At 46.7% G+C, this 63,908-nt stretch overlaps 1 protein-coding gene across 1 annotated transcript; it reads right to left on the bottom strand.

Annotated features, from left to right (window-relative positions):
• Positions 1–5,332: 5,332 nt before the first annotated feature.
• Positions 5,333–32,899, bottom strand: LOC115093406 (C-X-C chemokine receptor type 2-like). Its single transcript, XM_029605098.1, has 2 exons — positions 32,809–32,899; positions 5,333–8,526 (listed from the first exon to the last, which is right to left on the bottom strand). Exon 2 carries the CDS (start codon positions 8,504–8,506, stop codon positions 7,445–7,447), a length of 1,062 nt encoding a protein of 353 aa, XP_029460958.1. The 5' UTR covers positions 8,507–8,526; positions 32,809–32,899; the 3' UTR covers positions 5,333–7,444.
• Positions 32,900–63,908: the final 31,009 nt, after the last annotated feature.

Here is a 63,908-nt window from a genome sequence, read left to right as displayed (position 1 = left end):
CTCCACCTCGGACTAGGAGTTCGCTTTCCAGTGCTTAGAAAACCTCTTTGCATTGAGGGGGTCAATAGCCGATGCCCGCATTAGCACGGGATTTGCATGTAAGGGCGCTGACCTGTACGCATGCTCTTGTGTGCACGCATTTTCTGTGCGCCAAACTCCCCGCTGCATCGGTGGTAAAGTTTGTGTAGGAAAAATCTGCACACAGCTGTGGGTTGAAGTGTGCGCTCTGCTGGGCACCTCTGCTCCTCTGGGAGCACCAGGTGAGCGACTGTGCCCCAGTCCCGGGCTCTGTGGTTCCCAGTAGCCGAGGACGGATTCATCCAGCAGCCCAAACAGCTTTTTCTTCTTTGAACAATCACGGGGAAGTCGGAAAAGTCCACCATGTGACAACTGAATGTGCGTGCAAGTGTAAAGAATCAGAGGGGGCTACATTTGGCTTCAGGTTCGCCAAGCCTAAAAGAAAAACACAGAACGCCTGTGCTTAATCACTGAGAACTGGTGGGATTGACGGGACGGCAAGGTATTTTTACGGCTTGAGTCTTACCTTGCAAGCTGTCAACACCGGGTTTCCAGCTGGAGGGTCACCAAAACTGAGATCCCTCAGGACTCTCGTTTGCCAGCAACGCTTTTTATGAGTTTTGTTCTGCATTGTGTGTTTTACCGGATTCTTTTCATTCTGACTTTGTGTTTCATGCTGACGACCTACAGCTGTACTTCCAAGTTTGGGATGATTTTTCAGAGGTAAAAGATACATTGCCTTGCTGCCATTAGTGATTGGTTGTTGGCGAATGCCTCGTTTGTAAGTTTGGCCAAAACCGAGATAGTTTAGATTTCAAGACCACCCAGACCAGTTGAGATCACTGAGTTGTCTATTTTGGGAGTTGATATAGAATTGGCTGAACAAGTGCAGAACCTGGGAGTCCAATTTGATTCACAACTAAATTTTGTTCCATAAATGAAAGCCGTTATATCAATTAAGTTGAGGCAATTATGCCATTTACGATCTCTGGTAGAGCCGGATGGTTTTAGCGACCATAGATTGGTGTAACTCATTGTATGTGGGATTACCCAAGGGGCATTAATGTACATTACAGTATTTGCAGAATTCCACCACCAGGGTCATTGCTAAAACCGAACCTGTCGCACCAGCTTACAGAGTTTGCACTGGTTACCAGTGCTCCTATACTGCTGATTGTGAGATCCAGTCTGGAAACCCCCAGCTATTTGACTAAATTGTTCCTATGCGGGCCTTAAGGTCATCTTCACAGCAGTTCCTTGCGGTACCAAATGTGCAGGAGGTTCATTTGCAAGAAGTGTGCAATCGTGCGGTCTCAGCTATTGGCCCAAAGTTATGGAACGCCTTACCGGAAGACCTCAGGAACGCATCTGATCTTGAGGTTTTTGGGAAAAGACTGAAGGCATTCTTATTTAATTGCGCTGAATGGATTGTATGTTTTGTTTGTTTAATGATGCTTGAGGATGAATTTGATCTGATGTATTGGTTGTGGTATTGTCTTGTTTTCGTTTGTTTGTATTCCGCCTAGCGTGACCCATTATCAGCGGATGATAAGTACGGTGATAAATAAGAATAAATAACCAGTAAAGGGACCGAAGTGGAAGCTCTTCTGGGCCCCAGGAACTTGTGTTTGTCAAATGGACAGGAGTCCCAAGCTCCCACTGCGACCCAAGCTCCAGAGCACGAGCTAGAGCAGGCGTTCAGGGAGGTCCTACCTCCAGGCCTGCACTCTGGTCACTTTTTCAGGATATCCCTATTGAGTATGCATAAAGTATGCAAATCTATTGCATGCATATTCATAAGGGATATCCTGAAACCCAGTCAAGATGGCTGCAGCACAGCCAGAAGTGTTTCTGGTTTTCTCCCTCTCTGAGGCTCATCCTTCCTCTTTGATATTTAAGATGACCCAGTGAAAGGCGAGTTGGAGCTCGTTGGGATCTCACAGTTGCAGGGGTTCCTAAACTTGGTCCTCAAGGGCAGGTTTTTGGGGTGTCCGCAATGAATATGCATGAGATCTATTTGCATACAATGGAAGCGGTGTGCAGATATATTTCCTGCAATTTATTGTGGAAATCCTGAGAACCCCACTAGGCTGGCGGCCCTCGAGGACTGAGTTCAGGGACCCCTGTGCTCTGGCATCCCTGGGGCATTGGTTGTCAGAGTCTGAGCAGACCCCCCAGCCGTCAGTCTTTGCTGGTGCAGAAAATCCCTCCACAGTTCTCCCCATCTCTCTCCATCTGCCACCTCTGGGGATGTGCTGGAGGGGTCTGGCGGAAGTTTGGGCTTCCATGCAGCTCTCATTTTTTCCCAATGGTGCAGGAGTGCCAGATGCAGCACCTGAGACCCAGAAGGCGTTTGCTTCTTGGTTTGCTACGGGAGCTGTAGAGGCTCTGCTATCGGCTGAGGGTGCTGGAGGGTGAATGCAATCCAGTCAGCACCAGCAGAAGCCCTGGGGCAGCCTTAAGGGAGCTTCAAGTTCAGCTAAGCCGATATCAGCTTTATAACAAAAAGTATTGTGAAACTGTTCAGATTAATGAACCTTTGGCTCAGTCTATAGGGGGAACTTTGCCAGGAGGTAGGAAAAAATATTGAAGTGATAAAGGGGAACCTCCTAAGGAGATTAGTGTGCAGTTATTTTGGAGAGCCATATCTATGTTGCTATTGTCACTAAGATTGACTTACCAGATAATGTTAAGCTTAAGACAGCGGAAAGGCTGAAATCACAGGAAGCATTTTTCACTCAGTGCACAGTCAGGCTATGGAATCTGTGGCTGGAGGACGTGGTGAAAGCAGCTAACAAAGAAGGTCTGAAAAGAGGACTGGACAAGTCCTTGAAGGAAAAGTCCATAGACAGTTATCAGCCAAACAGACCTGGGGAAAGCCAGCGCTTATCCCTGGGGCAAGATAGAAGAAACAGATCTATTGGGGATCTGTTGGGGATCTGTGTCAGAGACAGGATGCTGGGCTCGATGGACCTTGGTCTGACCCAGCCTGGCACTTCTTATGTTAATGCTCAGGAGGCAGCAATTTCAAATATCTCTAAAAGCCTGCGTCAAAGATCACCTCTGTACACACCAACTTAAGAATTGCTATGCAGGGTCAGATCAAGGGCCATTGAGCCCAGCATCCCATCTCCGACAGTGGCCAGTCTGGCACACCCCAAACATTAAACCTAAGTCCTGTTCCTCACTCCCAGGGATAGCATTAGTTTTCTTTAGTCTCCCTGGCTAATAGTGAGCTATGGGCTTTTCCTCCAGGAACGCGTCCAAACCTCTTTTTAACCCCGCTGTGCTCGTCGCCTTGATCCCGTCCTCTGCCGACACATCCCACAGCTCGACGGTGCACTGAGTGAGAGAGAACTTTCTCTGATCTGCTTTCAGTCTGCTGGCTCTTAGTTTCATGGCGCGTCCTCTTGTTTTAGTGTTATTTGAAAGGGTAAATAACCGTCCTTTATTTACCTGTTCCACCCCATTCATGATCTTAAAGACCTCTATCATATCCCCCCTCAGCCGTCTCTTCTCCAAGCTGAACAGCCCTAACCTCTTCAGCCTTTCCTCATAGGGGAGCTGTTCCATCCCCTTTATCATTTTGGTTGCCCTTCTCTGTACCTTCTCCAGTGCAACTATATTTTTTTTGAGATGCGGTGACCAGAGCTGCACTCAATACTCAAGGTGCAGTCACACCATGGAGGGGTACAGAGGCACTAGGATATTCTCCGTTTTACGCTCCGTTCCTTTTCACATCACTCCTAACAATCTATTTGCTCTTTTGACCGCTGCCTCGCACTGAGCCGATGTATTATCCACACGGACTCCAGCAGGGTGGTGACCCCTAACACAGAACCCATCATCGTGTACCTGCAGTTGGAACTTTTGTGCCTTATCTGCATCATTTTGCACTTTTTCCACATAAAATGTAATCTGCCATTCAGTGCCCAGCCTCTCAATCTCCCCGAATCCTTCTCCAGTTCCTCACAATCACTGCTGTTTTAACAACTTTGAATAATTTTGTGTTGTGCTAATTTGATCACCTCACTTGTCGTTCCCTTTTCCAGGTCATTTATGAATATGTTAAACAGCACAATCCTAGTACACGTTCCTCTGGCACTTCACTAGTGACCTTTCCCCTTTGGAAAACTGCTCGCTTAGTCCTGCCCTGTGTTTCCAGTCACCAATCTACAATAGCACACTGCCTCCTATCCCATGACTTTTTAATTTCCTGAGGAGTCTCTCATGGAAGACTTCATCAAATGCTTTCTGAAAATCAAATGCACTGCATCTACTGGCTCACCTTTATCCATGGTTTACACCTCTTCAATACAAGCGAATAGATTGGTAACACAAGACGTCTTTTTGCTAAAACCGTGTGGACTCTCCCCCATCAAGTCATGTCTGTCTCTATGAGCAGTAATTTAGTTTTTCAGTATAGTTTCTACCATTTTCCCTGGCACTGACATCAGGCTCACCAGTCTACAGTTTCCTGAATTACCCCTGGGTGTTATATTAACCACCCTACCGTGGTCAGGCACTGCGGCTGTTTGAGATGAGAGGTTACAGATTTGCACTTTCGTGTTTCATTCTTTCAGGACTCTGATCCTGGTGATTTGTTTACTCTTTAGCTTGTCAAAGTTCGCCAGAGAAGGGCTGCCAATGTGGTTCAGGGTTTATAGCAACAGCCATGTGAGAGCTAAAGACCTATATATGTTGATCCTAGGGGAATGATATGGTAGACACATAAGGTATACGTCAGAGCTTCTGAACCGGTGGTCCACAAGGCTATCAGGAGGGGGGCCATGGGGTGAGGTAGGGAGGCAGATTGTTGAAGATAGGCTTTGGGAAGAGAGACCGAAAGGTGGGGTCGGGTTGTGGGGGTGAGGGGGAGAGAGAGATAGTGATGGGGACAGGCTGGGGAGACAGAAGGAGTGGTGAGAACGGGCTGGAAGGTGAAGAGTGTGGTAAGGCTGTGCTGGGGGGGGGGGGTTTGAGAGAAAGAGAGAAGTGTGGGGATGGGCTGTGGGGAGAAGGTGCTAGGGCTGGGTTAGGGGTGGAGAGAAGAACTGAAAGTGAGTGGTGAGGATGAGCTGGGAGGGACAGAGCAGGGATTGGTGGGGAGGACTGGGGAGGGTGGGAATGGAGGGAGAGAGTGGTGGGATGGGCTGTGGGAGGAGAGGGAGCGAGAGCGTGGTGGGGAGGATGGGCTGGAGAGGACTGGGATGCCAAATCTCTGTTAGAATATGTTTTACCACAGGACTCCCTGTTTCCCAATAGCAGAAAAGGGGAAGAGGAAATAAGTGACAGCAGAGAACAAAGTCCCAGTGATATGCATTTATTATTATCTGTCCCACGTGACCTTACACATTTAAAGGACTGAGCTAGATGCTTTGTGGCGAGCAGGGTCTCGGAGGCACGCTTAGGGCGGGCCACACGACGAGGCTTCCGTCCTGCTGGCCAGGTGCCTGGTAGTGCTCTGAAAGTCCGGACCTGCCCTACCACAGAGCCGAAAGCAATACTTGCTGGGGGGTGGGAGGGGGGTGGTATGTGCTGGTTAAAGGGGCCGTAAGCCCACCCCCAGAGGCTCCCTTATAAATCCCTGCACCCCCAATAAACGTCTGTGAAGCCCTGAAACCCCCCTCCTCCATCTGGTCCAAAATTGCCTACGGAGATCCATATTCAGCCACTATCCGGATGAGCAACGTAGCTGGGTAACTTGGGCCAAGATATCCAGTGGCGCAACTGGAACTGCACTGGTACTGAATATACTCAGCTATCTAATAGTTAGCTGGATACGTTTTACAGCAGGTGAAGAGCAGGGCTCACTTAGGTGGATAAGGCTGAATGTCTGATGAAGTCAGCCCACAGCAGCTCCATCCCAGAATTCCCCTCTCATCCCTCACTTACCCGGATAACCTTTCAGCCCCAGATAAAAAGTTATCTGCATAAGAGGAGGGTGACAAAAGATTGAAACGGTGCTACATGCATAGCTGGATAAGTCTGAAGTTTATCCGCCTAAGCTGCACTAATTATCAGCCTCATAGGGATCCCCGCTTGTTCTGGCGCCGGCAGTGCCATCATTCAAAGTGGCAGAAGCCGATGGCGCGCTTTCACTTTCAAAACTGGGGCAAAAACTTCAGCTTGCAAAGGCCCCCCCCGTGGACGTTACAAAATGTGTAGGTAGGTCCCAAAAAAACCAGAGCCAATAACCAGGCCTGTGCCCCGGGTATCCCGCGGGCAGGCAGGACATCCCATAACTCTGCCGCTCTCGCTGCCGTCCCCCCCGCCCCTCCAGGATTACGCGGAGGCCCGTCCTGCTCGTTCTCTCGTGGGAAGCGCAGCGAAAATCAACGCAAGCGCCCGCTGCTGTGAATCCCGGCTCCCCCGCAGTGGATGAGATCTGCGCAAGGACACGGACTCCTTAACATCTCCCTCTGCCCCTGCCGCCCCTTTCCTAGCTGGGCTCCCCCGGTGGGGGGGTCCCACTGGGCATTATTTATTTATTTGTTTGTTTGCTCTGTCTCTGCGGGTATTAGTCCGTAAGGCAATCATAATGCCAGGACCATGCAAAACGTTAGCTTCATTTGTGATATTTGGCGAGTTTGACGGTCTCACCACATGACTAAGGCTCTCTGCTTCCTCTCAGGCACGTTGCATCGCACTTGGCCCGCCTCGGGTTCTTGTAATACGATAAAAAGAGTTGCAATTTAAAAAAAAAAAACCCCGTTTAAAGAAGTGAAGGAAAACCCTAGGTATTTGGATGTCGAGGCTCATGAATCAGCCCGATGCGACGAAACTCCCAGGAGAGACCAGTGACGGATTAAAGGGGGCAGCCTAGAAGGGAGCCCGTGTAGGGTCGCTTTCACAGGTAATGGGAGTCAGGGGGACGCCTGGCTGAGCTGCTGCCTGGCTCCCTCCCTTGCATCAGTCCCTTAAGGGAGGTTAAAGGCTTCACGTGACCCCCATGCAATTTCTTTTGTTATTTTCTAGCAAATACTCAGTTCTCCTAGTGCCCTACCGTGACCCTCAAGCGTGCCTAGCAAAATATTCTCATGGCTTTGATAAAATTGCTCAAGATACATGTGAATCAGCAAGCATTGGTGGCACATTCACAGCTACTATGTAGGAGTAGAATTGCTGGTGAGATCCGAAGGTCCAGTCCATTTCAAGCACAAGATAACAACTTTAAATCGGCAAACCCACTGGACATCAACAGCGTAGAATATCAGCGTGATTCCTTTTCTGATGCAAACTGTGAGTTCATGCGAAGGAATCCTGTTCAAAAGGCAGGCTTTCCTGGTGCTTGATGTTACCCCTGGAGAATACTGCCTTGACAATTATTGTGCACAATTTAAAATAAAAGTCACTCAGCGAGGCATCTGAGCATGCTCAAATAATGCTTCAGTCTCCGCTGCAAGGAGTTTGTCAATCTTTAAACCTACAGGGTTGTAGAAGTGTTTCCAGATGTGGAGGCAAAAGAAGAACCTCGGCCATACCGTGACAAGAAGTTTTTACTGATGAGCCCTTTGGTGGCCAAGATCTTGAGCAAGCTGTTCCTGAACTTCTGCCCAATAAAGGCATACAGAATTGGGTTGATACAGCTGTGCATGTATCCAAAAATCTCAGTCACGGAGAGAGCAGTGTCAATGTGAGTCCTCCCCTCACAGGTCTCATTCACGATATTGCTCCTCATCAATGAATCGACAAAGACAGTAATGTTGTAGGGCAGCCAGCAGATGAGGAAGACAAGCACCACAGCAAAAATCACCTTCATGGCCCGGTGCTTCTGGCCGCTCTTGGTCTGGCAGAGAGTTTTTATGGTAAAGCCATAGCAGAAAAGCATGATTAGCAAAGGGATGAAAAAGCCAATGGTGTGGCGGCTGATTCGCAAGATGATCCTCCAGAGCTCTGTTCCTTGTGGTCCTACGTCCTCATGGCAAACTTTACCATTCTGAGGAGTATAAAAATCTTTCCTGAAGTGAAGGACAGGCACAGAGAGGAGAATGGAGACAACCCAGATGCCCGCGCAGATAAATTTAACCAAGTGCCTCTTTTGAGTGACGGTTTCCATAGCATGGACAATGGCTAAATACCGGTCAACACTAATACAAGCCAATAACAGAATCCCACTGTAGAAATTGACTTCTTGTAGACCAGAGATGGCTTTACACATGAAGGTTCCGAAAGTCCATTCATGAGCCTTGTATGCTGCCCAGAAAGGCAACGTGATGGCAAAGAGAATGTCGGCAATGGCCAGATTCATGAGATAAACATCCGTGGAAGACCGTTTGAGCTTGTTGTAGCAGATAACCAGAACAACAACAGAATTTCCCACCAGGCTCAAGAAGAAGACAAGGACATAGACTGTGACCACAACATACTTATTGATGCTCCAAGGTGTTGGGCAAGGAGCTGTATCATGACTCGGGATGAATGTTGTGTTGTAATCAGAACCGCTAAATAGGTCCTCAAGATCTGAGACATCTAAACTCCAGGACATCTTGTATATTTGGTCTTGGTCTGTTTACGAGACAAAGAAAGGGAGAAACAAGTGAGGCGCACAAACTTACCAGAACTATGCATTTAATCTCAAGCAATCTCGATGATAAAAAAAAAATGATTACAAAAAGTAAAGATGAGGCCCGGACCAGAACCTCAAGAAAGGCACCCATGGTGATAGAACACAAATATCACCTTCTCTGCCCATTCCCCATTTCTACTGCAATACTACAGATCCCCAGCTGACCTCCGGATCCTCACTGCCCCTGCCAGGCTTTCCTGAATCCCGTTGCTGTTTTTGCCTCTACCACCTCCCCTGGGAATCTGTTCCATGCATCCAATCACCTCTCCCCTCCCCACCTCAACACCAAGCAGGAGAGAGTCCCTGAACACTCCTGCCTAGGCCTGCTGGCTCTCTACGTTTAGATGCAACTCAGAGATAAAGGCCCCAGGAATCCTCACCTCAAACACAATCTCTTAAAGTTAAGTCTTCCCATGCTGTTCATTTATCTGAGTTTCTATGAGTCCCTGAGTGGGGAGGGGGAGAATTCTCTTCCAGGCCCTGTGCATTGCATTTACTCAAATCCCAATTTAAAGTCAACGGTAAATAGCACCAACAGCAGTGGATGGTTTTCAACATAACGTCTACTGATGAAGAATGAAATTGATGGAAATTCTTTACAGCTTTAGTTGTTTCGAAGAATACGATGTTTAAGTAGATTTGTGACCTTCTGTCTCTTCGGTCCAATTGTTAGTGTTAACTCACTTCCAATGCCGATGAGCACATTTAAAGTCCCTTCCTTCCACTCAGTTAGGGCAGTTTGTAAGCTTCCTCCCAGCTAACAGAGGACACTTTTTGCGATTCAATTTAGTCAAAGTCCATACAGAAAAATCCCACTCCCTCCTACCTCTCCTGAAGTCTCTCTTCCGTCTTCTCCTCACTACTAACGGTGCTTGAGCAGCACCTTTCTTACTCCTCTTCTCCCTCGATCTCCTTGAGAAGAAAATGAAGCTAAGAATAGGTCTGATCGACCTGCTCTCCCCTTCGCTCCTTCTTCCATCAGTGGATGAAAACCCAACTCCTTTCCAAAACTACTCACAGTCCAGCCGTGTTCTCTGGATGAGAACCACCACTGAGCCTCTTGGTGAGAACCCAGAGATGAAAAACAAGATAAGATAAAAGGATTTGACGGATACTTCCTTTGGCATCCCTCCCCCAAGAATCACCTCTCTGCCCCCTCCCCCCCCCCCAGCAATTACCAATTCACTCCCTCCCTGCCCCCTCTGGATCCCCTCATTCACGCCTCTTCTCACTTCAAAACTAGTAAAACCGTACTAATAATAAGAATATTTCCAATGAGCTGACAAATACAATAACACCCAATAATTAAGAGCTCTTACAACATTTGAATCATTTTCCAAACAGCAATAAAATATTTCAAAATGGCAGACACATCAGATACCCAATAATTAAAACTGATAAGGATGGAAAAATTCCCCACTCTCCATACCTGGGAACTTTTGATTTTAAGTCATGCTGAGCTTGTCGTGGGTTAGTAGGGCAACACAAACTTTCTTCACATATACACACACACACACAAAACCGAGACAGGCTCCCATTCACACACACACACACACAAAACCCAGGGGGACAGAGGTGGGCACTAACTGCCAGCAGTCAAACAGCAACAACCCTGCTTATGAAAAGGCAATGCTGCAAATATTACACCGGGCCCTAAAACACCAATACACCTTCTGTTAGGAAAACAGAATAAATCAGGCTGCTATTGATCCCTGTACAGAAAGTACACACTAGCAGAATACTTCACCTCGGTCACACAAGCAGAGCACACACAGACCCTCACCAAATACAGAATACAGAGACCATAAAGTATAAAGAGAAACATGCAGACAAAAACTGAACTGGAAACCGCTACAAGCCAGTCTCTGTATGTAGTGTAACAATGGAAAAACAGAAATACCACTCCTCAAAAAACAATAAAATTGCTTGCTCATACATGTTCTCTCTCAGACACACACACTCTCTCATAATGCTCTCTTTCTCACACTCACACACACATGCTCTTTCTCTCACACACTTTTCACTCTTACACATGTACACATACATGCTTTCATTCTCACACTTGTTCTCTTCCCAGACTTTCTCTCACACACACACATGCTCACTGTCACACAAGTACACATACATGCTTTCATTCTCACACACAAACACTCTTGTTCTCTTCCCAGACTTTCTCTCACACACACACACATGCTCACTCTCACACACTTTTCACTCTTACACATGTACACATACATGCTTTCATTCTCACACACAAACACTCTTGTTCTCTTCCCAGACTTTCTCTCACACACACGCATGCTCACTCTCACACACCTTTCACTCTTACACATGTACACATACATGCTTTCATTCTCACACACGTACACTCTTGTTCTCTTACCCAGACTTTCTCTCACACAAACGCATGCTCACTCTCACACACTTTTCACTCTTACACATACATGCTTTCATTCTCACACACAAACACTCTTGTTCTCTTCCCAGACTTTCTCTCACACACACGCATGCTCACTCTCACACACCTTTCACTCTTACACATGTACACATACATGCTTTCATTCTCACACACATACACTCTTGTTCTCTTACCCAGACTTTCTCTCACACACACGCATGCTCACTCTCACACACCTTTCATTGTTACACATGTACACATACATGCTTTTATTCTCACACACATATACTCTTGTTCTCTTATCCAGACTTTCTCTCACACACACGCATGCTCACTCTCACACACTTTTCACTCTTACACATGTACACATACATGCTTTCATTCTCACACACAAACACTCTTGTTCTCTTCCCAGACTTTCTCGCTCACACATGCATGCTTACTCTCACACACTTTTCACTCTTACACATACATGCTTTCATTCTCACACACAAACACTCTTGTTCTCTTCCCAGACTTTCTCTCACACACACACATGCTCACTCTCACACACTTTTCACTTTTACACATGTACACATACATGCTTTCATTCTCACACACGTACACTCTTGTTTTCTTACCCAGACTTTCTCTCACACACACGCATGCTCATTCTCACACACCTTTCACTCTTACACATGTACACATACATGCTTTCATTCTCACACACATACACTCTTGTTCTCTTACCCAGACTTTCTCTCACACACACGCATGCTCACTCTCACACACCTTTCACTCTTACACATGTACACATACATGCTTTCATTCTCACACACATACACTCTTGTTCTCTTACCCAGACTTTCTCTCACACACACGCATGCTCACTCTCACACACCTTTCACTCTTACACATGTACACATACATGCTTTCATTCTCACATACATACACTCTTGTTCTCTTACCCAGACTTTCTCTCACACACACGCATGCTCACTCTCACACACCTTTCACTCTTACACATGTACACATACATGCTTTCATTCTCACACACATACACTCTTGTTCTCTTACCCAGACTTTCTCTCACACACACGCATGCTCACTCTCACACACCTTTCACTCTTACACATGTACACATACATGCTTTCATTCTCACACACATACACTCTTGTTCTCTTACCCAGACTTTCTCTCACACACACGCATGCTCACTCTCACACACCTTTCACTCTTACACATGTACACATACATGCTTTCATTCTCACACACATACACTCTTGTTCTCTTACCCAGACTTTCTCTCACACCCACGCATGCTCACTCTCACACACCTTTCACTCTTACACATGTACACATACATGCTTTCATTCTCACACACATACACTCTTGTTCTCTTACCCAGACTTTCTCTCACACACACGCATGCTCACTCTCACACACCTTTCACTCTTACACATGTACACATACATGCTTTCATTCTCACACACATACACTCTTGTTCTCTTACCCAGACTTTCTCTCACACACACGCATGCTCACTCTCACATACTCTCTCTCTCTCTCTCTCTGACTCACATCTGGTCTCTCGCTCTCTTCTTTGGCAGAGGCCCTGGAGGCAGTTCCACTCTTCAGCTATTGCTGGGATAAGTTCGACCAGGGTTGACCTTAGAGGGGTGTGGAGCCCAGGGCATCATAGTCAAAGTGGGACCCCAACCCATGACTGAAGGACAAGAAAGAGGTCCCTTCCTCAAGATTGAGATTGCACTCTGCACCCTCCCAAAAGACTCCATCAAGTTCTTTTCACTTTCTCCAAAGCACCTCAAGCAGCCTTCCTCCCCCAAACCTTCTCAAGTAATCTCTCCATAATCCACAACCTGCTAAAGACCCCATGAAGCCCGTTCTCTTCAAAACAAGATCCCAGCTAGCACTCCACCAGGCTCTAAAACCCCAGCAAACCCTCCTCTCTCCCTAACCCTGCCAGGCACCTTGTTCGTGGTGGCAGCCGTCTCTTCCTCGTGACTGATTCTTCTGCACCGCGTGGGAAGACACAAGTAATGGCACTGCCCCCACTTCATCTGTGTCAGCAGACGTGCTCTGATGACGCCTCCTGCCGACATGCGGCAGACGCTGCTTAAGACAAGTGGAATCCTTCCAGCAGTGCAGGAAGGTGTCGGGGGGAAGACCGCGAAAGCCCAGATCCCGGCGCAATCACCCCAGTTTACCACCTCTCTACCCCACCAAGGATGACCCTGGTCTTCACCAGCAATCACTTCTTCTCAGCTTCCCTTTTTGGCCGCTGCATATTGAGCTCTGCCAGTGGACCCCGGACGGGACCTCTTGACAGCACCCCCCTCTTAGCTGTCACCTGGGACACACCACTCCCTCACCCCCCCCCCCCCTTAGTACACCCACTGAGAGAAGTAGAGTGGCAAAAACTATCTCAGGAAGCATAAAATATTCACAGGTTTCCAGATATGGTCTACACAGTCCTTCAAAAAGGTGAAAGCTCTCTGTCTCCTTTCCAAACTCAGGTCTCAAGCCACAGACCCTGGAAACAGCCATGGACTTGTTGCCCCTAGAAGGGTGAACTCAAAATCCCCCACCCTAAGATGGTGGCAGGGGTTTATATATTCTGAGAGCTCACCATTCTAGGCTCCACATGGGGGAGATACACACCCACACTATCTACTTATCTGTTTCCTCCCCATACCAATGGAATATTCCTTCTGATAGAAATCTGGTTCTGGTAGAGATCTGGGATGTCTACATATGATTTTCTGTTTGGTTAAGAAAAAAACTGTCATTTTTTAATTTTTCACTGTTAACTGTATCTCTGTGGATAATGAAATTAGCACACAAATGTTAATGTGGTCAGAAGGGCTGTTGCCCTACAAACCCGCTTCTTGGTCTGCTCTTAAGCAACAGGGTAGAGGAGGGGACCAGATTATGAGGCTATATGGAGGGTAAGCAAGCCAAGCAATTGTAGCTGGAAGGCTGTAGGCACAGATGCTCATAGTCTAAGCAATAAAATCTCAGATCTGCAAGCCCTTAAAGTAGGTAAGGTGATGGGGCTGGATGGGATACATCCGAGAGTACTAAGGGACAGATGTCTTGGCAGCTCCGCTGGTGACCTTTTCAATGCCTTCTTTAGAGTCTGGAGTAGTCCCGGAGGACTGGAGTTGGGCGGATGTGGGTCCCGTTCATAACAGTGGAAGTAAGGAGGAGGCTGGGAACTACAGGCCGGTTAGTCTGACCTCTGTGGGGAGCAAACTAAAGGAATCGCTGGTAAAACAGAGGAGAGCGCAGTTTCTGGAATCCAATGGATTGCAAGATCCGAGGCAGCAGGGTTTTACCAGAGGTAAATCTTGTCCTGATCAATTTATTTGATTGGGTGACCAGAGAGTTGGATCAAGGAAGATCGCTAGATGTACTGTACTTGGATTTCAGTAAGACCTTTTTTCACGGTTCTGCATAGGAGACTTATAAATAAATTGAGAATCCTTGGTATAGGTCATAACGTGACTGGGTTAGAAAGTGGTTGAGTGGGAGGTGACACAGGGCAGTGGTAAATGTAGTTTACTCCAAGGAAAGGGCCGATACTAGTGGTGTGCTTCATGAATTGATCCTTGGACTGATTCTTTTCAACATTTCCGTGAGCAACATTGTGGAAAGATTGTCAGGAAAGGCTTGTCTTATTGCAGTGTTAACAAAATCTGCATCAAAGTAGACAGCATTGAAGATGCAGAAAATGTGAGAAAAAAGGGAACAGAAAAAGGGAGACAAAAAAACTTGTATATGAGTTTTTAATTATTGGATCTTTTATTTGCCAACTGTTTTTGAAATGTTATGAGTATGGTTTTGCTATTATAATTATGTATTTATTTTATTTCTTAATTTTGTTTAATATTTGAGGAATGGCTCTGGTCTGTTTTTTCATTGTCACACTACATAGATTGTCTGGCTTCTTGTGGTTTCCAGTCCAGTTTTTGTCACATTTGTATTTCTACTTTATAGTTGCTCTATTCTGTATTTGGTGAGGGTCTGTTTATGTCCTGCATGTGTGACTGAGGTGAGGCATTCTCCTAAGAGGAAGTGTATTAGTGTTTTAGGGCTTTTGGAGGGTCAAGAGCACACCCAACACACATCACAACAGACCTAATACCATAGGGGGTCCAAGTGTGTTTTTACAGGATTTTTGGTTAGCCAAAGATCCTACGATGCTAAGGGCCCCCAGTCAGAGTCTGCCAAAGGACCTGTCCAATACCTCTTTGGAGATGGAAGTAGTCCCACAGAACTGGATAAAAGTAGTAACATAGAGGTGGATGGTCAGCCTTACCTCAGTGGTAGGGAAATCAATGGAAGCCCTGCTGAAGGCAAAGATAATGAAGAATCTACAACCTGACCTTCAGTCCTACTCTTTAAAGCAGCTACCTCCCATCCCAAGGTTTTCAGTTTTCTGAGCAGTCCCTCCTGAGTGATTTTATTACACGCCTTCTGGAAATCCAACTACACTGTATCACCTGGCTCACCTTTATCCACATGTTTATTCACACCCCTCAAAGAATTCTAATAGGTTACTAAGGCATGACCTCCTTTGGATACATCCATCCTGGCTTTATCTCCTCAGAAACACAGAAGCATAAACGTTAAGCCACGTTATCTAGTCACCAGTAATTTTGTTCTTAACAATATCTTCCCAGGGTCAACTCTTCCTGTAGGTGAACTAGATGGTTGCCAAGAATGCCTAAATTTGGGAAGGGGAGGGTAGCAAAATCCCAGAAAACTCCAGGTACTGCTTGCTCATTTTTAAGAAATCTAAGGCACCAACTGCAACCATTTTTCAAATTTGTTTGTAGCCCTCACACTTCCTGATTGCTGTTCTTGTGCAGCAGTCAGGACATTCAGAAGTGCCAGGCTGCAAGTTTTAAAAATGGCTGCAGTGCCACCACAGGGCCACTGGTGGAGCCCATCCCGCCAGCGTCCGAAGATTGATGGGGACCTCCCTACCCTTCCCAGGACCTCCCTACCCTACCCTCCACCACTGATGGACTCTATCCCGCCAGCGGCCGAAAATTGATGGGGACCTCCCTACCCTTCCCAGGACCACTGATGGAGCCCATCTTGCCAGTGGCCAAAGAGAAGAGGAGAGGCCTGAGCCATTGGTGGAGCTGTCGCAATTAGTAGGAGGGAGAGCTAAAAATAGAGAGAGAGGGAGGGAAAAGAATGCTGGATAAGTGTGGGGAAGTGGAGAAAGAGAGAGAAAAAAAGGGTATGGGGTGGGGTTTTGGGGTGGTCAGAGAAGGTGATGAGCAAATGAGGGGTGGTGATGTGAGAATGCTGAATAGGTGGGGAGTGAGATGGAGTTTGGGTGGGGATGAAGAGGAAGTGTTCTATTGAGCAGGTCCTAAGTGAGTGGAGGATAGTGAGAGAGAAGATGCTACTCAGGTGGCACAGTGAAGAGAGAGAGAGAGAGAGAGAGAGTGCTGGGCAGGGGAGTGAGGGTGGGGTAGAATTAAACAGGAGATCCTGGCCCTGAAGAAAGAGAACAAAGATTGGATGATGCTGGACAGGAAGTGGAGGGAGAGGGAAGAATATTCTATGGGGTGGGGAAAGGAGAAGAAATGAGAAGAGATGCTGGGCAGGAGGAGAGAGAGAGGGGGGTGCTAGGCACAGGATGAGGGAAGCAAGAGAGCCACTACTGCCAAATAAGGGAGACTATGCAGGAGCTACTGCCGGTAAGAAGGAGCACAGTGCTAGAGCTGCCATCAGGAGGTAAGTCAGGGGAGAAGAGCCCAAGTCTGAAGGTTCACCTATGGCACCTCATACCCTCGTTTTATCCGGCAGTAATGTCAGCCTCACCAATCTCTAGTTGCTTAGGTCATTGGAGATTTTTCTGAAAATTGGAATTACATTTGTTATCCTCCCATCCTCAGGAATAGAAGGAGATTTGAATGGTTTTTTGAAGTGTGCGATATATAAAACTTTTAAATAAAAAATAAAATAGCAGCAGGTCTATTATTTCATAGTTTAGGTCTTTTACAACTTTAGTATGAATACCATCAGGTATCAGTTGTTTGCTACTTTTAGATTGTCAATTTACTCTAGCATCTCTTCCAGATTCACATGATTTGATCCAGATCCTCTGCATCATCACCTCCAAAGAATGGTTCTGGTCTGGATATCTCTCCAACATCCTCCTCAGTAAAGAGTTAAGCAAAGAATGTATTTTATTCTGCTATGGTCTTTTATTGCCCATTCATCTAATAATCCAACTTACTCCCTTGTAGGTTTCTTGTTTTTAATGTACTTAGATACCCATGTCCCTTCCATGTCTTATTACCGAGCTTCTCAAGAATCCACGTGGTCATCAAAACCAACAGTAAATCCAACACCCAGGTCCCCTTCCGTGTCTTATTACCAACCTTCTCAAGAATCTACATGACCATCAAAACCAACAGTAAATCCAACACCCATCCCCTACCATGTCTTATTTCCAAGCTTCTCAAGGATCCATATGTGTCATCAAAACCAAAAGTAAATCCAACACCCATCCCCTACCATGTCTTATTTCCAAGCTTCTCAAGAATCCACATGACCATCAAAACCAAAAGTAAATCCAACACCCAGGTCCCCTTCCATGTCTTATTTCCAAGCTTCTCAAGAATCCACATGACCATCAAAACCAAAAGTAAATCCAACACCCAAGTCCCCTTCCATGTCTTATTTCCAAGCTTCTCAAGAATCCACATGACCATCAAAACCAAAAGTAAATCCAACACCCAGGTCCTCTTCCATGTCTTATTTCCAAGCTTCTCAAGAATCCACATGTGTCATCAAAACCAAAAGTAAATCCAACACCCAGGTCCCCTTCCATGTCTTATTACCAATCTTCTCAAGAATCCACATGTGTCATCAAAACCAACAGTAAATCCAACACCCATCCCCTACCATGTCTTATTTCCAAGCTTCTCAAGAATCCACATGACCATCAAAACCAAAAGTAAATCCAACACCCAGGTCCCCTTCCATGTCTTATTTCCAAGCTTCTCAAGAATCCACATGACCATCAAAACCAAAAGTAAATCCAACACCCAGGTCCCCTTCCATGTCTTATTTCCAAGCTTCTCAAGAATCCACATGACCATCAAAACCAAAAGTAAATCCAACACCCAGGTCCCCTTCCATGTCTTATTTCCAAGCTTCTCAAGAATCCACATGTGTCATCAAAACCAAAAGTAAATCCAATACCCAGGTCCCCTTCCATGTCTTACTACCAATCTTCTCAAGAATCTAAATGACCATCAAAACCAACAGTAAATCCAACACCCAGGTCCCCTTCCATGTCTTATTTCCAAGCTTCTTGAAAAGTATCATCAATTCTTGATTTACTATTATACCTGTCTAATAAATATTTTCCCTTTATTTTATGTTCTCATATAGGAATATTTGTGCATAAGTTAATTTGACTAATCCCTAAAAATAAAGTAGCTGTAGGAAACCTTGTATCTTGCTGATTATGTTATGTTTTGTAAGGTTTGGGTGGACCCTTGGACACTGTGGCAGCTGACCACACTCACAGGGGGACGTCCCGTGAGGGGCCACAGGTCAGGTTCAGCTCTGGACACACAAACACAGATAGTTCTTTCTTTAGACAGTTTGAGAAACCACCAGAGGTGGCAGTAGTGAGCAGATGTTGTAGCCCGGCTGGGCTGGTATTCCCCAGGGCGCTGGAACAGCGGTTCCTCTGGTAGCAGTGCTGTAGTGGAGAGAACTGAGAGAGATGAGTACAATAAGACATTCACAGAGTCCCCAGTACGGAGAAGCCCCGAGATAGGGAGAGCTGGCCCTCAAAGAGCGAGTACCAGATCCCTGGGAGCAGAGACTCATTGGCAAGTACTCACGCAGCAGTTCCACTTATGAGATGGCACTGGCGCTGGAACGGAGCCAAGCCCTCGAGGAGTGAGTACCTAGTTCCAGGGAATCAGCTCTGAGGAGTAGATGGTAGAAGTCTGTAGCGAATTCTTCCAAGTTGAAGAGGAGATGGATACAGGCAGCGGGTCAGGGAGCATGGGCCCTCGAGGAGCGAGTACCAGTTACTGATAGCGACCTGAAAGAAGGAGGGAGGCCTCCGAGGAGCGGTTACCCCCGTTAGCAGACAAGAGTCCAATTAGAAGTTGGAGGCAGAGTAGCTGGGTATGGAGAGAGAATCCCATCTGTAGGAAATCCCTTGCTAATTCAGAGGCTAGCAATAAACAGCAGGCTTAAATATCCGGGCAGCGTGACGTCAACACAGGGGGATGCCCCTGAGGTTCACGCCAATGAGGAAATAAGAATGAGGGCCGCGCGGCTCGTGCGCCCTAAGGTACCTGAGGAGCATGGCGGGAGGCAGCGCCCAAGCCGGTCCGGGGACGCCAGAGAGGACAGCGGGCAGACGCTGTGGCAGCCAGACGTCCACATGGAGCAGGAGGAGTCGCAGAAAAAGAAAGGTAGGCGGAGTGAAGCCATCGGGCAGCGATGTTGCAACAGATTAAGACCCTGACAGTGAGATAGATTAGCATTACTGCTTTTCATACCTACAGAGATATTAGCCAATAGAATTCAGCTAGAGCCCATCTGATGATGTCATATGGCAGGTATAGGACCTGGCTGATGACATCATATGGCTGGTAGCTGGGAAGGCTCATGGCTGTGATTGGAGCCCAATATCAGTATGGACTGATGTTGCTGGAGACATGGGCTGGAGGATGAAGTTGAGGGTGATAATGAGAGATACAAGTGAGAGTTTAGAAGATCTAATATTTTGCATATTCTTTCTTTTTAAAACTATTTCTTCTGAATGCATGGGCTGACTAATTGTGGGAAGCCAGGTGCATAATCCCAGAGGAGTCAGGCGTTTAGCAAATTGCAACTGAAAAAGCAGAGATGGAACAGCCTGACGAAATAATTCTGGAGACCTAAAGTATGAACAATTTGTCTGCGACCAAACCGTCCCTGGTCACGGTGACATATTTATCCAGTGCCTAAAAGTATTCCAGTTCCGAGTGACGGTACAGTCACCGATTTCTGTAATACCTCTGGGGAAAATGGTCTAAGAGTGACTTAGGAGCAGAGAAAATATGGAAGCACCAATGGCTGCAGGTGGGCTTGCGGAAGACGTGCACCGGCCGGCTCAGTCCGTCGCACATGGGGCTCTTTATATGAGGAGACGGAGTGGATTTCTGCCCGGCCTCCCAGTGGCACGAGACACAGCACTCCCCGTACGACTGCGACCGTCCTCCATATGCGGCCCCCAAATGAAAATAATCTCTTTTCAGAAGAAACGCAGCGATGAAAGCGTTTGCAGCAAGCAATGCAGGTCTCATTCTCTGCTCCTATGGAGATAGGGCAGGAATCAGCGAGCGATGGACAGCACAATTCATAGAGTTTATTCACATTTGTATTCACTGAACCGCTGGTGAACCTCTCTCTCTCTCTCTCCAGTTCCCTACTACAGGAGACCTTGGATGTTGGGAATGGTTTTGCTTGTTGCAGTAGTTCCTGGCTCTTTATTTGTCACTTCACTTTTCCCTGTAAGTCGCTTTCTTTCTGGCTTTCAAAGAACAGGACTTGCTTTGCATTAGGAACTATCCTGCTTAAGGACTTAATTCCTCTCACTCAGGTCCCAGGACTCCTTCCTCCTTGGAATCCTAAACTCGGCTCCTTCCTCTCTGTTTTCCTTAAGGTAACTCCCCAGCTGCTTCCTTCCTGTGGCCAGGACCGATTCAGACTCCCCTTGCACTCTCTTTCTGTAAGGAAGGGGTCCCCAGACCTCAGCCCTTGGCTTGGATCTGGCCCTGCTGAGCTCGTTTTCCTGGCCCGCCGCACCTTTCCTTCCCTCCGCCAGATCCGGCAAATGGAGGGCCGCTTGCAGGAAGACCGGGAAGAGAAAGGAGTGGAGGGGGTGAGTGAGAGGGAAAGAAAAGGAAGGGAACAGAAGGGAGGGAGGGAGAGAGAAGGTGAAAGGAAGAGAAAGGGGTGAGAGGAGAGTGAATGAGAAGGAAGGGAGGAGAGAGGAAATAGAGGGGAAGGAGGGCGTGCACCACACACAAATGCACTCCCCTTTTCCTCAAGGGGGGGGGGGGCAGATGCAGGGAAAGGGAAGGCAAGGTGCAAGGTCCCTGGGGGTGTGACAGAGCTGCCAATTTCTGAGAAATCTAGAAATAATATTACAGGCGCTCTCTCTGCCCCATTCCTGCAAAATCTGCCCCCTGCCTCCCCTTTTATAGCATTTCAAATCATCAAAGGGCCCTGCCAGTCTCTGAAGGGGACCTCCCCAGGGGCCCTCTCAAGTGAGATGAAATGTCCTATGCGTGGCTCTTCCCCGGAAATGTTCAAAGATCTCTGTGCTGCCCTCTATTGAAAGGAACCGTGAACTGCACTCACCACCCGAGACCATTCTGTGTATCAGGGACAGGAGTGTAACCGCCCCGTACTGACAGGAAGAATCCCAAAGCAGAGCCTGAGAGCTCCGAAGAAGAAAGGCCCTTGTACTATGAATCTTAGCAGCTGGGAAGCTCCTGCTTCTCACCACAACTCTGCTGGCTTATGGCCAACCGGCAGGACTGTGCAACAAAAAGTGCTCTTTTCTACAGCAAGGAAGGCACCCAGAAGTAGCTCTGACTCTCACTGGGAGGGGTCCTGATCCCAGTGCACGGAATCACTGCTGGACTGCAGAAGAGCTCCGGCAGGATGCAAGAGGTTTTCCAAAGCGGCACCCACCCCCCAGAGAGAAACCAGCAGGTCCGCAGCAGGACTCAGGCTTCCTTTCAAGGGGCAGGGTCGCCTTCAGCAATGCCGGTACATGCACGCGCGTGCTCCCGCGCAGGTGTAACATTTACACGCACGCTTGTTAAAATCGCAAGTAGAATGTGCGCAAATGGTTTCTCTGCCGAGTGTGAAGTCGTGCTCCGTGCATACTTTTCAGTAGCAGATTCACCTGCAGAGATGGGGGGGGGGGGGGGGTCGATGTGTGTAAAACCCCCCTTAAAGGTAACGAGCAATACGTAAAGGTGTGCGCGTGCTTTCTAGCCCACATAAAACAAGTCACATTTCTAGTACAAGGCGTAAGTTAGGTGCAAGCCTACAGGGCGTGCACTTTTTGGAACCTGCCTCCAAAATGTCCCTGGAGTGCTTTTCCGTGCAGCTGAAAGTACGTGGGCTGGGCCAGTACCAGCTGCACTTTTAGGGGGCCGCGAACCCACTCGCCCAGATAAGGTGGCTCAGGCGGGTTGACTCTAATTTCTCACCCACATAAAAGTCTTTGAAACTTCACCCCTTGAAGTTTCCAGGAATACTGAAGCTCTCCATCCTCCCAGTCCTTCTCTCCTCAGCATTCAGCTGAAAATCAACCCATTAAGACCCTCAGCCGCCTGACAAGCTCTACTGCTAACAGTGAGGAGGATTTGGGGGCCGTGGTCTAGAAGCTGAAACTACATTGAACCCCCTCAGACATCAGTGGGGCAGGCCTGTAGGAAGCGACAGAGACGGCCACAAAAATATTCAAGATAGGGGGGGGGTCCCCCACGTATTCCTGGAAGAAGAGTGGCGAGGCCCTGCTCCAGAGGTGAGACGCAAGCAATCCAGGGCGCAGCTGAGCGGAGAAATGCCGAGGATCCAAGCGTTTACGCCGTATCAATCAATCAAGCCGTTTTCTCAGGAGGGGGTGAGCCTCAGGGTTCGCTGGACGTGATCTCAGTCTCTCAGATTCACCGCTAGCGCCCCTCTTAATTCCTACTTTCTGCCAGAGAGAGAGCGCCTCCTCCTGCAGCGTGGCGTGACGGGCGCTCAAACATGACAGATAGTTTTCTCTGGTCCCTATCCCCGCACCCTACTGCTTCCCCGTTCCTCCATCCCAGGTCACCGCGGCGCCTGTGCTTCTGCAGCGTGAGAAGAGCAGGGTGACGTGTCGCGGTGCCGAGGAACGGAAAAACGGGCGCAGGTCACGCACGGACCCCAGTGAAAAGGGGCTCTGCTCACGGCCGCACCCCCGCCACCGGCTCAGGTCTGCCCGCGCTCTGGGCTCCCGGGGATTTCACTTCCGGTTTTGCGAGCGGCAGCATTGCCGGAGTCGACGCGCAGGGCTCTGTGCAAGCGCGTCTTCTGTTTCCCCTGGGGCTTGTGCGGTCGCGGGGTCCTGGGCTCGGTGAGATTTCGGAACAGGAACTGCCACTTCTGTTGTTCACCTCTTGCGACGGAGCTTCCACCTCCTGTGCAATCGGCGCAGTGTCAGAGACCCGTGAAGAAGAGGCGTTTTGCTAGGCTGCTTGCACAACATGTGCCTGCTCCAGCATCGGCCACCACCCCCCGGGAGGGCAGCAGACTCCCAAGACCCTCTCTTCCAGCAGCCCATGGAAGTACACAAGGCAGAGAAGGGATGCACGGGGAAAGGTGGAAGCAGAGGAGCAAAGGTGTCAGGGGCCAGGCGACGGAGAGATGCTACTGCTTGCACAACATGTGCCTGCTCCAGCATCGGCCACCACCCCCCGGGAGGGCAGCAGACTGCTAAGACCCTCTCTTCCAGCAGCCCATGGAAGTACACAAGGCAGAGAAGGGATGCACGGGGAAAGGTGGAAGCAGAGGAGCAAAGGTGTCAGGGGCCAGGCGACGGAGAGATGCTACTGCTTGCACAACATGTGCCTGCTCCAGCATCGGCCAACACCCCCCAGGAGGGCAGCAGACTGCTAAGACCCTCTCTTCCAGCAGCCCATGGAAGTACACAAGGCAGAGAAGGGATGCACGGGGAAAGGTGGAAGCAGAGGAGCAAAGGTGTCAGGGGCCAGGCGACGGAGAGATGCTACTGCTTGCACAACATGTGCCTGCTCCAGCATCGGCCACCCCCCCGGGAGGGCAGCAGACTCCCAAGACCCTCTCTTCCAGCAGCCCATGGAAGTACACAAGGCAGAGGAGGGATGCACGGGGAAAGGTGGAAGCAGAGGAGCAAAGGTGTCAGGGGCCAGGCGACGGAGAGATGCTACCGAAGGGTGTTAGGGTCGAAGGGGGTGCTCTGTGCCTGTTTCGGGGGGTGCACTATGCGGCTTTCACTTCCTTGATCGCATCCTGAAGGTGGGAGCTGTGGTGACTGAGGGCGTCCAGGAGCCCAGGGACGGACATGGGCTGTTCAGGGGGCCCCAGAAATAGAAGATGGGAAAGGGGGGTCAAGGATGGTATAGAAGTCTCAAAGGAACCGAAAATCTTTCCATCAAGGTTCCTCCAAGCTTTATGTGGGGAAACAGAGAATTTACAAAACGTTCAGCTTGCTTAAGATGTGCGTCACTATTTCATATCCCAAGCCCGTCCCATCCTTTCACGCACGCCCCTCCACCTTCAGCCTGCGCCTGTCCGGCCTGCCCTCCCTCATCTCACCCACCTGCTTTTTTCTCCCCCTTAATTTGACTCAGGTTTTCCTTCTTCTCTTGACCTTTTTTCCCTTCTCCTGAGGGGCTACGGCTTCTGCACGGGGGGGGGGGGGGGCTGATGAGACCTCAGGAGGATACAGAGGGGGCCACCAAAATGAGGCAGCGCCCGGCCCCTCCGCCCCAGGGGCATCAGACTGAAGGACCTGAATATACCCCGGGGGGAGGGGGGGAGGGGCACAAGAGGTATAAACAGCGCACAAGAAGCCAACGTGGTTCAGAGGGAAGGACGCCCCAGGGCTGCGGTGAGGCAGACTCCGGAGGAAGACAGGCAGTTCTTCCTCACGCATAGGGCGGGGCAAGCGATAACAGTGCCAGAAAGAGGACTCTTAAAGCAAATGGGGGCTGCGGGGACGAGATTTGGGCAGATTCTGGATGAGCCCAGTGCTCCTTATCTGCCCATCAGATTCTCTGTTTCTAATGTTTTAGCTCCTGGGTCATTGTCCCTCAGAAAGTCTTTCGGGACAGGCTGCATCATTTGGGGAGGGGGGGGGTCATGTTTGGCCTTTTCCCGTGTTCCCCCTATTTTTAACCCGTCCATCCATCTCGCCCAGCCACAGCAGGGAGAGCCCATCCCCCGGGGCCCGCACCCCCCACCGCTCCTCCAGGAATCTGCTGCGCAGGTATTCCCCGGTCTGGCCTGCAGGTGGCGCTGACGCTCGACAGCTGGGTCACCACCCCCCCCCCCCCCCCCCTTCTGCAGGCTGTCCCCGGCGCCCGCCTGCAGAAGGCCGAGCCTCAGTCCCGTGGCGACGGCCCGCGTCGTACAACATCTGAGAGCTCTTAAGGATGCAGGGCGGGGAGAGGCCGAGCAGGCCCGAAGCCAGGGATCCTCAGGAGGTAGAACAGCAGCGCCTGTCAGACGCTCTTATCCTGCAAGAGGGCCTGAACGTGGGCTCCTGACAGCACAGCTAAGGGTTCCCTACCCCTTTCCAGCCTCAGGATGAAGCATTAATGCGTTCGTTAAGCTTCAAGATCCCCCCCCTGTTCCGGTCAGAGAGCTCCCCTTTTCCCCACTCCTCGGGTCAGGGGACCTGGTTTTGGATTTCCCCCATAGTTACCGGCATGAGGGGGGGGCCTGCCGGCGCTCCAGTGAGAAACACAACGGGATGACGCCGCAAGGACAAATTTCGGAAGCCCTTTAACCGGGTAAAAGCGCGGCGCAGAGCGCTCGCGGGTTTCTGCGGCCTGCGTACGTTTCGTGGGGGTTCCCGGGGACGGGGGGGGGGGGGTGTGAGGATTTCCGCTATCCGCGTGCCACTTCCCTGCCAGATTTCACCCGCACATTACGTGGACAGAAAGTCCACGGTCCAGCTGTGCCCAGAGGCAAAACTGAAAGGGAAGGCCCGCACGGGGACCTGGGGGACATGATTTAACCCTCGATTACCCCCCCCCCCCGAGACCGCAGCCTGGGGAGAGAGAGACCCTTTTGATCCAGAAGGCGAGGACATTCTCAAGTCGCCAGGACTGCGATTCCCAGGTTCACGTTTCTGGCGATTTCAGTCGCTTCCACGTCTCGTTGACCCGACCCTCCTCACGTCACCGGGGAGAGGAGGATTCCTGAAAGGCCATCCTTCTTACCTTGAAACCGCACTAGGCTGGGTCTCTGGGGACAAGTCCCCTCTCAGCCTCCATACCTGTCACCCCTTCCGAGGACACGGACTGCCCCGCTGTGAAATGTCGCCTTCCCACCGCTGCGCACCACCCGGCCTCTTGCTTCATGCCCTGCTCTGGGTGCAATCTTCAATGTGTCGTCACATTCTGCATGTGCAACCCCCCCCCCCCCCCCCCCCCTGTGTACGTGACAGCGCTCAGCTGTGCCAGGGCCTCACACAGGCCCATGCATCCTCCCTGCTGTCATCAGAATGGCTCTGGCCGGGCCCTCTCTCCACGTCTGTGTGCGCTGCCAGGACTGGGTTCGGTCACAGAAATACAGATGAAGGGGTGCTTTGTTGAAAGGGCCTGGCCATTTTAATTCAGAAAGGACAGGCCCAGGCCTCTCCAGCCTTGATGAAGGTGTGTTGGGGGGAGAGGGGGGAGGCGGCTGGGTCTGAACCCAAATCCGTGCTGCAGCCTTCAGCATGGGGCCAGCCCCAATGATGCTTTTGGGAATGGTAATTGATTTAATGACCAGACCTGGGAACTAAGAACATACGACTTGCCATACTGGACCAGACCAAAGGTCCATCAAGCCCAGTATCCTGTGTCCAGCAGTGGCCAATCCAGGTCACAAGTACCTGGCAGGATCCCAAGGGTTAGAGAGAGTCCAAGCTGCTTATCCCAGGGATAAGATGTGGATTTCTGCATCTCCTACCTTAATAAGGGTTTAGGGACTTTTCCTCCAGGAACGTATCCAAAGCTTTTTTAAACCCAGCTACACTAATAGCTTTCACCACATCCTCCAGCACATGTTCAGTAAAAAAAATATTTTCTCCAGCTTACTTTAAGTGTGGAGGAATAGCCTAGTGGTTAAAGCAATGGGCTTATAAACCACAGAAGCAACCGTTCAAATCTTGCTGCTACTTTTGCTGACTTTGGATAAATTACTTTGTCATCCATTGCCTCAGACACAAACTCAGACTGTAAGTCCTCTGGGCTGAATAAATACCTACAGTCCCTGAATATAATTCACTTTGAAGTGGCTGAAAGCAGAAAATAAAATACTTAGTAACTTAATTGAATGTTCTCCAGTCTTTGTACTTTTTGAAAGAGTAAACATCCAATTAATATTTACTTGTTCCACTCCACTCATCATTTTATAGACCTCTATCATATCTCCCCTCAGCCGTCTCTTCTCCAAGCTGAACAGTCCTAACCTCTTCAGCCTTTCCTCATAGGGGAGCTGTTCCATCCCCTTTATCATTTTGGTCGTCCTTCTCTGTACCTTTTCTAATTCTGCTCTATCTTTCTTGAGATGTGGTGACCAGAACTGCACACAATACTCAGGATGAGGTCACACCATGGAGTGATACAGAGACATTATGATATTCTCTGTTTTATTCTCCATTCCTTTCCTAATAATCCCCAGCATTCTGTTTGTGTATGATATATGAACACAAGATGAGGATGCACCATGGAGTGATACAGAGACATTATGATATTCTCTGTTTTATTCTCCATTCCTTTCCTAATAATCCCCAGCATTCTGTTTGTGTATGATATATGAACACAAGATGAGGATGCACCATGGAGTGATACAGAGGCATTATGATATTCTCTGTTTTATTCTCCATTCCTTTCCTAATAATCCCCAGCATTCTGTTTGTGTATGATATATGAACACAAGATGAGGTTGCACCATGGAGTGATACAGAGGCATTATGATATTCTCTGTTTCATTCTCCATTCCTTTCCTAATAATCCCCAGCATTCTGTTTGTGTATGATATATGAACACAAGATGAAGATGCACCATGGAGTGATACAGAGGCATTATGATATTCTCTGTTTTATTCTCCATTCCTTTCCTAATAATCCCCAGCATTCTGTTTGTGTATGATATATGAACACAAGATGAGGTCACACCATGGAGTGATACAGAGACATTATGATATTCTCTGTTTTATTCTCCATTCCTTTCCTAATAATCCCCAGCATTCTGTTTGTGTATGATATATGAACACAAGATGAGGATGCACCATGGAGTGATACAGAGGCATTATGATATTCTCTGTTTTATTCTCCATTCCTTTCCTAATAATCCCCAGCATTCTGTTTGTGTATGATATATGAACACAAGATGAGGATGCACCATGGAGTGATACAGAGACATTATGATATTCTCTGTTTTATTCTCCAGTCCTTTCCTAATAATCCCCAGCATTCTGTTTGTGTATGATATATGAACACAAGATGAGGTCACACCATGGAGTGATACAGAGACATTATGATATTCTCTGTTTTATTCTCCATTCCTTTCCTAATAATCCCCAGCATTCTGTTTGTGTATGATATATGAACACAAGATGAGGATGCACCATGGAGTGATACAGAGACATTATGATATTCTCTGTTTTATTCTCCATTCCTTTCCTAATAATCCCCAGCATTCTGTTTGTGTATGATATATGAACACAAGATGAGGATGCACCATGGAGTGATACAGAGACATTATGATATTCTCTGTTTTATTCTCCATTCCTTTCCTAATAATCCCCAGCATTCTGTTTGTGTATGATATATGAACACAAGATGAGGATGCACCATGGAGCGATACAGAGACATTATGATATTCTCTGTTTTATTCTCCATTCCTTTCCTAATAATCCCCAGCATTCTGTTTGTGTATGATATATGAACACAAGATGAGGATGCACCATGGAGCGATACAGAGACATTATGATATTCTCTGTTTTATTCTCCATTCCTTTCCTAATAATCCCCAGCATTCTGTGTGTGTATGATATATGAACACAAGATGAGGATGCACCATGGAGTGATACAGAGACATTATGATATTCTCTGTTTCATTCTCCATTCCTTTCCTAATAATCCCCGGCATTCTGTTTGTGTATGATATATGAACACAAGATGAGGATGCACCATGGAGTGATACAGAGGCATTATGATATTCTCTGTTTTATTCTCCATTCCTTTCCTAATAATCCCCAGCATTCTGTTTGTGTATGATATATGAACACAAGATGAGGATGCACCATGGAGTGATACAGAGGCATTATGATATTCTCTGTTTTATTCTCCATTCCTTTCCTAATAATCCCCAGCATTCTGTTTGTGTATGATATATGAACACAAGATGAGGATGCACCATGGAGTGATACAGAGACATTATGATATTCTCTGTTTCATTCTCCATTCCTTTCCTAATAATCCCCGGCATTCTGTTTGTGTATGATATATGAACACAAGATGAGGATGCACCATGGAGTGATACAGAGGCATTATGATATTCTCTGTTTTATTCTCCATTCCTTTCCTAATAATCCCCAGCATTCTGTTTGTGTATGATATATGAACACAAGATGAGGATGCACCATGGAGTGATACAGAGACATTATGATATTCTCTGTTTCATTCTCCATTCCTTTCCTAATAATCCCCAGCATTCTGTTTGTGTATGATATATGAACACAAGATGAGGATGCACCATGGAGTGATACAGAGGCATTATGATATTCTCTGTTTTATTCTCCATTCCTTTCCTAATAATCCCCAGCATTCTGTTTGTGTATGATATATGAACACAAGATGAGGATGCACCATGGAGTGATACAGAGACATTATGATATTCTCTGTTTTATTCTCCAGTCCTTCCCTAATAATCCCCAGCATTCTGTTTGTGTATGATATATGAACACAAGATGAGGATGCACCATGGAGTGATACAGAAGCATTATGATATTCTCTGTTTTATTCTCCATTCCTTTCCTAATAATCCCCAGCATTCTGTTTGTGTATGATATATGAACACAAGATGAGGATGCACCATGGAGTGATACAGAGGCATTATGATATTCCCTGTTTTATTCTCCATTCCTTTCCTAATAATCCCCAGCATTCTGTTTGTGTATGATATATGAACACAAGATGAGGTCGCACCATGGAGTGATACAGAGGCATTATGATATTCTCTGTTTTATTCTCCATTCCTTCCCTAATAATCCCCAGCATTCTGTTTGTGTATGATATATGAACACAAGATGAGGATGCACCATGGAGTGATACAGAGGCATTATGATATTCTCTGTTTTATTCTCCATTCCTTTCCTAATAATCCCCAGCATTCTGTTTGTGTATGATATATGAACACAAGATGAGGATGCACCATGGAGTGATACAGAGGCATTAGGATATTCTCTGTTTTATTCTCCATTCCTTTCCTAATAATCCCCAGCATTCTATTTGCTTTCTTGGCTGCTGCTGCACACTGAGCTGAAGATTTCAATGTATTATCAACGATGACATCTTAAATCCTTTTCCTAAATGATGACTCCTAATGTGAATCCTTGCATTGTGTAGCTATAATATGGGCTACTGTTCCCTAAGTGCCTCACTTTGCACTGGTGCACATAAAATTTCATTTGCCATTTGCATGCCCAGTCTCCCAGTTTTGCAAGGTCCTTTTGTAATGTCTCACTATCCTCTTATGATTTAACAACTCTGAATAAATCCAGAGCCTTGGGAAGTTTGCACTGATGGCCAGGTCTCAGGGGAAACACTAAAAAGATCTGCCATCTCTGTACTCTTCCAGTCACTTCCCTTCAGTAAGCCTGCAGGGAACAGGCAAAGAGTGGATCAGCCTGGAACACAGGCACTTCAGGCAGCTGGAGGGGAGAAACGGCAGCCGAGCTCGGCTCCAGGACCTGGGACTCAGCTGAGGGCAGAGTGAGGGAGCACAAGTTTCTGAGCTGTGAGGAAGGGAACAATCCTGGGATCCTCCGTGGAGGGGTGGTGGAGAGAGATAGTGTGGATTAGCAGGGAGGGCTGGAACAGAGAAAGTTGATGGGATAAGGGCATGGACATAATTCTTTGCAGAGAGGGTGGTGGAGGCGTGAGGAGGTGGAGACACAGGCAGTTTGTGAATTCAAGCAAGCATGGGATAAAGACAGAGCGAGGATCCCTGAAGAAGTGGTAGGGAATGTAAAGCTGATCGGTTACTATGGATGGGCAGACTAGACAGGTTGTCCTGCATGTATGATACACGCATGGCTTCTTCCCACTCTCTCCTCCCCTCAGGGGGGATCACAACTTGAAAGTTCCCAGGAGTCTGAATGACTCCTCTGTCCCTCACTGTTTTATCAGCATTTCTCATGTTTGCCAAATTGATTGTAAGTGCATTGATTCACTACCGTGGGATGTGCTGGTTAGCGTGGGAAAGAGCTCGTTACCTCAAGCTGCCTCACAGCCCACCCCCCCAGTGCTGGAGGAGCTGGGACAGAACAAACGGGCCTGTGTTTAGCGGGCGCTCTGCCTGGGTCCAGGCGGAGGGTGTTAGTCAGCCTGCAGTAACCGGGCCGTAGCCTGGCGGAAGCTGGTGCTCCCTGGGAGCAGCAGCAGTGGTGCAGCACAGGCCTCTTATGTTTCCGGGACAGGGACGGCTCCGGGAATCCTGCTTTTATCTTTTTTATTTAGTTGGATTTATTATTACCTGCCTTTTTCTGAATGCAAACTTTCACCCAAAGTGGTTTAGGGTAGGTTAGAGAAGCAGCAGATGTGCAAAAGGTCTTTTGCGGCTTTACAAAAAGAGAGCATGTATAACAACTTAAAGCAGCAGCAAGAAGATTTGATTTGGGGTGTTAAAAGGGGCTCAGCAAAATACTGACTAAGTTCCACCAACAGCCCAGTGGGAAATCCCGGTGAATGACTTCAGAAAACGAACAACATGCGGCAGAACTGTTTGCATGAAGCCGCGTCTTGTGAAGGGCATGCGAGGTGGTGCCAGGTAGTGGCCGGAGGTCTTCCAGGGCTTTGTTATTCAAAGATATCCAGCCATCGGGCCGGTACAGTGCAGTGCGCTCCGGCGGAGGGCACTGTTAACCCGCGTTTGGACGCGCGTTTTCGACGCGCTGGCGTTACCCCTTATGACCAACACCTGCTGAAATAAAAAGAAAGAATCTCTTTGTCCGAGGAAGCCATTTTTGGGATTAAATCCAGAGCTGCCCAGTGACCCACTCTCTGGGTTTGTGGCCTCCTCCCCCCCCCCCAGCAGGACTGGAAACCCAAGGAGAGGCTGAGAGCCTCCCTCCAGAGGCTCGAAATCCACGAGGAGAACTCCTACCATCTCTCTGCAGGGCTGGAGCACGGGAAACCCCCCCAATGCTCTGCCCTACATCTCTGACAGCCGCCTGCCAGATTTTTTCAGGGACTTTGTTATTTAAAAATGATAGAAGAATTGCACAGATCAACAAGTCTGGATGTGCAACAAATAAATAAATACATACATTGTTATTACTACTGGCATCAGAGTCGCCACGTGAGCCCCTTCCAGAAGGGACATGGGGCACATTTAAAACTAATCGGAGAAAGTTCTTTTTTACTCAATGCACAATTAAACTCTGGAATTTGTTGCCAGAGGATGTGGTTCGTGCAGTTAGTATAGCTGTGTTTAAAAAAGGATTGGATAAGTTCTTGGAGGAGGAGTCCATTACCTGCTATTAAGTTCACTTAGAGAATAGCCACTGCCATTAGCAATGGTTACATGGAATAGACTTAGTTTTTGGGTACTTGCCAGGTTCTTATGGCCTGGATTGGCCACTGTTGGAAACAGGATGCTGGGCTTGATGGACCCTCGGTCTGACCCAGCATGGCATGATCTTATGTTCTTATGAGATTTTAGGCCAGTCCCGGACGCCTGACTGCTGACTGAGGGACTGTGCTAGCAGGGGATGCAGCGGGGATGTAAAGAGAATCTCTCCAGCATGCACTCACCTCGTTCAGGAGCACCGCAGAGGCGTCGGAGGCGGCCCTCACCTGTCCCTGCTCGCTGGACCCCTCTGCCCAGTCGGCTGAAGCCTGTGGCTTTTTTTGCACAACTGAAGGGCAGTGAGGATGAGAAGAGGAACTTGGCTTATTGTATTTCCTTCTGACTGACAGCCAGGGAACCGCAGGGATTGCCGTAAGCCTGGAATAGGGAACCTGTAATTTTCAGACGGAAGTTTGGGGGGGGGGGGGGGGGGTGGCTCCTGGAAAGGGCAGAGTCTTTGATAAAGTCCCTTAGTCTGAGATGGGGGGGGCCCGTTTTTTGCTTCCTTACACCTCCTGAACTGGCCCTTTTTCTCTCCGTGGCTGCCCATGCGCTGTTAATCCTTCCTCGGGTCAGGGTTTGCTTTCTGTAGGACCCATGCCTGGTTCCCTCTGTGCTGCTGACGTCTCCTCCAGTTCCCAGGGGTGATTATCGGGAGGCCTGTGTACAGACCGGGCTGTGCTACTTGCTAACTTCATGGAGTGCCCCCTAGTCCTTCTGTTATTCGAAAGAGTAAATAACTGAGTCACATCTACCCGTTCTAGACCTCTCATGATCTTAAAGACCTCTATCATATCCCCCCTCAGTCGTCTCTTCTCCAAGCTGAACAGCCCTAACCTCTTCAGCCTTTCCTCATAGGGGAGCTGTTCCATTCCCCTTATCATTTTGGTAGCCCTTTTCTGTACCTTCTCCATCGCAATTATATCTTTTTTGAGATGCGGTGACCAGAATTGTACACAGTATTCAAGATGCGGTCTCACCATGGAGCTATATAGAGGCATTATGACATTTTCCGTTTTATTTACCATTTCCTTCCAAATAATTCCTAACATTCTGTTTGCTTTTTTGACTGCCGCAGCACACTGAGCCGACGATTTCAATGTGTTGTCCACTATGACACCTAGATCTCTTTCTTGGGTTGTAGCACCTAATATGGAACCTAACATCGTGTAACTACAGCAAGGGTTATTTTTCCCTATATGCATCACCTTGCACTTGTCCACATTAAATTTCATCTGCCATTTGGATGCCCAATCTTCCAGTCTCGCAAGGTCCTCCTGTAATGTATCACAGTCTGCTTGTGATTTAACTACTCTGAATAATTTTGTATCATCCGCAAATTTGATAACCTCACTCGTCGTATTCTTTTCCAAATCATTTATAAATATATTGAAAAGCACCGGTCCAAGTGACAGGGAGTATAATTTTATGGCTAATGTGATAATGTGAACAGAAACCCAGATCTTTGGAACTGGCAAGAAGGGACTGGGTCATAGTGTGGTTTCATTTGAGGGAGATAAATTGTGGTGGCTTGGTTTAAAGTGGATTTTAGGATGAGACGGATTGTGTGATGTGGGTATTGTAACCCATTTCATGCATTTGGCTGAGCTTTGCCCTGAGCTTTGCTGGGTTGGGCAATAAAGAAATGGATATAAATAAATAAATACAAAGAAACTATATCGGGTCACTTTTCCACATACTACTGAGCACTGCCCCCCCCCCCCCCCCTGCTGCAGTGGGGGGGACATGGATAGCCCTGGAGGGCTCTAAAGTGGAGAACTCTTAGAAAAATAACTCGGTCCACACCAAACATTTTGTGTTTCCTGGCTCAGCCCTCAGCCAACCCCCTCCCTGCAAATGACCTCTGCATGTTATTTATCTTACACACCAAGGCTGCTTGTGATTCTTTACCAAATGCTCTGTATTTGGAGACAGTGACTGTAAAAATGAGAATTACAGACACTGCAAGAAATGTGGACTTTTGCAAGAGATTGCTGTTTTGCACCCAAAGGTAATACAAATTCTCAAAATGCAAACGGGGATTAAAAACATTTTTTCAATAAATTAAAGGGATGAACAAAAAAACAATTTGTCACAGAGCAAAGATAGCCAAAGATTCATTTAATGACCACCACTGGATCCATCAAGAACAAACATACATTCAATGTAAAAACAAAGCACAAAGATTTCACAATAAAAAACCATTTTCATTAGATTCTGATTTAACCGGATAGCATGAATAATTTTATTTATTTACAGCAATATGTATTCCACCTATTACCTGGTCCTGTCCTAGGCAGATTCCAAAAAATGTAAAACAGATCAACATAAAATTAACAATTATATATAGTAAAATAGTAAATAATAATCAAATAATTATGACAACATTAAAGTTAACAAAATAGATAAAACATAAACAGCATAAAACAACATCCCAAACAATGTGAAATTAAACTGAATGTAAGTTTAGAAAAAAAATGACTTCATAACTACAGTGCAGAAAAGGACAGATCTGTAACAATGGCAGATGGAAGGAGAGGGAGTAGGAAGTATTCAAGTCAAGCTAAATGGAGTCGGATTGCTGAAGATGGGACTGTATGCACCTGAAATTGCTGACAATCTCATAGCAGTTTCCAAATTAACAGACGCTGGATTCAATGTGATTTTTGACAAAGTCATTTGCAAAGTAAAAAATGGAAAAGAACTTTTGTTCACTGCATCTAAAGACTGTGGAATGTTCCGGATGAACGCCAAGGCCAGACCAGTGAGTGATCACGCAAATATTGCACAAGCAGTTAATGCCAAGTTGTGGCATGTGACAGTATAATCTATGAGCAAAAACTGGGAAAACCAAAAGGTATTCACTTGAAGACAGGATTTCTAGAGACACGGCAAGATTGCCTCAAATGTAAACCATTTAAGGCAATTTCCAAGGAACCAAGCAGAAACCCATAGGAGCTAATGCACATGGATTTATGTGGACCCGTGCCAGCAGATTCTATCGGTGGCAGGCGGTATATATTTGTCATTGTGGATAATTGCAGCTGGAAGCTGAATCCATTTTTCCTTCAGCACAAAGACCAAGTAACAAATATTTTCATTATGCACGATACTCAGAATGCCAAACCGTCCGTTATCTACAATGGAAGTGAGTTTATCTCAGATAAGACTTGAGAATTTTATGAAGGCGTATGGAATTCATCACGAGAAGGCAGTTCCATGTTCACCGTCCCAAAACAGAATTGCAGAACGTGCTAATCGCCGGCTATCAGAAGCAACAAGAACAATGCTGATAAGATCTGCACTACCAGTCAAGTTTTGGACTGAAGCAGCAAGTTCTGCTGCTTACGTAAGAAACTGCTGTAACAACAAGAAAAATCGCCAGAAAAAGAATGAAAAGAGGCAATCAGGATACTTCAAAGGGTTTGGATGTCTCCTGTAGGCCCGGATTCCCAAGCAATATCAGGAGATGTTAGATGTTAATATTAAATCTAAAATCTTCATTGGTTATTATGAAAACAGGAAAGGATATTGCTTATATGATCCCGAGGTGAAGAAGAGAGCCGAAGTTTCTTGAGTTAGGAAAAGGAACTGAAGTTCTATAAAATGGAGGTGACACTTTAGGGGAATATGATCAAGTCACTTATTTGACAAGCGAAGAGAACATTGGACATTAACATATTGATGAAATGCTAAGAAGTGATGATGAAAGGTCATTTGATAACAAGACAGAGTCATCAGATGAACTTCCATCATCCATGGCAGAAACACATGGTGAAATCTCATTATAACAACCAGACAAGCAGGAGTATGTCACATAATCTGTAAGTCGTGACTTTCTGATAGACGAGCTCCTAAACCAAAGGCAACGTCTTATTGCAACAGTGTGTATCACCAAATGAAAGAAGCAATATGCACAGAAGATGTGATGAAGACCGGCCAGCACAATAAGTGGGAGGAGGCTATTGTGAAGAGCTTTCATCTCACAACAGGATGAAAAACTGGCAACTAGTGCCAAGAAAGAAGCACATGAAAGTTATTAAACTGAAATGGGTATTTAAGCTGGCGTTAAGTCCTAAAGATGATATGGAGTGATACACAGCATGACTAGCGGCAGTTGGTTATGAACAGCATTGTGGAACAGACTGTAATGAAAATGACAACTCAGATTATTACTGACTTTAGCAAATGAAGAACATTTAATTTGATGACAATCTGATGTGAAATCTTCAAGTCTACATAGAGGAACCTTCAGGACCTGATTAAGAGGAAAAGATGACAAGAGTTTGCAAGCTCAAAAAGGCAATGCATGGATTAAACCAATCAAGTTGTGCATTGTACATGGCATTAGACCAAATATCACACAACAAGGATTCTCGCCAAATAGAATCAGATCAATGCATCTAGATACTGCGACAAGGAGAAGAATATGTTATACTGGCTATTTATGGTAGATAACATATTAATAGCAACAACAAGTAACAGTTTCTACATGTAGTAAAGGCAAGACTGAACTAAAATATTTAGGCGAGCCAAACCGAATCTTAGGCATGGACATTGTCAATCGATTAAAAGAACTATATTGAAGTATTCGTAAACTTTTCAGCATGAATGACTGTAAGCAAGTGTTAATACCCATAGAGCTAAATCACAAAGAAAAAGAAGATCATCCAGATGTTCCAGAGTCTTATTGGATGTAACTTGTGCAGGCAACAACACCAGATGCTTCTTTTGCACTTTGAGCCATTTCAATACTTGCTATACAGCTGAACAAGGAAGACAGACAAACGTGTTTTCAGATATCTTCAAGGAACAAAAGATAATATTTTGTGTTATGAAGCTTCTGAAGAAAGAATAATTGGTTATTGAGATACAAGCTGGAACTCTTGGACTCAGGGTGGAATATTTACCGGAGTTCATATATACATGCCATCGCAAGAAGAAATTAGCTGGAAAGCCGTTAAACAGCAGATGGCGTGAAGCTGAATACATCACTCTCCAGGTGAAATATCAAAAAAGCAAGTTCTAGAAGAACTTGAATTCAACATGTAAATGTCAGATCCGGTCACTAGGTGGCAGCCAAGTGTATGGTGCTGCAGGACTTCTCTGCTCTGTGTGTCTGTGCAAGCAGCAGGTGCAGACCTAAGCTCCTGAATATATCAAGTTATTGGCCTCTTCTCACTCACTGTGGGCGATGACTCCGCAGGACTCAGGCAAAAAAACAGAACCTGCAAGGGGTGGAGCATGTGATTTCTACAGAGGTAGACGTGTAATTCACCTTTAGAATATCCTCTCCGAGCTGTCAGAGCCTACTGGAGATTTTCGCCTACCTCAAGAAAGAAGCCGAAAGCAAAATGCAAGGACCGAAGGGGTTGGAGACTCCAGCGTGATGCGGAAGCTAAAAGTGGCCGAGACACTTCCTTAGAATCCAGCGGCCAGAGCTGAGGCTACTGAGGATGTGGGGGCTGGGCATGTCAGGGACTACTTTTTCAATGCATGAACAACCTCCAGGAATGGTGCAGAGCTAGGGCACAGTTTTCGTGCATTGGGGGGGTCACTAGGCACTGAATGTACTGTGAACAAAGAGCTGTTCAGAGCCAGCTGTACCTCCTGGTCTCAGTGTGGAGGGAACGGTTGCAGCTACTTAAGTGCACCTCTTGTTTACTCACGGCTGTGGCTCTTCTCAAGCCTGGAGTTTGCACTGGGCTTTTCAGCCAACCCAACACCCTCACAGTAAACAGCAGCGTGTCATCCTTTAACTGGGTTTATAAGAAAATCCACTTCATTGCTTTTTTTTTTCTCCCAAAGACAATGAAATAATCTGCCTTTCTATAGCACCTTACATTACATCCAAAATGAGCTCCCAGCCTGCTTTCCAGTGAGAGCAGGTGGCAAACAGATCCTCAGGCTTCCCCACGGAGAAAGGCCTTCCAAACAAATGTGGACCAGTGGAGAAGGGAATCGTCTCGAGCTGAATGCTCAGATCTGACCCTCACTGGAGTCGTATGGAGTCCACTACCAGACCTCAATGACATCTGCTTCTTCATTGGTCTTGAAATGAGTCCCATTATATACCTAGGAAACCTCAAATACAGGTTTTATTGAGAAACAGACAGCAGATAAAGTCTGCCAGGACCATGCACTCTGCCCGTTTCCTCTGCCTACTGCCATACCACACACTCTGCTTGATCTCTGACGTCAGTCTTGCTTTCCCAGCACCAAGGATCCTTGGTGCTTGTCCCATAGCTTCTTAAATTTAGACACTTATTTTTTTTATCCGCCATCATTCTCCGTGTATGCACAATCCTTTCTGCGAAGAAATACTCCTGAAACTGTTCCCTTCCAGCCTCATGTCTCATTCTCTTCTTCTAGAAGAGACAGGAAAACGTTGCCTCTTGTGAACTCTAGGACAAGTCTTACCGCCGTTATCTGCCATCATATTCCCTATTTCTACAAGTGACTTCCACGCCAACCTTCGGAACCTCGGATGCAATCCGTTAACCCCCATCCACCTCCCATGGACCTTCAATGTCCATTTACCTCACAGACCTCCAATTTCTGCTGTCCAATCGACTTCTCACCGACCCCAGCCAAGCTGAGCAAAGAGATCGAGTCAGCCAGACCCCAGGCTTGCAGTGTCCCTGCTCCTCCTGGACCTCCGTGCTCATTGCCTTCTGTTCACAGGGCACTCGGAGTCCTGATATTCTAGTGTTCATCAGTGAGGGGACTGGACATTGGACACTGAAGGTCCTCAGGGGTGAGAGGTAAAGGGACGTCAGAGGTCCAAGGTGGTAGCAGAAATGAACATTGGAGGTGCACAGGGGAGATTTGGTGCGATAAGAGAAAAATGTTTTATTTCACCTTCATTGTAGGAAGAGAAGAGAATAGAAAAGAACAGCAACAATTTCAGAAACGGGGAGATCTGGTAGCTCTGTGAGTGCTGCTGGCAGGGCCCATTTCATTTGTAATGCATGTGAGTGCAAATATTGCATGTACAGAGCAGCTCCAGGGTCCTCAGCTAGGACATTCCAGCTGTTCTGTGGTTTTCTCTTATGCTAAATGGTAAACATTTACACAGAACCCTCCCATTTAATGCTAATTTACTGAGGGAGTTCCTGACCTGCCAGGCATTGCCTTAAGCTCTGATGTTCTCTGGTGTCATCTGTGTTCCCTCAGGCATGAAAATAATTAGTAAGATATTCCGTGGGTGCTCTCAGTCAGGTGAGGAAGAGAGACATGCAGCTCATAAGGTGAAAGGGAAGTTCACTCTCCATTCACCTAAGTCGATCATTGGCCTCTTTTCTGAAACTAGCAACCAGTGCCAGGTGGGAATGTATTTATGTATTCATTCTTATTAACTGCTCACACAAATCTATATACAATAACAAATCATAGTAAAAGCATAAAAAACAAATCATACAAACTAAACAAAATTTAAATAAAATATAACATTAATTCAAATTAATAAAAATTACGTGTCCTGAACCAAGGACATAAGACATACTGTTCACAGATCTAGCAAGGGAAAAGCCAAAATTTCACCCTCTTCTGAAAAAGCAGATAGTTGAACTCCATCCACAACTCTCTTGGCGCTGAATTCCACACATCAGGCCCTATGACAGAAAAGAGTCTCTTCCCAATTGCACTTCTTGTTCCCTCCTTCATTGTTGGTGCTTTAAATAAAATCTCTGATGCTGAGTTGCCTCAACTCCTTGGTTTGTAAATCTCTACCAACTGTTGTATATACTTGGCCCTCTGTCATTCAGTCATTTTGTACATCAAATCGGACTCTTTGCTGAACTGGAAGCCCATGCAGCTGCCTTAATAAAGGGGCTGCACTGACCTTTCGAGGATAACCATAAATCAGCCTTGCTGCCATATTTTGCATAAGGCGCACTTAGCTGGTAACCCTACCAACAACCCATTGCAATAATCAATCCGAGGCCAAAGAAAAGTCTGAACCACCAACCGAAAAACTGCCAATGATAGTCATGCCCAAAGATTCCTCAATAACCTGAGCTTGAAAAATATTTGCGCTACTTCCCTGGATATGTGAGACTTAAAATGCCACTGATCATTACAAATCACCCCCAAGGTCTTTACTTTTGAACTGGCTCCCTACTCCACCCCTTCTATCTTTAATTCCAATGGTCTTTGTAAAACATCCTCCACTCTGTTTTCCCTATATTCAACACTAAACAATTTTTTAAAAAACCACTTAGAAAGCAAATGCAAATTCCCATTGATCCTAATCATAGCCTCCTCAAGGTTTATTTTTGACTGATGTGGCCTTCTGGATTTTTTATGAATGATGTAAACCACCTTGAGTTTCACGTGTGAGAGAAAGGTGGTATAAAAATCAAAGAATACAATAGAATAATACACAAGCCAACTAAACAGCTGTCAGGTGGTACCAATATTTGATTAATATTGGACTGGGATGGATTCCAGCCTAGAATCTAGCAGGTAGGGTTGAGAGTTTGTTTTAAAAGAATGAGTAAAATGCAATGAATGAGGCCATTTTTTATTTGTACGAATGAAACAAACCAAAAATTAGCCTCAGATGAAAATGCCTAACTATTTTCAGGAACTTTCGTGTTCATGCATTTAAAAAATAAAAAAAGGCCTCCAGCAGGACCAGGCCTCGGCCTAGTCACACCCCAAGGGCCTGTCAGGAGGATGGGTACCGTCACCGATGCTGGGTCCCATCACCAAGGCCCAGGCCAAGACCTAAGACATAGGTCTGAGCCTGATTCTGGGGCCCAACCGAGGCAAGTTCCCACCACTGAGGCAGATGCCAGGGCCCAATGCCAAGGCCTGTCTAGGTCTGGGTCCAAAGCCAGGGCTGGCCAACGCCAGATCCCAGGCTGAGACCCAGACCTAGGCCTGACACCAGGACCCAGCCCAATGCCAAGTCTCGTCACTGAGGCTTGGGCCTGGGCCTAGGCCCAAGGCTGGGTCCTGTTGCCAAGACTCAGGCCTGAGGCCTAGGCCTGGAGGCCCAGCACCTCGCCTTATGTAGGTCTCTTTCTTTCTTCTGTTGATGAAACATGATGCTGTCTGGTGGAAGTTTATACCTCAGTAACATTGCTGGGGTGCCTTCCTCTTGACTGGAAGGTGCCAAGAAAGGTGGAAGATGTCCCAATGATGAAATTGAGGTGTGTCCTTCCATCAGACAGCATCATTTTTCTTTGACAGAAGAAGAAAGAAGACCTGTGGGAGGTCTAAGCTTGGGCCCCAGCATTGGGCCTGGTCCTGGGCCTTGGCAATGGGCCGAGTCCTGGGCCTTGGTGATGGGACTCAGCTTCAGCTGGGCCCCTGCATTGAGCCAGGATGTATGCCTAGGCCTCAGCAATGGAACCTGGCCTTGGCCACATTCCAGCTTCAGGGCTGAGCCCTGGTGATGGGGCTGTGGTGTTGGACCTGGGCCTTGACGATGGGCCTTCCCCCATTGATTAAAATGAAAAAAAAAAACCCAATGAAACAATGGAAATAATTTTTTTTTTTAAGCAAATCTGACAAATGACTGGGATCTACTACAAAACGTCCCTGCTCACCCCTTCCGCCAAGGCTACGCTCCACCCCTCTTTAAGAAAACGCGCCTTCTCTACCGCCGCACCTACGCACTGGAACGCTTTACCAACAGAGCTTCGTCAGGAACAATGCCCGCTCACCTTTAGAAAGAAATTGAAGACCTGGTTATTCAGACAAGCCTTTCCTTAACATCCCGCAACACTAACACGGACTCCTGCTTCAGTTAACGTACATTTCTTGCTGTTACGACTTCAAATTTCTTTCCCTTCCTGACCCCTGTGTCCTCTCCCTCCCCCCGTCCCTTCCCCCCCCCCCCCCCGCCCATTTTACTCTGTCCCTACTCATGATCTGTACCTTGTGCGGAGATAGCCTGTAATCTAGTTATTTCCTCACTCGAGGGTTTTTTTTTTTCCTTCTACATTGTTGTTGATCAGCCCTTGTTATATGTTATGTCATCCCCCTTGTTATACTTTATTCTCTCATCTATATTTTATATTTAATTGATTTGAAGATACTTGTTATTTGTAACTTTCTCCAGTTTTGGTTCAATGTAAACCGGCGTGATAAGAATCTTCGTCTTGAACGTCGGTATAGTAAAAAGATGTAAATAAATAAATAAATAAATCTATGAAACTAATGAACAAACTAAAATGAATTGTTTGATCCTGCATCCCTACCAGCAGAAAATAGTTTGTTATTCCTGTGGCAATCTGCTCTGGGGGCAGAACTGTACTGCTACCCAGCACATCTACATGTGGTGGATAATTAAATAATCTTCAGTGAAGGTTAATTGTGAAATAAGTCTGGGTAATAGTGAAAAATATGCAGTTGCAAACTTGAAAACTAAGCAGCAGCAGCACCAACAGAATGTGGTGAGGGTAGCAAATGGCAATACCTCCCTTCCTGAAAAGCCACATATATCCTTTGATAGCACTATGACATAGTGAGTACACAGCATCACTGTAAAAAAAACCAAAAAAAACCAAACCTGTGCACGTCTTCAACAGCGAAGCAGGTGGAAGACCACATCTGGATCTCAATGACTGTGAAGGCAGGTGAAGGTGGGCTATTTATATACTATTTTTCTCCATTGCTGCTAAACTCCCAAGAAAGTGTACCCCATACTAAAGAGTAGCAAATCACCTGGACCGGATGGTATGCATCCTAGGGTACTGAAGGAACTCAAGAATGAAATTTCTGATCTATTAGTTAAAATTTGTAACCTATCATTAAAATCATCCATTGTACCTGAAGACTGGAGGGTGGCCAATGTAACCCCAATATTTAAAAAAGGCTCCAGGGGCGATCCGGGTAACTATAGACCAGTGAGCCTGACTTCAGTGCCGGGAAAAATAGTGGAAACCATTCTAAAGATCAAAATCGTAGAACATATAGAAAGACATGATTTAATGGAACACAGTCAACATGGATTTACCCAAGGGAAGCCTTGCCTAACAAATCTGCTTCATTTTTTTGAAGGGGTTAATTTATTAATTAATTTATTTGTTGAGTTTTATATACCGTAATTTGGTGAAGCCATCACAATGGTTTACAAGATTCAAAGTGTCATATTCTTAACAATTGTGAATTAAGGTATAACAGGATTCATATTACACAAAAAGTTAATCTTTTTTATAGTCCAGAAAAAATTCATTTTTGAGTTAGGAGTTAGGAGGGTTTCTTAGGTGCTGGTTGGAGACAAGTTCTTTTATGTATTTGGTTTGTCGTTCCTTTGGGTTTTGGGATGTTGTGAGGTTTGAGTTTCAATGTAGACTTTGTGAAACAGCCTTGTTTTTAGATCTTTTTTGAAAGTTTTGAGGTTAGGTTGGGTTCTCAAATCTTTTGGGAGGGAGTTCCATATTTTAGGGCAGGCAATGGAGAAAGCTCTTTCTCTAGTTAAGAACATGCCATACTGGGTCAGGACAAGGGTCCATGAAGCCCAGCATCCTGTTTCCAACAGTGGCCAATCCAGGCCATAAGAACTGGCAAGTACCCAAAAACTAAGTCTTTTCCATGTTACCATTGCTATTAATAGCAGTGGCTATTTTCCAAGTCAACTTAATTAATAGCAGGTAATGGACTTCTCCTCCAAGAACTTATCCAATCCTTTTTTAAACACAGCTACACTAACTGCACCAACCACATCCTCTGGCAACAAATTCCAGAGTTTAATTGTGCGTTGAGTAAAAAAGAACTTTCTCCGATTAGTTTTAAATGTGCCACATACTAACTTCATGGAGTGCCCCCTAGTCTTTCTATTATCCAAAAGAGTAAATAACCGATTTACATCTACCCGTTCTAGACCTCTCATGATTTTAAACACCTCTATCATATCCCCCCTCAGCCATCTCTTCTCCAAGCTAAAAAGTCCTAACCTCTTTAGTCTTTCCTCATAGGGGAGCTGTTCCATTCCCCTTATCATTTTGGTAGCCCTTCTCTGTACCTTCTCCATCGCAATTATATCTTTTTTTAGATGCGGCGACCAGAATTGTACACAGTATTCAAGGTGCGGTCTCACCATGGAGCGATACAGAGGCATTATGACATTTTCAGTTTCATTCACCATTCCCTTCCTAATAATTCCCAACATTCTGTTTGCTTTTTTGACTGCCGCAGCACATTGAACCGACTATTTCAATGTGTTATCCACTATGACGCCTAGTTCTCTTTCGTGGGTTGTAGCACCTAATATGGAACCTAACATTGTGTAACTATAGCATGGGTTATTTTTCCCTATATGCATCACCTTGTATTTATCCACATTAAATTTCATCTGCCATTTTGATGCCCAATTTTCCAGTCTCACAAGGTCTTCCTGCAATTTATCACAATCTGCTTGTGATTTAACTACTCTGAACAATTTTGTATCATCTGCAAATTTGATTATCTCACTCGTCGTATTTCTTTCCAGATCATTTATAAATATATTGAAAAGTAAGGGTCCCAATACAGATCCCTGAGGCACTCCACTGCCCACTCCCTTCCACTGAGAAAATTGTCCATTTAATCCTACTCTCTGTTTCCTGTCTTTTAGCCAGTTTGCAATTCACGAAAGGACATCGCCACCTATCCCATGACTTTTTACTTTTCCTAGAAGCCTCTCATGAGGAACTTTGTCAAACGCCTTCTGAAAATCCAAGTATACTATATCTACCGGTTCACCTTTATCCACATGTTTATTAACTCCTCCAAAAAAGTGAAGCAGATTTGTGAGGCAAGACTTGCCCTGGGTAAAGCCATGCTGACTTTGTTCCATTAAACCATGTCTTTCTATATGTTCTGTGATTTTGATGTTTAGAACACTTTCCACTATTTTTCCTGGAACTGAAGTCAGGCTAACCGGTCTGTAGTTTCCCGGATCGCCCCTGGAGCCCTTTTTAAATATTGGGGTTACATTTGCTGTCCTCCAGTCTTCAGGTACAATGGATGATTATAATGGTAGGTTACAAAATTTTACTAATCGGTCGGAAATTTCATTTTTTAGTTCCTTCAGAACTCTGGGGTGTACACCATCCGGTCCAGGTGATTTACTACTCTTCAGTTTGTCAATCAGGTCTACCACATCTTCTAGGTTCACCGTGATTTGATTCAGTCCATCTGAATCATTACCCATGAAAACCTTTTCCAGTACGGGTACCTCCCCAACATCCTCTTCAGTAAACACCGAAGCAAAGAAATCATTTAATCTTTCCGCGATGGGCTTATCTTCTCTAAGTGCCCCCGGATGGTGTGACGTCAGTAGAGGGGAACGCCACCGAGGTTCGCGCCAATGCTGGAATAAAGACGTGGGTGGTGTGCGCGCGTGCACCCTAGTAGGCCCTTGGGAGAAGCATGGCAGGAGGCAGCACCATAGCCGTTCCAGGGACACCGGATGTTGCATCCATTGCTGCTCGATGCCCTCACTCCGCCCTCTTTACCTCTGTGGCAACTCCCTCCGGGTCTGATGGACGGTTAGCTGCCGCGGCGTCTTCTTGCCGTCTCTCTCCGGCGTCTCCGGACCGGCACGACGCTGTGGATCCACCATGTTCCTGATGATGTAGGGCGTGTGCGTGCTCCGATTGATGTACCAGCAATGGCGCGAACCCAGGGGGCGTCCCCTGAGATGACGTCATCCGCTTCCAATATAAAAGGTCTCAGTATTTGCTAACACATCGAGTTAGCAAGGGTTACTCTACCTAAGCAACTCTGCATCCTCAGACTTACCAGGGGTACCCGCTCCTCAGGGGCCTCGCTCTCTTTTCTTTATTTCAGATTGCCGATAGAAACTGGTACTCGCTTCTCGAGGGCCCATGTTCCTGAACGCTCTGAAGATTCTCTACTGCCTGGAAGCTATCGCAGATATAGACATTTGTGAGTTACCACTGCTCTCTCAGAGCTTTCCCTGGAGCCAGGTACTCGCTCCTCGAGGGCCTAAGCCTTTCCAGCTACTGAGCTTCTTAAAGACCTTATGTGAATGTTGTCATCTAGTTCTGGCTATGAACACAGCATACCCTGTCTACTCACTATCTATAGTTTCTCTACAGCTCAACCTTGGGATCGCTGTTCCAGTACCTGAGTGACTTCAGCCCTGCCGGGCATATCAGCTCACTACTGCCACCTCTGGTGGTTCTACTAACCTGTCTAATAAAAAAACTATCTGTGTCTGTCTCCGTACTCAAGCTTAGCCGGTGGTCCCTCTCAGGATATCCTCCTGGGGGCGCAGTCATCTGCCATCGGCCCAAGGATCCACCTATCTACATTCCTCTACAGCTGAGTGCCCTCTCCAAGCACTCCGCTGGTAACAGATTGCTACTTCTTCTCCATCAGGAGTCTTCAGCAACAGATTCATATCAGATTGCTACTCCACAGTCTAAACCCATACAGTTTGTTAACTCTTCTCTCCACAGAAGCCGAAGCATATCAAGATTGCTAACTCCTCCCCTTTTACAGGAGCAGATTCACAACAGATTGCTAACTCCTCCCTCTTCGGGAGTCAGATCCGTAACACTTGACAAATTGGCACTTGCTTGGGTGAACCTCTGGTGGCCTCGCACATTAGTAGAACATTTAAAGCAGTTTATTGCACTCTTTTTTCTGCAGCTATGCAAGAAATACAATTTAAAACATTTTAAATGTAAAACCTTGGTGGGAAATGTCTCATATGTTTATTGACTGTCATAAATTGTTATCCTTTTTTGCGACAAATCTTTGCTTTTCTGGAAATAATTTTGAAATGCTCTGTAGAGAGTTCTCATGTCTTGGTGTTACTACATCTCTTCCCACCTTTTTGTATGCTTCCTTCTGGGGGTCAAAAATTCCTTTTTATGTCTTTATTGCTGCCAGACGTTGGTTCTCTTAAACTGGAAGGGGGACAAGTTGCCTACTTTTCTACAATGGAAGATGGAACTGTATCACCTTGCTACATTGGAGTTGCTGAGGAAGGAAAATTTTCTTAAAAAGAAAAACTAAGTAATCGATTATCATTAGTTTTGCTTATGGGAAGAGACTCAAAAACCTCTTGCATAATTTTGACTGAGGATGCCAGTTTACTGTTCTAAGTGTGTGGGAACCTTTACTGGTGTGAATGTGGTGGTGCGTGTGGGGAGTCTATACTCGTTGAAATCTAGTCAAGCAAAGGGTATTGGTTAATTCTACAAATACAGCTGTTGACGTGTTAAGGTTTGATTTTGTTCTTCTGCTTGTTCATGTGTAACCGACTTGATAAATAAACATTAAAAAAAATAATAAGCACTGGTCCAAGTACAGATCCCTGAGGCACTCCACTGTTTACTTTTTTCCACTGTGAAAACTGATCATTTAATCCTATTCTCTGTTTCCTGTCTTTTAACCAGTTTGCAATCTTAGAAGCCTCTCTTGAGGGACTTTGTCAAACATCTTCTGAAAATCCAAATACACTACATCTACTGGTTCACTTTTATCCACATGTTTATTAACCCTTTCAAAAAAATATAGCAGATTTTTGAGGCAACACATCCCTTGGGTAAATCCATGTGGCTGAGTCCGATTAGACCATGTATATCTATATGTTCTTTGATTTTGATCTTTAGAATAGCTTTCACAATTTTTCCAGGCATTGAAGTCAGCTCACCAATCTATAGTTTCCTGGATCACCCCTAGAGCCCTTTTTAAATGCTGAGGTTACATTGGCCACCCTCCAGTCCTTGGGTACAATGGATGATTTTAATGATAGGTTACAAATTATTAGTAATAGGTCTGAAATTTCATTTTGCAGTTCTTTCTAAACCCTGGGTTATATATCATCCGGTCCAGGTGATTTGCTACTCTTCAGTTTGTCAATCTAGTCTACTACATCTTCCAGGTTCACCGTGATTTGGTTCGCTTCATCCAAATCATCAACCTTGAAAACCCTCTCCAGAATGTGTATCTCCCCAACAACCCCCCAAACAAAGTATTAATTTAATCTTTCCGAGAAAGCCTTATCTTCCTTAAGTGTCCCTTTAACCCTTTGATCATCTAACAGTCCATCCAACTCCCTTACAGGCTTCCTGCTTCAGATATATTTTTTAAAAGCTTTTATTATGAGTTTTGTAGTGACCTCCAAAACCTAGCCGTAAATTGAACACCTCAATCAGAGAGTATATGTCTCGGGAGTCTGTGGAGGCGAAAGATGCGGCAATTGAACAATTTTGCTAATTCCGGGGCTGAAGGAAGACCAAGTAACACCACAAAGTGAGCCATCTTTGAAAATCGGTCCACGGTAACCCAAATGGTTTAGCTGCCACTGGAAGGAGGTAGGTCCACAATGAAATCTGTGGCTATGTGTGTCCACGGTTCACTAGGTGCAGGAAGAGGTTGTAGGAGACCCCAAGGATGGCCCACCGGTGGCTTCTGACGAACGCAAGTGGGACATGATTCCACATATGCTTGAGCATCTTTCTTCATGGTTGGCCACCAATAGAATCTCTGGAGAGTGGAAAGAGTTCTAGCTTGTCTGGGGTGACCTACCAGCAAGGAATCATGCTTGCTGGTAGGATTTTCCTTTGAAGTGGTCGGGGAACCACCGTCTTCCCAGATGGCACTGTGTGTGTGGTGGAGAGGAGAACTTTAGTTGGGTCAATGTTGTGTGGTGGAATATCCGGAACGTCTTCTGTGGTGAAAGAACGGGAGAGTGCATCAGCTCGAGCGTTCTTATTGGCTGGCCGGTATCGTAGTAGGAAATTAAACCAAGTAAAAAAGAGGGACCAACAAGCCTGCCTGTGATTAAGGCGTTGAGCATGGTGCAGGTACTCGAGGCTCTTGTGGTCAGTATACACCATGATCTGGTGCTGCACTCCCTCGAGCCAGGGACACCACTCCTTGAAGGCCAGTTTAATTGCCAGTAATTCCTTGTCCCCAATTCCATAATTATGCTCAGCCGGGGAGAAGCGTCGGGAGAAGAAAGAGCATGGGTGCAAGGTGTGATTGGCTGAATGCTGGCTGAATACTGCACCAACACCGACGTCTGAAGTGTCTACTTCGACGATGAAGGGTCATCGGAGGTCGGGATGATGCAAGCATGGTTCTTGTAAGAACACCTCCTTGAGCTCCTGGAAGGAGTTGGCTCCCTTATGAGTCATGGCTGTGAGTGGGGCGGCCAATGTTGAATAATGGTGGATGAATGACCTGTAGTAGTTTGTAAAACCAAGAAATCTTCGGAGCGCTTTAAGGCTCGTTGGTTGAGGCCAATCGCAAATACTCTTGGTCTTTTGTGGATCCATCTGGAAACCCCACTCAAGACCACATAGCCTAGAAAAGGGACAAACTCCTGGTCGAAAGAACATTTCTCCAGCTTGGCATATAACTGGTTGTCCCTTAGGTATTGCAGAGGCCAAACGGCATTACCAGGTATTCAAAATGGCCATTGTGGGTGTTAAATGCGGTTTTCCATTCGTCACCCTGGCATATCCTGACCAAATTGTAATCTCCCCTGAGGACCAATTTGGTAAATATCTTGGCCCCCTGGAGCCTGTCAAAAACTTCAGAGATTAATGGCAAGGGGGTAATAGTCCTTCTGGGTAATCTTGTTTAAGCCGTGGTAATCTATGCACGGCCGGAGGGAGCCATCCTTTTTCCCCACAAAAAAGAATCCTGCTCCAGTGGGAGATTTGGAAGGCCGAATGAAGCCTTTTGCCAAATTTTCTTGTATATATTCAGATATGGCCTTTGTCTCTGTTAGTGAAAGTGGGTAGACCCTTCCTCGGGGAGGCACAGTGTTAGGCAATAAGTTTATAGCACAATCAAATGAGCGGTGAGGAGGTAGGGTGTCTGCAGCTTTCTTCGAAAACACATCCGCGAAGGAGTAGTACTGCAGCGGGAGGCCCAGAAGGGACGTCATAGTAGCTAGGCAAGATATCGGGGATATGACCTTCGAGCACTTTTTATGGAAGGAGTTGCCCCATTGGGACAATTGTAGAGTGATCCAATCGAATTTCGGAGTGTGTAGTTTTAACCACGGTAGTCCAAGGACCACAGGGTGTATAGCCTTGTCCAGTACCAGAAAGGAAATGGTCTCTGTGTGCAGAGATCCAGTGCAGAGTCGGATGGAGACCGTGGAGAAAGTAACTTCGCCTGGTAACAGTTTGCCATGAATGGAGGAGAGCAGTAATGGCGTTGACGTACGGACGGTGGGAATCCGAAGGTGTTCCACAAGTTGTCTTAGGATAAAATTTCCACTGGCCCCAGAGTCCACCAATGCCAGGATGTGAAATTCCTGAGCGTCCAAATTAATTGAGACTGGCAGAGTTAACGGAGGAGAGGGTGAGGTCAGGCCTAGAAGTCCTCCGGCAGAACCTAGGCCTGGTAGTTTCCCGGACAGAGTGGACAGGAGGGTACCACATGACCCGGTTGACCACAATACATGCAAAGAACAGATCTTTGATGACAACACTTTTCCTTTGAGGATAGAATGCTACGGCCCATTTACATTGGTTCCTCTTCCTCGGTGCTTTGTGTAGTAGCGGTCTGAGAGGACGATGTTGGGCAAATGCGTGGATCACCTGAAGCCATCCTCTCGGATCCTCTAGCCTTGTGCGAACGCTCACGAAGATGGCGGTCAATGCGACCGGTGAGGTCTATAAGAGAATCCAATGCCTCAGGGAGTTCTCGTGCTGCTAATTCGTCCTTGATACGAGGAATATAGCACGCAGGCAACCCAGGTCCCAGTGCAATTCAGACGAGAGAGTCCTAAACTCGATGATATAATCGGTCAGAGATCTGGAACCTTGTTGCAGATGCAGGAGCATAGACCCGGAGATGGCCTTTCAGCCTGGGTCATCGAATACAGAGCGAAACAGGGCGAGGAAGCCTGGCAGGTCGTGGAGAATCGAATCCATTTGCTCCCAAAGGGGTGATGCCCAGGCCAAACTTTTCCGTCCAGGAGGGATAAGATGTACGTAGTTTTGGACACTACGTTGGGGAAATATGCAGGTTGCAAAGAAAATTGCACGCTGCACTGGTTCAAAAAGCCCTACATAACAAGGGGTCACCTGCGAAGTGAGGGGGTGCTGGCAAGGGCACAGAAGGCCGGAACGGCAACCCATGTGAAGCAGAATTTGGTTTGGCAGGCGTCGAGGCAGAGTCCAGCTAAGTGCTTAACAGATTGATGGCATTGGCCAAAGTCTCTAATACTTTTTGCTGCTCTGAAATTCACTGGGCCAGACCAGGGATGGCCTGAATCGCTGAGACCTGTGCCGAGTCCATGGAGTTAGCAATATGTTATGACTTGTGGGTGTGTGGGCCCTGGGCTGAGGTGAGAGATGGTACCACTCACAGGGAGGAGCCCTGTGAGCCTCACCGTCAGGAGGCGCGGTCTCAGCGGATGTCAGACGCAGCTGTGGAATAGAGTCTTTATTAGAGAAGTAGAAAGGCACAGCCCATGGAGCTAGGGGGTGCAGGAGAAAGTAACAAGGTCTGAGCAGAGAGGTGTACCCAGAGGGAATACCTCAGACGTGGAGATCTGGTAGTGGTCCGCAGAGTGGGGTACACTGAAGAAGTCTCTCCATAGTGGTGATGCAGTAGTGGCCTGCAGCGCAGGGTACACCGGAGTGGTTCCTCACTTAGAGATGACACGGTAGTGGCCCGAGGCACGGGGTACACCAGTGAGGGTCCTGTAGCGATGATGCAGTAGTGGCCTGCAGCGCAGGGTACACCGGAGTGGTTCCTCACTTAGAGATGACACGATAGTGGCCCGAGGCACGGGGTACACCGGAGAGGATCCCACAATAAGGCTGGTATAGCAGTGGTCCGTGGAGTCAAGGTACTCATAGAGTGGTAGTTCCAGTAGAGGTCCCGGGGAACGGGAACAGACAGCAGTCCAAGGCAGAAGGCCCTCCGAGGAGCGAATAGCCAGAGACGAGGAAGGGCCCCCGAAGAACAGGTACCCAAAGTGTCTCACGCTGAAGTGTAGAAACTGATACTGGAAGTCCATAAGAGTGAAGCGGATTCAGCAACGAGGGAACTCCTTGCTAACTCGTCAATAGGCAGGGCCAGGCAGCTTAAATACAGCAGAGCGAAGACATCATCTGGAGGGGACGCCCCCGAGGTTCCCGCCATGAGGTGCTTAAGAATGGCCTGTGCGCGCGCACCTGAGTGATCCCCGAGGCAAGGTGGAGGTCGTCAGCGCCCTCGCTGTCCCGGGAACGCCAGGAAGGTCGGCGGTAGCTGGAGGAGGCTGCCACTTTCCCCAGTGATGTCAAGGCAGCAAAGAAAGAGGTGAGCATTAGTGGTCGCTGCCATCTGCGACTGACGGGCGTAACACTCTGCAGGCTGTGCTATCATTTATTGGACCAACATAAGAATGATCCAGAGATGTTGTTAATCATTAGCTTTCAAGAACACAGAGGCCCCTGTACAATGTGGTCTCAACAGATCATGTACAGACCTTATTTGGATAATTCTTAAGCTAGTCCAGTGAAATGTATCACAACCTTTAGAGAATGCACCACACACTCAGAGTGGAGGAGTAGCCTAGTGGTTAGAGCAGCGAGCTATGGCCCAGGGAAACTAGCGTTCACATCCTACTGTTGCTCCTTCTGACCTTGAGCAAGTCACTTTACCCTCTCTTGCCTCAGGTACAAACTTAGGCCTGGATTTATCAAAATGTGGTACTTACTGCATGTGATAGCAAAAGGGGTGTGTTTTATTACCTGTGTGAAGAGCTAAGTTAGTGCAAATTGTGATACCATTTCAGATTCTGTGATCAGTGCCAGACCTGTTGTATTCAACCACTGGGGGACCATTTGAGAGAGTGAGAGAGTGAGAGTGAGAGTGAGAGAGAGAGAGAGAGAGAGAGAGAGAGAATAATATCAAGGCCCATAGGCAGGTATTTGTATCCCTAGGGTAGGCCCACCTAGTAACTCGAGGTGGGGATTAGGTAAGTGTGTAGGGGGTTAGGGGCCACTTTGACATGCTACGTGACACCTACGAACAGAACAGTGGTCTCTTGTGAAGATTTGCTGGCCTTCGGAGTGAGGAAACTCACTCCAAGATGGGATTTGGGCAAGGGTCTCTCAACCTAGCTTGATGGACTCTCTACCTGGGTAACATCAAGCTAGGTTGAGAGAACATTGCCCAAATCTCATCTTGGAGTGAGTTTCCTCACTCCGAAGGCCAGCAAATCTTCACAAGAGACCACTGTTCTGTTCATAGGTGTCACGTAGCATGTCAAAGTGGCCCCTAACCCCCTACACACTTAGCTAATCCCCACCTCGAGTTACTAGGTGGGCCTACCCTAGGGATACAAATACCTGCCTATGGGCCTTGATATTATGGTCTCTCTCTCTCTCTCTCTCTCTCTCTCTCTCTCTCTCTCTCTCTCTCTCTCTCTCTCTCTCTCTCTCTCTCTCTCTCTCTCTCTCTCTCTCTCATATATATATATAAACACACTTATTCTGTCTTAACATTGGGAGTGAGGGACTTTCATTTATCCCAGTGGCAGCTCCTGGCCCCACCTCCCATCTGATGTCATTGAGTGTATGCTTTCACAAGCCTGACAGCTATGGTGGAATGTCATCAGCAGACATGCCAAAGGGGCCCTTTTGAGGAATGCTGGAGGTGAAAGTTGATTTAGCTTATGAAAAAACACTTTTTATTGCAAATCAATAAAAGTACAAACAAAGACCCGCCGTACAAGTTTTCCTTATACACTCTAAGATAAGCAGAAGAAATTATCCATAAACAGTCATTAGACGTCCACCATCCCAAAGCCCTACCTCCAGGCCCCTCCACAGTAGGAAGACATGCAATGAGGTCTCCAGAAATCTACACCAATAACCAACGCCATATTCACTAAAACAAAATGGTATTCTGCAGCAAAACAGAACCATGTCGGAGGCAGATCACATGTAATTAAGAATTTCACTTTGAACCATAGGGGATAGGGTCTGTAAATATGGTTCTCAAATCATTTAAGCAGGCATTCTGTTAACTTTAATTTGAAGGAGCCATTTAATATTATCGTTCCCTTGTTCTATCCTTTTTATCCATTTTTTTATTCTGTTTTAATTGATTGTTTGTAGCCGTGTGAGCTATTACATATGTTGTAAGCCACCTTGCTATCTGCGGCATGTATACATATAAATAAATAAGAAAGTGACGCCTATGGCGAAAAGAGACCCCGCAAGCCAAACTTTGCATCTGCATCCTGCTGGGTAACGTAGCGCCAACCCAACTATTACTCCACTCCTATGTCGATATTATGATTGCACACCTTCAGGCCGACGCAATAACATGAATGAGCGCCCGCGTTTCTAACTCGCGCCCATCCTCCTCTCCCGGGCACGCGATGCAGCAGACAAATGAACCGCTGCATTAAAAAGGAGGCGCCAGGGGAAACTATGCGTCCCTAGTGCCCCCTCAGCATCTGGCGCCCAGGAGAAGTGGCTGAGCGCGGGTTAGGAACACGGACGCTCATTAATTGAGCGTCCATTTCCCTAACCTAACCTAAGTTAACAGTAATTTTTTGCTTTTCGGTTAACTTTTGGGGCTCCTCGAGACGTAACGCCAGCTCCGAGGCTGGCGTTAATTTCTGAGAGTAAGAATGTGTGCATCAGGCGCACATTTAGGGGCAGATTTTCAAAGGGGTATGCGCGTAATATACGCACGTACCCCCCGAAAACTTGCTCCAAGCTCCCCCTGCACGTGCCGAGCCTTTGTTGGACAGGCTCTGTGGCGCGCTGAAGCCCTGGGACGCGCGTAAGTCCCGGGGCTTCGCTTGGGGGGCGTGTCGGGGTGGTGCAGCGTTCAGGGGCGTGTCGGGGGTGTGTCGGGGGAGTGGTGATGGCCCGGGGGCCTTTCGGGGGCGTGGCCGAAGCCTCCGAAACTGCTCCCGGGCCGGGGAATCGCGTGCCGGCAGCCAGCCAGCGCACGCGAGTCACGCCTGCCTCAGGCAGCCGTAACTTTTATAATAAAGGTGTGGGGGGGGGTAGATAGGGCTGGGGGGTGGGTTAGGTAGTGGAAGGGAGAGGAAGGTGGGGGGAGGCAGAAGGAAAGTTCCCTGCGAGGCCGCTCCAATTTCGCAGCGGTCTCGGAGGGAACGGGCAGCGTGCGCAGGGCTCGGCGCGCGCAAGGTGCACAAATGTTCACCCCCTTGCGTGCGCCGACCCCGGATTTTAAAAGATACGTGCGGCTACGCGTGCTTCTATTAGGATCTGCCCCTTATTTTTTACATAAGGGGGGAAATAGCTAATAGCCTCATCAACATGGCATTTACATGTAACGAGCACAATTAGCTACGCGCTGGTTTGGATGCACGTCAGGGGTTACGGAGGCGCGTCCAGCCACGGGTTAACCTGTGCACCAGCCTGAGCGCATGGCGTCGCGCCGGCCTGCTTGTGTGGAGTTTGTCAGGTCGCTGTTTAACGTATTGCGCCTTTGAGAAAAGGAGGGGGGACTCTCGGCTCCTCCATACTGTGAAAATACCACCCTTCACTACAAAAAAGGCTTTCTGACCAATTATAGTTGCCCCTTTCTGACAAATCTTCAGACCAGAGCAATCGTCAAATAATACGCTCCCCCCCCCCAAGCGGCAGCAGTTACCCCCAAAAGGTCTGCCAAAAAGATGATAATTCTAGTCCAGTGATAAAATGAAAAGGAAGGTGCTAAAGTCTCTGTACGGACAGCGATTGGAGGCTGCTCATTTTGCCTTAAAAGCTGTAACCTGATAAAAAGAAATTCGCCCCGTGCAAGAACTTACACTGAACCTCTCTCAGTAACATCGCATTAGTCAAGGTGAGAGTCCTAAGGAAGGCCAAACGCGATGGTTCAGACGTGAGCGGCCCACTGCAATCGTTTCTCCGTTTCCACGCCAAAGCATCCTGTGAAAAAAATCTCTCGCGCGCTCAGCGAGGGGAACTGAGAGTCACTTCACATCCCCGAAAGTTTCAAGGAGCGATTCAGCGAGCCCCTTCCTGAGCAGCCCCCCCGTGTGTAATGGTGGAGGGGATTTAGCTTAGATTCATTGTGTTTATTCCTGCTGTTTAGACTTTAGGTGTGTGATGCATCCTTGATCATTCCCCATTGAGAGTAGGGGACGTGATAAGTCTGTTGTAAAGCTTTATTCATTTTGTATTATTATGTATTTTATTATTACACACGGTACTGTAGGAAAAATAAGAACATGCCATAGTGGGTCAGACCAAGGGTCCATCAAGCCCAGCATCCTGTTTCCAACAGAGGCCAATCCAGGCCATAAGAACCTGGCAAGTACCCAAAAACTAAGTCTATTCCATGTAACCATTGCTAATGGCAGTGGCTATTCTCTAAGTGAACTTAATAGCAGGTAATGGACTTCTCTTCCAAGAACTTATCCAATCCTTTTTTAAACCCAGCTAAACTAACTGCACTAACCACATCCTCTGGCAACAAATTCCAGAGTTTAATTGTGCGTTGAGTAAAAAAGAACTTTCTCCGATTAGTTTTAAATGTGCCCCATGCTAACTTCATGGAGTGTCCCCTAGTCTTTCTACTATCTGAAAGAGTAAATAACCGAGTCATATCTACTATTTTTTATTTTGTTGAAAGCCACCTTGGGCAAACCATTGGTTTGATAAGGTGGGGTATAAATGCAATAGAAATATAGCACACATGCAGACTGTCACAAAAAAACAAAGCCCATAACAATGCCGCTTGTTTAGAAAGGATTCTAAACTTATCTTAGAAATGTTTGCTTGTAGGATATTTATTCTCAGATGAAACATTGCTTGCACCCTTTAAATAAACACAGGATGGAAGGTTTTATTGCTGACAAGTACAAGCATTCCTCAGCCATGAGACTGGGAGCCACCGACTCGGCAGGCTGAGATCCTGCCAAACGCTGAATCTGCCTCTCTGCCTGCCACCCGCCCAGCAGGCGCACGTACCCGTCTTACACTGAGCTGCCTCATTTTCCCCCTTTCTCCTTCTATTTAACTTCAGATTGCATTAATGCCCGGTCATCAGTAGATTAGCACCGGGTTGCATGTGAGGAAAACACAAGCACACTTCTTCACACTTTTCTTAGTATTGCTCCGCTCAAACCACAGCGTTCCATAATCATAAGCAAAAAACACCATGCACACTACAGAGCTGGTATTAGACACCCTGGGATCAAGGCAAAAATGAAAGCGTGGCTCCCTATTCCACCTCCCCCACGGGGTGCTCTCTCTCCTATTCCTACTCTCTCCCCCACCCATGAATTTCAGTCCTTCCCCCTCCCCCCTCCCGACGCCTTCGAGCTACCTGCTCCATCAATTGAATAAGCTGAGTGATATCCATCAGGTCCATCTCCCCACGTCCTCGTTACCTTCTCGATCGCCGTGGCAGCCTCCACGCTGTTACTTACTGTTCTCTCTCACCCTTCCAATAATAGGATTTCTTCATCTGGCCCCCTGCTATACACATTGGGACTGGATAAGCTGAAGTAAGACATTATGAGAAGCCACATTAAATAAATACACTAGAGGTATCACTACCAGACTCGCAGTGTTCAGCAGTATTTTTGAATTGTATCTGAAATTTTTCAGGAGATGAATTTACAATAATGTACTACGATGATCTGAACGCCTTCCGGTTCCCCTGACGCAGCCACTGTGCGAAACACGGCCGTGTCGGGGCTCTATACTCTTATATCATAAACTATGTATCTTGTTTTTGCAATAAATTTATAATTGAATTGTTAGAACAGAACAGTTTACTCCACATTGTCCTTTTGCTTTGAGGGGCCAATACGTAACATGAGGGGCACGGTGGACCGGGTCACCTGTCCCGGAAGGGGGTCTCCGTAGACTGACGAGAATACCAGGGCTGGAGTCATGGGAACGGTAGGTATTTGGAATTGGTCGACAAGCTCTTGCTGAATGAAATTAGCCTGGAGCCAGAGTCCACCAAGGCCCGGGTGGAAAAACATATGGGAGACCGTTGCAAGGTGACTAACAGAAGAAGCTGGGGAGTCAAGGCAGTGAGCCCTAGGATCATCCACCCAACTGACTCTGGAAGCGTTGAACACTTCCCCTTCTCTTGGGGCACTGAGCTAAGACGTGGCCTCAGGCTGTGCAATATAAGCAGAGGCCTAGCTGTTTACGTCAGATCTTTTCTTTGGGAGCCAAGCAACAGCGGCCCAATTGCATGGGCTCTTCTGGAGGAAGGTTCACTGGCATGGCGGTATCAGGCATAAGTGAAGGCTGAAAGGACACTGCCCTGGTAACATTTCTATGTGTTGAGTGGCTCTCTCGGGCTCTCTCCTGTAGGTGCTGGTATATTTTCTCCGTGAGGTCAATGAGCACGTCTAACAAAGTGGGAAGCTCCCAGGCAGCAAGCTCGTCCTTAATCTTGAGTGATAGGCCTTCCAAAAAAATTGCAAGCAAGCTGTTTCCCTGACACTTCAACTCAGAGACCAAGGTCCAAATTTCCATGGTGTACTCAACTAGGGTTCGGGGCCTCTGGCACTGTTGAAGTAAGTCCGAGGCCTTCATTGTTACCCAAATGGACTCCTCAAACATAGAGTGAAATTGTTCTGAAAAATGTTGGACATTAAGGAGAATTGTGTCCCTTCTCTCCAAGAGGGGGGAGGCACAGGCAAGCACTGCTCCTTCTAGAAGAGAGAGAATGAAAGTGGTTTTAGTTTGGTCATCTGGGAATAACAGAGCCTGCAACTGAAAGTGCATATGGTACTGATTCAAAAATTCCCGACATTTCTTGGGGTCCCCGGCAAACCAGGTTGGAGCTGGCAGCTGGGGAATAGGCCAAGTGAGAACTGGAAGAGGTTCTACTATTGTTGCTGGTGGAAGCGGGGCAATGGGTGCAGTCAGGGCATCCAGTCACGTGGTGAGATGGTCCACCCGCTGCAGCTAGGCATTCCAAGGTCACCTGTTGTTGCTATATTTATTTATTTATTTATTTATTTTATTATTTGCTATACCGGCTTTCACGACCGAGGGCCGCATCAAACCGGTTTACAGAGAACTTGAGTAACTATAACTGGTGCAGGAATTGTAGCTACAATAAACAGGGAGATACACAACTTGGATCAGAGGAGGAAGAAGAAAAAGATAGATAGAACACAACAAATTTACAAAGAATATTTACAAAAAGCAAAATTAAATCCAGGTGGACTGAGTGAAGTCGAGTATGAAGTTGATGATTGAGTAATGGTATTTACATCCATTTGTAGCAATGAGATTATGATGATGGTAGCATGGATCAGTCTGTGTCTTGAAAGGCTTTTTTAAAAAACCAGGTTTTTAGCTTTTTTCTGAAAGTTAGTAGGCATGGTTCCTGGCGCAGTTCGGATGGGATGGAGTTCCATAAAAGTGGTCCTGCTGTTGATAGCGCTCTATCTTTGAAGGATTTGTGTTGGAAGGTTTTTGCGTGGGGGACAACCTGCAGGGAGGAGCTCTGCAGGTTCCCACCATCAGCAGGCAGACCCAAATGAAGCAGAGACCCAGATGGAGCTTCGCCTATACTGGCCCTTGTTCCCCTCAGGTTGAGCCTTTGGGTTCTGGGACCATCTGTGGATGGTCGAAGAGAAGTTCCTTGGATAGCAGGGTCATAGGCAAACAGCGGTCAAGTGTATTTGGGAGCAGACAGTAGTCGGTGGCAGGCAGCAGTCATGCGTAATTAGAGGTCAAGGAGGTGGTCAACCCAGGTATCCATCCAAAGGGAAGAAGGAACGGATAGGAAGGATGGGTCAGGTAAGAAGGAGCACGGAATTCAAGGAGCACTGAAGACAATGCAGGACCTGAAGACAAGACGCTGAAGACAAGATTGGGCTGAAGACGAGACACTGTAGTAATATGCTCGACACAGGAGTCGTGGGACCTGTTGCTGAGGCACTGAAGCAGAGCCAGCAAGGGCATTTCATAAGCCACAACATCAGACACCATCTGGGATGCCACGGAGCTTTTCCCTCTGCGGGCCCTCTAAACTGAGCAGTGTTCGGCGCGCGCCTGCCTAAGGAGAAGCTCAGGGTGAGTGCAGGAGTGGCAGCATCTACTACGCATCAGCGGCGTCCAACCACGTGGGATCGCTCGTGCATCCTGCCGCACATTGGAGGGCCCGAAGGTGAGAGCGGTGTTCCATGGGAGTGACCTAGATTGGCCACTGTAGGAGACAGTCTGACCCAGTAAGGCAAATCTTATGTTCTTATGTTCTTATATAATTCAGAGTCAGCTTGTACTTGTCAATGCACAAAGCTAATTATCTCCAAGTAAAAGATTAATTAAGCCAGTTTATGTCACCTTCTGCCATTGTGGTTGCTTTCTCTGACGAGTTTGGGATCCTGTGTCAGCCAGAGGGCAGCTCACTATCTTAACCTCCAAGCAGGCAAATGACAGGTAATGCCACAGTCTCAGGGAAGCCAACCCAGAAGGCTCACAAATATCTCTGTGAACTATGCCAGCAGGAACAGGGTGAAAGTAACTTGTTTGCCAGGGGTTTAGGCAGTGCTAGACTGTCAAGCACGCCACAGTTACAGCAGAGCTGGGCCGCGCTTTGAACCCAGTCCTCAATGCTGATTAGTTCATGGGTATGGAGTTTACGTGAACGGCAGCAATGGAAGAGAGAAAAGTTCTCAGTCTGCAAGGAAAGCAGTCGGTATTATAACTAAAGCTCCAGCAGTAGAGGTAGCAGTGGTACGGGGAAAGGAATTCCACAGTCTGTGTAGTCCAGAACCTTTCTCTTCTTGGACTTAATTGCATATTCAGTTCCAGAGGGTCCAAACGTTGATCTTTGATTGGATGTTACCATCATCTATAGACAGGTGATTGGTGGCTTCTGATATGACTTCACCTGAGCTGGCACATACATGCATGTTCTCACCTTTAGTAATGAGGTGTATGGGCTGTCATTTGCTGAACTGTGCCTGCTGCATGGCTTGTAGAAAGTTATAGTGAAGCCACAGTTTAGCAAGTCCTGTGTTCATTGTACCAGCAAATTATAAAGTGGTGACAAATGTGTGTTAAAAGAAGAAAAGCAGCTTCTTCTCTCTGTGTAGATTCTCACAGTCTTCTCTCTGTGTAGTTTCTCACAGTGGCGGAAGACTCCATTTTGTGTTGCTCAAGGCCTGCAGTTTGGTTCCACTGTGCACATCCTTTCAGGCTGGCTGGCTTGTGCCCTACAGATCTCCATTCTTTGGTCCCCTCGGATCCCCTATACTCAATTCTTGGCCTTCAAGGCCATTCCTTCGTCCTCGAGCCTTACCTCTCCCCCATTCCCCTGTGACCCATTCCTGCTTGCTAGTCAGACTCCTGTCCTCATCTCTCCGTGCCCTCCTCTGTTGCATGGCACCAGCGCTGCAGCTCAGCCTGATGATAGTCTTGCAGTATAATTTGCATAGCAGGGCCGTGTGACTATGTCACAAAACTAGCCCTTCACTTTGCAGATGGGATGAATGGATCACCTTGCAGGTGGCTGAAGAAAATCGTGAATTGGAGCCGGGTAGCTCCGCCCACCACAACGTCCTGATGTTGACGCTACTACCGAAAGTGTTTGGATTTATTTTTTTTTAAGGTTCAAAACTGTTTATTTAGTAATTGTCAACCATTACATAACAAGCAAGATAATTTTAAACATACATTTGTACGGTTTAACTATTACAGGTATTTGTCCCCCTCCCGAAACCACTCCCCTCTGAGAGGATATATAGAAGAAGAAGAGTAAGAAGAAGAAGAAGACTAAGAAAAAGAAGAAGAAGAAGAAATAGAAGAAAAAGAGTAAGAAGAAGAGTAAGAAAAAGAAGAAGAAGAAGAGAAGACGTTGCCATTAAGTAGGATATCTCCAATCCTATTAGTTCAGGTACGAGTTCGTAATTCCGACTTATGATTATGAGGGTACAATGTAAATATACAATATACAAAATAACATGGCAAAGAGGCTTACAAAATATAAAATATAACATGGGGCAATAGCAGATTAGATATACAATAAAATATACAATATAACATGGGGCAATAAAGGATTAGAGGGATTATGAGGGTACAATGGAGGGATTAGAGGGATTACGAGGGTACAATGTAAATATACAATATACAATATAACATGGCAAAGAGACTTGTAAAATCTAAAATATAACATGGGGCAATAGCAGATTAGAGGGAATACAGGGGTACAATTGAGGTCTATTAGGGGAATACTAGAAAAAAATTCTAGAAAAACTAGGGTAGGATAAGAGTGAGTGGAGAGTCACGGGCTCTTACAGCAGGAGGAGGCAGGGAATCTATATACAGAAATTAAATAGTAGAGGAAAATGAAGTCCTATTCCGGGAATGCCTGCTTAAAGAGCCATGTCTTGAGCTTTTTTAAGATTTCTGTGTACAGGACTCTAGTCGGGAGTTCAAGGGGCATGGTGTTCCAGAAGGAGGGGCCTGCGACAGATAGAGCTCGCTCCCTCGTGGTGGTGAGGTGTGCAGTCTTAAGTGTGGGGGTATAGAGGGTACTTTTGTGGGCTGTTCTAGTGGGACGATTGAAGGGGGCGGAAGCAGAGGGCATCGTCAAGCCAATGGTGAGTGTGGTTGTGGGAGGGTCTTGTGAATGATGGTGAGGGTTTTGTAAGTGATACGGGAAGGGATGAGGAGCCAATGGAGTTCTTTGAGGACAGGGGTTATGTGGTCGGCTTTATGGGTATTGGTTAGAATTCTGGCCATAGCGTTCTGCATTATTTGAAGCGGTTTGATTGTGGAGTACGGGAGGCCTAGGAGCAGGGAGTTGCACTAATCCATTTTTGAGAGTAATGTCGCTTGCAGGACTGTACAGAAGTCGTGTACATGGAGCAGGTGTTTCAGTTTTTTAAGAACATGGAGCTTAAAGAAACCTTCTTTTAAGGTTGTGTTACCCAGTTGCTTAATGGGGCAATGCACAAGGCAGGTCATACGCTTGATCAAATTCCTCTTTCTGATTGCTTTGTTGAGCAGGAGATTGTATCAGGGATTGTGGCTAAACCTGTTTTTAGTGATATTTAATTTTAATTTTAAAAGACGTGGATGTGTCCAGCTTTGTTCAGATTTCTAAACAAAGGTGGGGTCCTCTAGATTTTACAGAGTTTAAGGAGGAATGGGAGAAACATAAAAACAATGTTTGTTCTGACTCAGTTAAGGTATTGACAGATAACTTTACTCAGGCACTTCAGATAGCAAGGGATACAGCTGCGCCAATCAGAACGAGAGTATGGCAGGGTGCCCTGGTTTTCTGAGGAGCTTAAGAAAAATAAAGAAAGGGCTTCGCAAGGTAGAGGGGATGTGGCGTATAAATCCTATGGAAGATAATGGTATTAATTTTCAGTCAG

Source organism: Rhinatrema bivittatum, chromosome 6 (assembly GCF_901001135.1).
Source record: "Rhinatrema bivittatum chromosome 6, aRhiBiv1.1, whole genome shotgun sequence".
Classification (NCBI taxonomy): domain Eukaryota; kingdom Metazoa; phylum Chordata; class Amphibia; order Gymnophiona; family Rhinatrematidae; genus Rhinatrema; species Rhinatrema bivittatum.
The sequence above is the reverse complement of the archived record's forward strand: the minus strand, read 5'-3'. Positions and strand labels throughout refer to the sequence as shown.

Bases quoted from the DNA above. Each gene is read 5' to 3' on its own strand.
- LOC115093406 (XM_029605098.1), bottom strand. From the start codon at position 8,506: ATGTCCTGGAGTTTAGATGTCTCAGATCTTGAGGACCTATTTAGCGGT.